We start from the raw sequence: 72,089 nt of genomic DNA, 5'->3' as shown, positions 1-72,089 counted from the left end.
CAAAGGACAGAAGCTGGAAAGGGTTAGCATTACTTTAATGAATAGAGCTTTGGATGCAAGTATCAGTAATGCTGATGAGAAGCACTTTAGTGTACAATCCGAAAATGAGATTTGGTGGCTGGCTGCATTTGAGGTGACGTGCTATCCATTTTTAAATAAAGAATATTATGTTGCTATCCTCTTGTTATGATGTTGTAGACAATCTAATAGTTGTTGTTAACAGGTTCCAACAGAGACCCATGAAATTCTGAAGTGGTACTTCAACCAGACTGAGCTTCCTTCCACTATCCAGCAGCAGTCGAATGGCGAAAAGCTTTATGTAGAAGGATATGGTGAATATGAGGTTGAATGGCACCTGGCTGCAGATCTTAAAACCTTGAAATGCATGTTTGGTATTTCCCAAGGAGCAATGGCCAAGTATCCTTGCCTGTATTGTATGACCGAACGAGGTGTCTCCAAAGGAGGAAAAGAGAGAGAATGGAAATGCCCAAATGCAATCAGTAATAGGCGTGAACCCCCAAATCGTGATGCTCCAGGAGTGGATCCTACTTGGGATCCAATTCTTCCTATCCCTTTGATCAGAGTTCATATTTGTGTTTTGCATGCGCTGGTTAGAATAATTGAGAAACTAGTCTACATGTACATCGAATTTTCATGGAATATAAAACCAGCAGTAGAGAGTGAAAGAACTATTAAAAAAATAGAGCAAGTGCTTTCAGATGCAGGTTTACATTGTGGTCAAGTGAAGATTGAGAAGGACTTGAGAAGATCAGGGAAGACCGAAAATGTTCCTAGCAAACCATGTTTTGGAGGTGCAAAAGCCAGAAAGTTCTTATCTAATCATACCCAGAGAGGTCATCTGGGTACAGATTTTGAGGTGTGGAGGAAGCTTCATGCAGCTGTACCTGACCGAGGCTCTTCAGGACAAGCAAGGGTGGCAAAGGCCAAAGCGTGGTTGGCGCTTGATCGCCTAGCACCTTTGTTGCAAAAAGCAAGGTTTGAAGATGGGGATGTTGAGAAATTTGAGGCAGTTGTGACAGAGTTCTACACTAGCTATGAAAAGGCATGGGGTGCGACAAACTTGACACAATACATGGTTATTACTTGAAAACCTACAGCTTTGAGTATTTTTTGTTGTTCAAAAAATATTGTACGATACTAAATGTCTTGTTGTTGTTGAGCATTTGTAGCACATTTTGCATGCACATGGAACCTTCTTTGCGGAAGAGTTTGGAAGCCTTGGGATTTGGTCTACCCAAGGCATGGAAAGATCTCATTGGCAAGCACGTTGTGCCTATCAAAGGGCCACTCAACATGGAGGAGGAATAAAGAAAAGTAATCCCATGAAGCAACTATGTCAGTGGTGGTATAGGCGGATTCAAGTGAGGGCTCGTGTGAAGATCAAACATGCTGAATCAGCTGTGTCATGTGCAATAAGAAAGGTTCAGGCTGAACGGAGACGTTCAATATATGCCTCCTCACAGGGAAAGCAGAATCATGCTGAATGGCTAAGACAACGACAAAGACAGGGCAGAGTGTGGAAGAAAATTGATCATTGAAATATATATTGTAAAACAATGATGTAACTGAGAAAGATTTTAAAAGAACAAGAGCTTTTATCTATGTCCCATATAAATGTTTCCAATATATATACATTTCATAGTTTGCAATGGTAAACAAGAAGAGTATTGAGAAATATGACGAAACTTCTGAGAAACTGGAACAATCTAAATTTGTTAATCTTGAACAGAGACTTCCCCCAGCCGAGCCTTTTTTGTTGACGTTTCTGCATCATCTTCTTCATCCTCTATTAATGGCACAAGAGGGACCATTGGTCTTGCTGTTCTAAGAAGATGCTTCTTCCCGCAATCACTCAACAGATTGGGATCTGTGATTCCACATGCCAACCCGTAAGCAGCATATGTTAAATAATATTTACATCTTAACGAATATACTCCAGGTCCCTCTCCAAAAATTCGAACAGCTGCTTGCCGCTCCAGAAGTATTGCCTTGTTTGCATTCAGCCTTACGTGGTAGCCACCTAAATACCTGGATAAAGTCTTTATCGCCATCAGAGGAAAACTGGCGTTGTCCTTCGAGTAGCTAGCGTGGAATATCACAATTTGAGGGAATTTTAGGCGGTGTATATATGTTCCTAGTGTCGAATCGTGGCCCAATCCCGCCATACGCTTGCCTGAAGCACGTTTGAGGAATGTGTCTTCATATATTTCCAACTGAAAAAATAAAGGAGCATTAGCCAGAAACAACATCACCAAACATTTCAGGACAAAGTTGATAAAGCCAAATCCAGAACAAAAAAAAACTAACCTCTTGGTTCTCATCTGCTTCAAGCAAGGCGTCTTGCCATAAATTAGTGCTCGAACTAGGAACGTTTTCCGCTGACTTGTTTGGCACATCCCTACACCCTCCCATGTTGGTGATATTCAATCTGTCCCTTGCTTCTTGTAGCTCTTCCTCTGTGGCATCTTTTCCTTCATATCTAAGGGCATCAGCATAGATCATATTTAGTGTTGCTGCAGCAGAAAGGAACTCAGTGTCTTTTACATGGCTATCCACTAGTAGGTACTTGTCTATCCCATCATCATCTACAAAATTGTCATCGACCTCCAGATTCTGGGCTATGAAAGCTATGCACTGATCTTCCCTTAAGTTAAATACACGTTGTATGTCTGTCAGCAATATATACTCTGAATCTCCTACTTGGTAGGAGGGGAGTAATGGCGTTGGAATGGGGGAGGAGTCATCTGATTCAATGACAAGCTGACCTACATCACTGTTTTGTTCTCTAACTGCCTCAATATCAACCACCGAACTAAGCTTCCTCTCTTCTTCAACATTGAACTCCTCAATGACATGAGGAGTGTCCTCCTCTTCAGCAGCATCCTCAGCGGTGGGACTTGCCTGACGAGAAATCGTGTCTTCACTTTCAATTTTTGCAAGCGGCTCTGTACCTTCTTCATCTGTTAATTGCACGTTCATGTGCAAGAAGCATAAGAAGGCGTAGGAGTATTCCATCAAGCGGCACTTTCTTTTGTGAAAAGGGCAAAGCAAGGCTCTCTTCTTGTCACATGGCACCTTGTGCCAATCCCTGTTTAACCTCTGCTTCTTATCCGGCGAAACCTTGAGATTAAAATGAATGTGACTTTTCCCATCAATCATCATTGGTTCTTCATTTGTGAGCTCGTCAAACTCTTGCTTTGCCTCTTCGAAGTATCCATGATGGCTAGACAATGTTTCCTCCAGAGAAAAATCGCTATTGAACATCAACGAAATTGCAGGGTGCAAATCATGATGTCGACATTTGTACAGGAAGTCATATAATAGAGTTGCAGGAGTTTCTTTGATCTCTTCGTCCACATCAAATTCGACTTGAACTTGCGACATGGCTGAATTCAAGTCTATAGAAAAGACATGGAAAATATTAGTGCAGGCAATGAATCAAGAGACAGTCGATCTTAAACAACAAATCTCTGTGGTGTAAATGGATTCAACATAACGCGAGAGGAGATGCCAGAGGAATGCAGGTATTCCTCCTCGCATTGTAGTGAATCTATTTTCCCTAACGCAAATAAAATTACAGCTAAGTCAAGGACCTCTTCTCGCATTATGGTGAATCGATTCACCATAATGCGAGGAGGAGTATTGTGCTTCCTATGGGACCTTCGCTCGCGTTGTGGTGAATTGATTCACCGCAATATGACGACTTTATCATCCTTTGGCAACGCCTCTAACGTTATGGTGAATTAAAAATAAAGATAGTTCTCCAGTACCCATACTGAGAGAGGAGGTGTCAAACGAATTAAAATACTCTTCTTCGCAGTCAATTCGCGAGGAGTCAGGTTTTCAATTCACCTTAACGCGATGAAAAGACAAAGCAAGTAGTTCTCCTCGACTGAAACCAAAACAACGAAATAACAAAAGAAGAAAATGTAAATGGATTCAACATAACGCGAGAGGAGATGCCAGAGGAATCCAGGTATTCCTCCTCGCGTTGTAGTGAATCTATTTTCCCTAACGCAAATAAAATTGCAGCTAAGTCAAGGACCTCTTCTCGCGTTATGGTGAATCGATTCACCATAATGCGAGGAGGAGTATTGTGCTTCCTATGGGACCTTCGCTCGCTTTGTGGTGAATTGATTCACCGCAATATGACGACTTTATCATCCTTTGGCAACGCCTCTAACGTTATGTTGAATTAAAAATAAAGATAGTTCTCCAGTACCCATACTGAGAGAGGAGGTGTCGAACGAATTAAAATACTCTACTTCGCAGTCAATTCACCATAACGCGAGGAGTCATAGGTTTTCAATTCACCTTAACGCGATGAAAAGACAAAGCAAGAAGTTCTCCATGACTGAAACCAAAACAACGAAATAACAAAAGAAGAAAAAAGCACAAAGGAGATAAAAATACCAGGAAAACGAATTGTATACAATCGTCGCAGGAGATGGAGATGAAGGAGGTTGGAGGTTTGTCTTTGACGTTGGATACAGGAGGATGATTGATGAAGGAGGGTTGGAGGAGATAGTCAGTCGTTGATGGAGATAAAGGCCGTTGGTGGGATAAATGAGAGGCAATAAATGAGATGAGTATCCTAGAAAATCCGTCTTTAATGCTACGCAACACGTCAGCGCCGCGTTTTCACCCGCCATTCCATGACTGCCACGTGGCATCCCGCCGTGTACCTAGCAAAAGAGGCAATAAATGAGATGAGTATCCTACAAAATCCGCTTTTAATGCTACGCGACACGTCAGCGCCACGTTTTCACCCGCCATTCCATGAATGCCACGTGGCATCCCGCCGTGTACCTAGCACGTGTACAAGGTATAAAGTTTAATCAAAGCCCTTTTTAATGCTATACGACACGTTAGCGCCGCCTAGTCGCCCTGGCAGCCCGCCAGCACGTGTGTTCGCTCTAAAGACTAATCAAAGCCGTTAATCACGCCACCTTTTCGTCCTCTTATCGATTTTGCCTTGTCTGTCCTCCTGCTTGCCTCCAGCTGACTTCCGACTACCGCCACAGTACTAAACCGACTTTCCAACACCTGCACGACAGTCTCCATCCATTCACAAGCAAGAAATGTAAGTTTTTGTATAATACTTGATTGTTTTGTAAGTTTCTTGTATATTGCTTGTTTGTTTTGTTTTTTCTTCGACTGTTTGCCCTGTGCCATTGTTTATTCTTCGACTGTTTGCCTTCTGCCGTGGTGACTCGATTCACCTTAAAGCACACGACGGGCCATTAGAATCTCAATAAGCTCCATGTCTTATGGTGGATCGAATCACCAAGGGAGAAGGCAAACGTAAGAGATTCGCGAAAATCGATTCACTATAACGCGAGGAGGATTGTTTTGCTTTGACTGGCCCTTAGACTCGCGTTATGGTGAATTCACCATAACGCATGACCAAAGGGCAAAGGATTCACGATAATCCACCTCTTATTAGTGTCAATTAAATCACCTCCTACACGACAGTCTCCATCCATTCCCACTCATAGAATGTGATGAAAGTGTATTACTTGATTGTTTTGTGTTTCTTGTATAATACTTGATTGTTTCGTTTTTCCTTCGACTGTTTGCCCCTGCCGTTGTTTTCTCTTCGACTGTTTGCCCTCCGTCATGGTGATTCGATTCAGCGTAAAGCAGACGACGAGTCATTAGAATCTCAATACTGCTCTATGTGTTATGGTGAATCGACTCACCAAACTGCTAGACGGAAAGGTAAGAGATTCGGGAGAACCCTCCTCCCGTTGTAGTAGATCGATTCACTATAACGCGAGGAGGATTGTTTTGATTTGACTGGCTCTTAGTCTCGCGTTATAGTGAATCAAATCACTTTAACGCAAGATCGAAGCTCAAAGAATGCACGATAATCCGCCTCTTATTGTTGTCAATGAATTCACCATAATGCGAGAAAAATTATTGTGTTTCTGTGGACCTTCATCTCTCGTTATGGTGAATGGATTCACCATAACGCGAGGAAGTGCATATTGCTTTCTTGGCCCCCCTCTCTCGCTTTATGGTGAATTGTTAATCGTGTACTACTGAATAGCAAAGTTTTCTGCTTTTTCTTGCGTTTTCAGATGGCTCGTGTAAGGCATACAGCTAGACCCATTGATAATGCAGCTCCCTCATCTACTGGGAAGAAGATGGGTGTTCTGAAAGCCTCAAGATCAAGAAAATCAAGCAGTCCTTCCCGATTGTCCAAAACACAGCCTAGACTCAGGCGTTTCGCAGAGCATTCGGCAGCCCTGCGAGAAATCAAAAAGTTTATGAAGCACCCGACAGCTGCTATTCCCAGATTGCCTTTCCAGAGGCTTGCCAGGAGAATTTGTGAGCAGAATGGAATTTTGTTTAGGTGGAAGGCATCGGCCTTGTTTTGCTTGCAAGAGGCCACAGAAGATTGGATGATCGAATTTTTTTTGGATAGTTACGTTCTTGCTGCCCACGCACACAGGGTGACAGTAATGGACAAAGATTTTTTCAGCCTAATAGCCCTTCGTTTCAGATACGATAAGTCACTTAGACCAGTTACGTTTACTGATGAACGAATGTTACAAATTTTGGATGTCCGGCCTGTACAAAAAGTGAGAATTGAAGAGGTGACCGAGGGAGGTCCAGATCATGAGCATCAGACTCGGGCAAATTTAATGACAAGCGCTCAAAGGGAACATCAAGCTGCAATGCTTGCATTGCAAACAAAAAGGGAAAATGTTCGAGCACTCCACGCCATGAATCGGGAGGCGCTGCAATTTTTGTTGCCGGAGTTCTATGTACCCTTTAATATTAGAGGGCATAGATGTTATTTCCCGATTCATGCTGAAGAAATCAACATTTTGTTTGATCCCAAAACTGAAGTCAACGACAAAGTGCTCAGATGTGTTTTAAGGTATATGCTTTTCTCTGTCCTCCTACAATTTTTCATTCTTGGCTCTTAAAGTTGATGCCTCACTCTTGATATGTTTCCTTGTGAAGTTTTGTTATTTCGCTATTGCCCGAGGATGTACAGCAACGAGTGTTCCAGATTGATTCACTGGTCTCAACACTGTTGGTAGTAGAGGCAGTTCCGTACCTCGATGTGCTGAACTGGTTTCGGGAGGTCCAGCTGGACGATGCCCGAGTATTTTTTTTGGCATATCATGAAAAGTGAGTTTGTCTCTCTCTCTCTCTCTCTCTCTCTCTCTCTCTCTCTCTCTCTCTCTCTCTCTCTCTCGCATGATGTTTATAGGAATCACCGTACACGAGTTATGTAGTGCTTCCTTTGGATTGAAACTAATAGAATTCTATTGTGCAGTTCCCATTGGAGTCTTCTACTAGTCGACGTGCAAGAAAATGTCATTTACCTTGCAAATTCGACATCTGGTGTCCATGGAAATGTTTTGCTGTAAGTAAAAATCATTAAGATACATATTATTGTTTGAGTTAGAAGTCCGGATTGATCAGGATAATGATTGGTCTCTGTTTACAGTGGAGTCAGGAAACTAATGGCAGCTTACGAGAGCCTCAGCATGGACATCGACACCCTGGATCGATCGACCATCCGTAGGGTTAGTGTCCCCAAACAAGAAGATGGCTACAGCTGTGGGTGGAGGGTTGCACTTAATGCAATGTTGCTGCTACGAAGCATTTTTCAGCTCCCTTCAGAGGATGTAAGCATTTTCAGCTCCCATACGCATTTGTGCGCTTGTTTATCTTCTTATATATTGTCATGTTGATCTTATTTATGCCTTGATGAATTGTGATGGCAGTTTCCATCAATGTCTCGCTACGTGGACCTAGACGTCCAAACGTTTAGGGAGGAAACGATTGCGAAATTGATCGAGGTCGCTGAAGTTATGCCTCCAGACGGGCCAGTGGACTTCATCCCGCCCAATCCACGAGGGGGGATAGGCCCGTCTGAGCCTCTTTCATGGGCTCCATACTTAGGAGAAGAGCCCTGGCTCCATCCTGAAGCCGATACCTATGGGTTCCAGCCATAAATAGTTTTTTCCTTCTTCCAACAAATGTACGTTCGTAAATATGCAGCTATACATGTATTGGAGGGAGAACATCAAATGTAAATACACTTATCATTTGAAAATCAGAGGATCAAATTTGCTACTGTGTTCCTTCACTGCTTGCTTTCTTACTTTAAGCCTTTTTTTGTGTACATAAAAATTCAATTGGGGAATTCTTGCCTTCATTACATTGTTTTAAACAATAAAGCATTACAAAAGCAATGTTCTGAATAGATAAGTTTATTGCATATGGAAAATACATTGTCACCGTATACATGGTCACATCATATATCTTCTAGTGCCTCCAATTCATGTGGGGCTGCAACATCTTTACAAATGATCTGATGCTCTCTTCTTTTACTTAGCTTCCGACCATCGAGCTTGAAGCAAAATTGATCTGGAGGATTCTGAATAGCTACTTCTAATTCCTTCCTAACATATTCGAGAGTCCAATTCTCTTCCACTTCCAATGTCAAAGATGGGTGACCCTGTCGAATCATAACTATATCTATCAAGCAAGAGTGGCTGCCATCTCTTGTATCTTGGTCCATGCTTTCCCAGTTGTTGTTGATCCATCGCCACCTTCTATAAGTAAATGACATGCACAGATGTTGCCTGGCAATATAGTATCTGATTCCAAAATATCATTAGGATAATTTTCCAAAAATAATCAAATAAGCGTTGTAACTGTTTCACAAAAATACATTTTAATGTTTTAACACTCACCGAAATGCAATGTCGGAGGTGTTCAATCGACATTCGATCAAATCATCTCCCTTTGATGATTTCACTCTCCAACCTTTGTCAAACAAATGATCAAGCCAGACTTCATCTACATCTTTGCACACAAAAGTTGTTCTAGTTTTTCTCAATTGTTTACAATCAGAAAATAAATGAACAAAGCATGCAATTGGAACAAACAAACTTAAGTGCACATTTCTTGCACCAATGCTAGGCTTCATAGCACATTTAATATCATTAAACATTTTGGTCCTGTATGACTCTATCACTTCTGTGTCAAGCAATGGCCACTCCGGACTATCAAGTGCGGGCAACGGAATACGTTCCAACTTTCCATGTCGACTCGATTGAGTGGGCAAGGTATAAAATGAGTCATAGAAATATGTTCTACTTCTTGCGAGATCACTTGGTGCACGACCTTCATATTGAAGTTCCCCCACCTCACCATGTACGACATTCAAGAACCCCGTCAAGCATTGTGCAGGCTCCCACTCCTGAAGGTTGGATGGGTACAAATCTGTGCAAGGCAGAAAAATGTATATCAATCACCTTATTTGCAACGTTGAAATACAAAACACAAGCACTTACAATGTGGTCTGTGTCTTGGAAGTCCTTCCAATGGTCCCACGTTAATCTCTTTTTGCATGAATACATGCTGGATCAACACTTCTTTGACAGTTTTCCCTCCTGGTGCCATCTTAAAGTCAAGGATCCTTCCTTTCCAATGTTTGGCCAAGTCTTCAGATGCCTTTCCCTTCACTCGGTAGTGGCCTTGTTTTCCTGGCTGCATAGTGACCCAAGAGTACTTCCTGTATACTTGGGGAATCCATTCTTCGTTCTCGTCTTTTATGTTATACAACACAACAGATGAGATACTGCTCCTTGCTCGTTTCAGTCCACTTTCGGGTGCCATGATAGAATAACAGACGTATGAGAAAGAAGAAGTAGCAGAAAGTGGATGACTGGGCTAACCGCTTTTGTGGATCAATTAGGGAGGATGAAATGAGGGACGGTGTGTTCTTTTTGGGCGCCAAAGATGTTTCAAGATTCAAAAGTGGAACCAAGTTGAGGGAATAACCGGGAGAATGTGTATCTATCTATTCCAAGCATTCAAGCTTCATTAGTTCTAGGGGTGGTGGAAAGAATTTTTTAGTGCTCCACGTCTAACACAGGAATGTGGAAAACATTCTTTTATTGTGTTAGTTTCTGACAAAAAAACAGTTTTAAATATTTTAAGACAAGGTGATGGTTTTTTTTAATATTTCATGAAGATAAGAGTTTCTCCACGTTTTGGGTGGGTTTGTACAGAGGTCCCACCACCGGTGAATCTCGTTCGTAGATTACATGTCGCTCAATCTATGTGTCTATTATTATATTATTGTTGAAACAGCCCTCTTTTGAGTCCAGAATTTTCCTAATGATTGGACCACTTTTTGTTTGTCAATTATCTATGTCTTGAAATGGTCTGGTACTAAAAGTAGGTCTGGTTTATCCTCATCCTCTCTTTTTGTTTTAGCCATCACCTTCTTAGCCTCACGCTTAGCTTCTGCCAAAGCCTTGTTTTGTTTTTGGCACCCAGCTTTTGTAAGCTTAGGCATTTTTGGTTCTTGAAGGGTGACTTCCTCCCTATGTTTCCCTTCAAGGGATATCTTGCTCAATTCCTCACCCTGATTCTTAGAAAACTTATCGTGTACCTTAGTAACTTTGAGGTATCTCAGCCACTTGGCATCTGTGGGTTTTCTTCATAGCAGGGCATTTCGTTGAGCGATATACCATTTCTGCCTTCTGCCATCTTCTAAGGCATTGGGCACTGGTACAACCTTATGATCCAGTCCCTTCTATGCTTGAAACTTCCTCCTCTGATTCCTCTTCAATGGATTACCAATTGACCATACAGATAGAGGAAGTGGGAACAGTCCCAAATTCAACATATATTAGGTTTCTCGAGGTTACATCACATCTATGGTGGCTAGCACATGCATCCAGTTTTCATGAAAATCCGGAGGAGGAAGTGATGCATACATTTCCGCTTCCTCTTCCTCTTTTGAAACTTCCACCATGGGCTAGCATATTTGTACAGATGTGGTTCGCTCGATTGTGACTAAATCATTACCAAATAGTTTTCCTTCCATGGGGTGTGCTTTCCATGTTCGCAGATCTATCTTTAGAATTTGTAAGTTCGAACATACACATGATCTAATGCCCAATTGTGCACCAATTTGGATTCCCTCATGAAAGGTCTCTCCAAGATTATGTCATACATATGAGTCCGGTTGTCATAGAAAATCCATTACCACAAATGTATGATGGTAGCAAATGTAAAGAGTTTAAGTCACACATTCTCTCCGCCATCCCCGAGGCACCCCTACCATCTCATCTCCCTCTACCGCCGATGCCTCACATGAACCCTAAACCACTTGTGCACACTATAGGTGCACCCGCACACAGGAAAACCACCTCTTTTGTGTTTTCTTTGCCATGAACCCCATAGAGTGGCGGACTGCCCCACAAGAAACGTCTGCCAATGCAACCACAATGTCATGGTTATGGAATTGATCATTACTATAAGGATTTCCCTTTGCAATCCGTTTCTCATTCCACAATCAAAGGCATGCCATCCCTCAATGTGTTGAGTATTCAAAATGGGAAGATATCCACTATCTCATTGAATGTCGTCACACGGTTGTTGCAGGCCAAGCTAAAGAAGGCCACATCCTAAAAGAAACAATGCTCTAAGCACGTTGGCGCCACTCCCCCCTACAGCCCAGCAAAAACTCACCAAACGGGAAAAACGGCTGGCCAAATATCCCAATGCCATCCTTGAGAAGCAATGTCTTCAGGAGGCCCAAGCACTAGTAGAGAAATACCTGTCTCAACTTAAACCGCCACCCATTTTTGTAACCTTTGACCCCATATCGGAGTGTGCATCGTCCCCCATTGAACCTGAACTTCCGCACCGGGTCAAGTAGGAGCCCCCGCAACCACTCTAGGAGGCTGAGGAAGATCTGTTCGTCTCACCAACATGACGTTGACAAATGAAGACTTTGCCCCTCATGAGCCTCCTCATCCTCCTATGCCTATTCCACAAATGGCCAAGCCCAAATCCCAGGTCCACATTGAACAACTCGATGTGAACACTGACACAGAGTCCGACGAGACAGACACTCACAAGGTCCGCACACCAAAATTGTTGAGCAATTTTATCCTCCTACTGCAACTACCTCTCGACCTCCACACCTGTCAAATAAGGCCCAAATTGAACTTCCATATACTATTACTGGTCCACCCTATGATCAAGGCCCTTCCCCTCAAGAACCCCATACTCATGAATGTGACCTAGCCAGCCTCTCTGCTTCCTTTCCTCCCATATCCAAATGCCCATTGAAACCTTGTTAAAAGGTAGTCCAAAATTATGGAATGACCTTTTGGATTGGATGGAACAAAAACTACAGGCTTATGTAGATGAGGAAGCTCCAGATTCCTCGAATGAATCTAAGCTCCATCATCCAGACTTACTCCATCACCACCACCCCACGACCCAAAGGTGCACCAACAATTCATGTCAATGCACTAGGACAATACTCTGAAGGTGATGACACAAACGCAGCATTTCCCTTTGTTTTTGCAATGCTTGTCACACAGGCCTTCAATGCCGCACGAGTGGACGTGCGAGTGCCATCCCCAGCCACTTATGTCATGAATGACAAAGTCAAGCATGATTGGCTGAAAGTCCTGGTTGCTAATGCTTGACACCCTCCCCGGTCGCACACTCGGCACACAATTCGTGCTCCCAAATGGCCAAACCCTTCATGAACCCTACAAAGCCATTGCCTCGCTTAGCATCCTAAGTGTAAGCGTAGATCCACAACCTACAACAACTACCCTACGGGTTTGGATAGATTTTTCCTTTGGCAGAAATATGCAAAGAAAGCATGCCTTGATATCTCCCACATCTAGCCACAATCTTTTGCCATGGGAAACATGGGTCTCTCTAGGCAAACCATCTCTAAAAACTTCCCATTCCAAACATGGGTCTCTCTAGGCAAACCATCTCTAAAAACTGCCCATTCCAAACATGGGTATCTCTAGGCAAACCATCTCTAAAAACTGCCCATTCCAAAGTTCAATTGTCGGGTGGACAACGCATACATAGCCTTGCATCCTTTACACAAACTGTACATACTGTATCTAACCCATTGGCTTGTAAGTTCTATGTGGTTCCCACAGGTGAGACAAAGGAAGCCATCATCCTAAGAGGAAGCTGGGTACAGAACTCTACAAGTACAATTAACTCAAGTGACAACATAGCTACCCTCAAGCTTCCCCAGGGCAAGGTAGCAATAATCCTCTGGGACGGGGAGTGCATCGACTCAGATCCTCTACCTTCACAAACTGCTTCCACAAAGGGTTTTCTCACACCCTCCCCAACCACTGGTAAGTCTTCCACTACCCCTGAACTACCCAAAGAATTAAACCCACCAAGAATATGGATTGGACTCCCGACTGAGAATGGTCTACAACAGTGGCACACATATATCCTATGGTCCACACCAATCTCATATTCTTGGAGGCATGGGAAGCTCTTGGAAAACCCACACTAACAAAAGAAGACACTTACATTCAAATCTCACATGAAATGTGTCTATTGGGTATTTCATTCCTAAAATTTCTATTAATAACCAGTTGGAGTGCAGATTTATGTCATAGATGTAGGTACACTCCAAGGCTAGATAATAATTGAAAAAGAGTGGATTGATGCCACTCACTGCCAAATCAATTGGCGCGAAGAAATGGCCACCATGGAAATTCACGGCGGCAAAAAGGCCACTGTCCTCTTATGTCCCCAAGAGGAAATCATCCACACACTCTCACCCTCGATTTCCCTTTCCCCTCATGCCCCATCCTCATCACTGGCAGTCTCCCCTATTCCCCCACCCCTTGCCTCACGAAAGCCGGTCGATCAGCACCACTGTCAACACCACACCCACCAATGACAAACAACCCTCGTCTCGTCAACATTGCCCCTCAACTCTACATCCTCGACCACCCACATTGCAAGCACCCCGACCTCATATCTTTATCATGACAATCAATGGTAGGTGCCAAATAATCTTCTTGCCGCTCAGGGATTCTACGATGGCTACACATAATTATGGATCCCCAAACAGCCATCTCTAAAACCCAAGCGCAAAAGGCAACTAAGCCAACACACACCAACCTTAAGACAAACCTTCAATGTTGGCTAGTCCTCGAGTAGCTGGCTGTTACAAGCACAAATCTACTATGAAGGCAACACTCACCTCTGGCTACTAAAGCATGCTACTTGTGCTCATCCACCACCACAACTCCCCAAGAAGCCACGACAAAAGGTGCCACACCCACAAGTTCGGCAACCCTAAACACAGCAAAGCCAACAATGCTGGGTGCCTACCAATGTGCTCAAAGCACAAGGCTTCCATGAAGGCAACACACACCTATGGCTCCCCAAGCCACAATCAAAAGCCTCATCTCCACGCCGACAACCACCTCATAGCTCAAAGCCTTGTCTCGACAAAAATGCCAGAAGCCTTGCCAACCACGAACCTTCATCACTCTCGGCAACGTTGGGTGCCCAAATGTCTCTTAGAAGCCCAAGGCTTCCATGATGGCAATTCCATCATTTGTCTCCCAAGGTATACCCCTCAGTAGTTCGCCCAAACCACATCCACCACGCTAGTAATTTGTTGAAATATACAAGTGAATAGGGTGTGTGTGGAAACAAGCCCTTAGCAAGAGGCTGTAAAAGAGAATCTATAAATGTGAGAGAACCTATGAAAAGGTGAGAAGTATCTACTGGGAGAGAATAAAGGGTAGCATGAGGAGATTTAGGAGGTGTGGAGATATTCTGGGAAGAGGTGGAGAGAATCAAGCAAAAGAGGTGGAGTGAATCAAGGAGAAATCAGTGGGATTGGATGCTTGGATGTAAACTCTATAAATTGAGGCATTGGCCTAATGAGAATTTGCTAGTTTTTTATTACCCATGTCTTTATTAAGCTATCAATTAATTACTCACTAATCACGTCTTAATTATCATCTAATATCTTTGTTAATGATGTTGATTCTAGCATTTGAGATCCCATTATCTTGCTAATCACCCGGCTAATTAGGATTAGTAGATAATTAAGATTTTTACCTCTTTTCAACTAGCTCTCTGCACCCCCAGCCAGTGGAGGAGCTTGATCTCCCTCCAAGCTTAACAATAGCCTCCAAGCTCTTAGCCACACATAGCCATAACCATTGTGCTTCAGCCCATTCAAATAAAACGTCAAACCGCCAAGCATAGCTCTCCTGATTTTGGCTAGTTTTCCAGTGCCGTTTTTCTAAGGAAAAATGAGATTTTTTCTTCACCAGATGCAATGGCTCTAATTCCTCTTAGCCCCAGGAGTTTTCAAAGGTGCTCTACAAGCTAGTGAAGACAGTTTTTTATTTGATCAAGTCAACAATGAGATCCAAGCTCTTCATCAAATCTCCAGGTGACTTTGGTAAAACAGAGATTAAGCATTCAATGTTTGGTTAAATCTTATGTTTCTTAGCTTAATCATCTACTAGACTAATTTGCTATTGATGGCCTTGAAAGGATTTGAGCTCATTTGAACTCTAAGGCCTCAGATCTGGACTCCCCGCACTCAGTTTTTTACACACAAAACATAGGATTAATTTACTACTCAGTACTAATCACTATATTTTGGTGCAATTAAGGGTTCAAATTAACTATTAGACATCTGATACAGATCCCTATAACTTCAGATTGCAATTCAGAGATGGTTTGATACTCCAACCATTCTGTACACAGAATTGTTACCTTTGATTTAATGTAATTTTTGGTAAAATTATGCTGATAAATTTGTGGTATAATCATCATCTTGCATTTACCCCTTGGTTTTAATGCCTGCAAATCACACTCAAATTCAAGATTATTCACAGCCGGAGTTGCATTTGGGAATGTGCATAAGAATGAATGCTATATGCATTTTGTATTGGGCACACATGGGTGATTACATCATTGTAAAAATGGGATCAAACATTGCCCTTGTCCAGAATAAGGCAAGAGGTAAGACCTCCCGCATAGATTTAGGTTTGCATTGCATAATGACACAAGATAAACATCAAAAGCCCAAAAGAACTCTCAACAATACATTAAAACATGTTGCTCACATGGAGCAAGAACTGACGAACAAGCTCGTGGCCCCAGCCACCACGAAGAAGAAGAACATCTCTTTCCAAGAGGAGGATCAACACATCGAGAAGAAGAGCTAGAGGAAGCATTGAAGAAAAACATGGACGCGTGAAGAGAAGCTACCACAACAAGAAGACTGAAAGAAGAGGAAGACATGGACGCGTGAAGAGAAGCTGCCAACACGACAAGAAGACTGAAGACAAGAGAAGATGTGAGGCTCTAAGAAGTGAGGAGCCATGTGAAAATCTCAGAGAGAGAGAGAGAGAGAGAGAGAGAGAAACCCCACAACCCAATGTAAACTGCCCCAATAGAGTAAAACCACCGATGATGTAGGCCATGTGGTAGATGTATGTGTGAGCACTTTAGTCAAGGTCATGGGCACTTGTAGTAGCCTTGGGCACATAGAGAGAGTGTGTGTCAAGGACTATGAGTTTAGGGACTTGAGGCACTGGTCGCGGACTATCAAGGACTATCAAGTAAGAGGGAAACTTGGTATAGGGTCCATGTGTGCTAGGAGTATTCACTTGAGGGGAGGTGTTGAAATATACAAGTGAATAGGGTGTGTGCAGGAACAAGCCCTTAGCAAGAGGCTGCAAAAGAGAATCTGTAAATGAGAACCTGTGAAAAGGTGAGAAGTATCTACTAGGAGAGAATAAAGGGTACCATGAGGAGATTTAGGAGGTGTGGAGATATTCTAGGAAGGAGTGGAGAGAATCAAGCAAAAGAGGTGGAGTGAATCAAGGAGAAATCAGTGGGATTGGATGCTTGGATGTAAACTCTATAAATTGAGGCATCGGCCTAATGAGAATTTGCTAGTTTTTTATTACCCATGCCTACATTAAGCTATCAGTTAATTTCTCACTAATCACATCTTAATTATCGTTTAATCTCTTTGTTAATGATGTTGATTCTAGCATTTGATCCACCATAACTCATCACGTTGCTGCAAATTTAACATGGTATCAAAGCCTAGCCTATAATCCATCACGTTGTGAGCCCATTATCTTGTTAATCACCTGGCTAATTAGGATTAGTAGATAATTAAGATTTTTACCTCTTTTCAACTAGCTCTCTGCACCCCCAGCCAGTGGAGGGGCTTGATCTCCCTCCGAGCTTAACAATAGCCTCCAAGCTCTTAGCCACACATAGCCATAACCATTGTGCTTCAGCCCATTCAAATAAAGCGTCAAACCGCCAAGCACAGCTCTCCTGATTTTGGCTAATTTTCCAACGCCATTTTTCTAAGGAAAAAATGAGATTTTTTCTTCACCAGATGCAATGGCTCTAATTCCTCTTAGCCCTAGGAGTTTTCAAAGGTGCTCTACAAGCTGGTGAAGACAGTTTTTGATTTGATCAAGTCTACAGTGAGATCCAAGCTCTTCATCATCAAATCTCCAGGTGACTTTGGTAAAACAGAGATTAAGCATTCAATGTTTGGTCAAATCTTGTGTTTCTTGGCTTAATCCTCTACTAGACTAATTGCTATTGATGGCCTTGAAAGGATTTGAGCTCATTTGAACTCTAAGGCCTCAGATCTAGACTCCCCGCATACTCAGTTTTTTGCACACAAAACAGAGGATTAATTTGCTAATCAGTGGATTAATCAATACTAATCACTATATTTTGGTGCAATTGAGAGTTCAAATTAACCATTAGTATTTGATACAGATCCCTATAACTTCAGATTGCAATTTGGAGATGGTTTGATACTCCAACCATTCCATACACATATGTGTTACCCTTGATTTAATGTAATTTCTGATAAAATTATGCTGATAAATTTGTGGTAATCATCATCTTGCATTTACCCCTTGGTTTTAATGCCTGCAAATCACACTCAAATTCAAGATTATTCACAGCCAGAGTTGCATTTGGGAATGTGCATAAGAATGAATGCTATATGCATTTTGTATTGGGCACACATGGGTGATTACATCATTGTAAAAATGGGATCAAACACTGCCCTTGTGTTCAGAATAACGCAAGAGGTAAGACCTCCCGCATAGATTTGGGTTTGCATTGCATAATGACACAAGATAAACATCAAAAGCCCAAAAGAACTCTCAACAATACATTAAAACATGTTGCTCACATGGAGCAAGAACTGACAGACAAGCTCGTGGCCCCAGCCATGAAAGAAGAAGAACATCTCTTTCCAAGAGGAGGATCAACACACCGAGAAGAAGAGCTAGAGGAAGCATTGAAGGAAGACATGGACGCGTGAAGAGAAGCTGCCACAACAAGAAGACTGAAAGAAGAGGAAAACATGGACGCGTGAAGAGAAGCTGCCAACATGACAAGAAGACTGAAGACAAGAGAAGATGTGAGGCTCCAAGAAGTGAGGAGCCATGTGAAAATTTCACAGAGAGAGAGAGAGAGAGAGAGAGAGAGAGAGAGAGAGAGACAGAGAGAGAGAAACCCCACAACCCAATGTAACCTGCCCCAACAGAGTAGAACCACCTCTGAGCCACCGATGATGTAGGCCATGTGGTAGATGTATATGTGAGTACTTTAGTCAAGGTCACGGGCACTTGTAGTAGCCTTGGACACATAGAGAGAGAGTGTGTGTCAAGGACTATGAGTTTAGGGACTTGAGGCACTGGTTGCGGACTATCAAGTAAGAGGGAAACTTGGTATAGGGTCCAGGTGTGCTAGGAGTATTCAGTTGAGGAGAGGTGTTGAAATATACAAGTGAATAGGGTGTGTGCGGGAACAAGCCCTTAGCAAGAGGCTGTAAAAGAGAATCTGTAAATGTGAGAGAACCTGTGAAAAGGTGAGAAGTATCTACTAGGAGAGAATAAAGGGTACCATGAGGAGATTTAGGAGGTGTGGAGATATTCTAGGAAGAGGTGGAGAGAATCAAGCAAAAGAGGTGGAGTGAATCAAGGAGAAACAGTTGGATTGGATGCTTGGATGTAAACTCTATAAATTGAGGCATTGGCCTAATGAGAATTCGCTGGTTTTTGATTACCCATGCCTACATTAAGTTATCAGTTAATTAATCACTAATCACATCTTAATTATCATCTAATCTCTTTGTTAATGATGTTGATTCTAGCATTTGATCCACCATAGCTCATCACATTGCTGCAAATTTAACATACTTGTCTAATCAATAGAGATGGTTTGGCAACCAACAGGCAGACAAGTCCCCTCCTCCTTCACAAAATCCTCCAAACTTGCCCACACCCAACCCATGGGCACTCCAAAGCTCAATTCACCCAACCCTTTCAACCCATTGAGCGTCATCCATGAAGCTCCACCCCACCCCCCTCAACTTCGCCAAACCAAGGGGTAGTGCTACACATGGCTAAGCTTATCCAACCACTCAAAGATAAACTCAAAGGTGAGCTCACAACTCTAGCCACATGGGCCACTCAGTACAAAACCCTCTTTGGGGGTGCTGACCAATAAACACATGCCAAAAAGAAAGAAAGAAATCTCTAGGTGATTAGGACCATGGGCACACCTTTTATCCTCACCCATGCAAAACACCTGCAAATCTCACTGAGCTCTGTCCTATGCACACACACCGCATAAAGCTTCATCAACCATCCAGGTATATATCTCTGGATGGGGAGCCATGGTGGGCGCAAGCCCGGTCCATGGTATGACCCATCGCCTGCATCTCCTTAATCACCCCTACTACACCCAAATAACTCTGCTTCATATCTAATCAATTCTACCCAAAACTTCTTCTTCAGCTCAATACCTATGGATCCTCGACATCGACTACCACTCCTATCAACACAGGATCCTAGAGCTCCAATGACAAAAGAAGACAAAGCATAAAAAGAAAAGAGAGGACATGACAACCTGATGTCTCAACATCCACGGGAGCCAAGATACCCATCACGGTGTCTTGACAAAGATGCTAGAGCTTCATGAACATCGCCATCGACATACAGCATCTCGGAGCGCACAAGCAGTCTCCATGCGTGTTGCCTCCTTGTCCCTCCAGAATTCCCCCTCGCCACTTGCTTACTAACCCCATTGTTTAACTAACTCCTCTTTAATCATACCACCTACCACTAGGATATTGGTCATTAAGTATTCCATGCTAGTCTACTCATTCAAGTACTCTGACTCCTCTAATGAGGATGTCCAAACGCAAAGGTGAACAAAAACGACAACATACCCAAAAATAAAAATATAAAAAATAAAGAGTACTATTGGGCACATACAAAAAAACAAACTCTAAGAGCCCGTACAACTAGCTCGATACTTAATCACCAGTACCCCACTAACTTCTTTCCATCATACAAACTCCCCCACCCCCTCTCATTTTCGGAGAGATAGGAGAACCAACCAAGTGCAAACTTCCCTGCGTACCTCACCAATCTCTTACCGATCAACGAGGACGTGATCGACTTCAAGAAGGGGATTATGTTAACCACATATCGGTTAACACATTACTATGACAACTATGTCCACACACTTATGTAATGGACGCCCATGCTATATTATAGATCCCGTCAATTAATGAGGGAAACGCCCTAAAGACGCTCCCAAGTATTGAGCTTCGAAGGACAAAAAAGAGGATCTTGGTTACTTGGCCAAACCATAGAGAAAAACCTTATAACTGGGTGACCCGACGGGTGACTTACTCCCAAGCGGCCTAGTGGTGGGAAAAGGCTTGAAACTATAAAAGCCAATTTCTCTTGTTTGTAACTCATTCTTCCATTTGTGCAATAAAAGTGGAGTGTTCTCTCTCTCCCTCTCTCTTGCAACTCTAATCTAGCATGTGTCGTGTGCTTAGGGTTACAGTTTGGGAATCACTTGTTCCCTCTTGCTCTCTCTCTCTCTCTCTCTCTCTCTCTCTCTCTCTCTCTCTCTCTCTCTCTCTCTCTCTCGTGAGTGATTAGGCTAACCAACGGCGATCCTCTTCCACGGAGATCCCACACGATATTCGCGAGCGAGCTTGCATCACGTGTTAGATTAGAACAACCGCCTTAGTGTGACAATGAGTACGGAAGGACGGTAGTAAGATGAGCGGCTACGGTGGAGCTCTTGCTGCGCCATGCTCAAGCTCGGTGGATAGACAACTTCCCATGACACGGTTACGGTAGACTTTCCTTAACATGTATGTAGAGGTTCACACCTCTACATGTATGTAGAGTTCCTTAACATGTATGTAGAGGTTCACACCTCTAGACTCGTATCTATAGGCTCAAGTCTTTTTTGTATAAACTCCACTCACATACTTTCCTTGTATGCCATGATTCTACTTGAAGCATGAAAATCTAGGAATTGGACCTATGACAAGGTATAATTGGATGGTTGCAAGATCAGGGTGCCCAGTTTTGTCCACTCAGGCACCCTGTAAATAGTTCAAAAATAGAAATTTGATTACCTTTAGTGGCCAATCTCTCATAGCTAATGAAGGAATTTCCTTTCAAGTTCTTTTTGTTGGAACATCATATACAAAGTTGGGAATATAGTTGCATAATCTGATTAATCATTAGATAGTTGAAAGTCCTCATTTGTTTAGGTACAATGTCAATGTATACACCCTGTCCCGAATTTGGACTAATTCCATAAAATGCTAATATCTTCTACATATAAACTCATATGATATTCCCACTTTGGGCCTTATATCTTCACATAATATATATAGAACTTAACTTGATTTTTTGAGAAAATTTTAAGTCATTTGTCTATTTTCTTTAAATATTTCAAGGTTTTTAAAGTGATATAATATATGCCACTTTTTGTATCCATAATAACTACCACTTAAAATGCTCAATCTTGAAGATCAAACGAGTGAGAGATAGTGAGACATTATTAGAATGTGGTGGTTAGTCAAAATTGTAAATCCAATGGTTGGATTTCTAATAATCTTTTTTCGAAATTCTTCTAGGGTATCAGAAGGCCTGCAAATATTAATAATCTAAGTAAAATTATATTTTTGATGTAAATCATCTAAAACCTATAGAGACTAGTGTACTTGTAATGGTGCATCTATGGAAAAAAATTTAGATCACTCTAAGTATGGAAAGATCATTTTTTAATCATTTCATCATATTTTTTATTAATTAAAGTAATTTATATTAATTTAAGTTATATTGGGCTGATTTGAGTGCATGTCTATTTTCTATTACTTGCTTGATGTCATTTGAAGTACCTTGTCCCCCTAAATTTGCTCTCCAAGCATTGTCCTAGTCTAGCATAAACTGGACAAAACTGGACAACCTGATCTTACAACCACCCAATTATTGAATAACAAGTGTACTTAATTTTATAATATTTACGAACACAAATTTTTCTTAGAATTTATAGATGCTGGTACACATTGTGTGACATGAAAATCTTCAAAAACATGGCTAGACGTGTCTATATAGATTTTTATATCATAATAATTGGTCCGTACTATATTAGGTATTCATACCCCAAAATCACGTCTCCAAGCTCACACTTGCACATTCACATGTCCAAGCTCACCCTTCACATGTCTAGATTCATGGCACATGTCTCTAGTCTCACGTCTAACATGTCAAGATTCAAGGCACACGTCTAGTCTCACGGCTTATGTGTCGAAGCTCGCCTCTGCAAGCTCACATCTTTTTGCACTAGACTGTACGCTCACGTCCCTACCCAAGAGCTGGATTGGCCTAGTTTTTGGTGGTTTTTATGATTTTTTAGACTTGATGAGATGAGATTAAGGTTCTTAATAATAGTTAATGATTGTTCTCTAATTAATCTTTTTAAATGTTTTTTGATGGTTTAACATGCTTCTAATCTACTAATTCCAACAATGCATGAATAAATTATGAAAAAAATATGCATGAATAAAAAATGATAATCCCACTCTAATTCAATCTAATGGAGATCAATGCTCATGTTTTCAAAGTGGATTTCACTCCTAATCACAATTAGTAAGCTAATCCTTGGCTCAAAGCAATGAAACCTAAACCTCTTAGGCTCCAATTTCATGCAAATCACCAAAAAACTAGAGTTTTGTCCTACAAATAGATGAATATAGAATGTCCAAATTAAACTCCAAATCAAAATCAAACACATCCAAGACTCCAGAACTGTATGTTTTTCAGAGTGTGACCTCCTAATCAACACCAAGCAACATTAGATGATCCCAATAGCTTGGAATGGATGAAAAATAAGAGCAAAGCCCTAGGCTACTCCCCGAGAGCGGTGCCAAATGTGTTCAAGTCGAGCTTATCTTAGTCTTGCCGAAGCATGTGTCATTGGGTTTTGTCTTAGAGCTACAATCTACAACTTCCCAGTGTGGTTGCCCTCATCCATGGTGTTCTCATTTCATTATCACACCAGAAAGCTCCTTTGCCAAAGGGATGAAGGGAGAGCTCTCAATACCAAAATAGAGATAAAAAGAGATGGTCCTTCGCGATCGTTCTCTCTCACAAAAAGTAGGACAGGAGTAGTGTCTTGCTTATTGTCAAAAATTATTGATATATAAATGACTAGTTTTCACACTAGGCCGGCCAAACTTAGAAATGATCCGGTCTTTGTTACTATTCTTAAGTAACTATGTACACTAAGTCCGTAGACTTTCTCTATTCAACCTTAAGTGCATGGTATGGTTGCTTTATATATTTCCAACGCTATCTTACAAAAGTTAAGTGCTCGTTTACACGTAAGATAGCAAACCGCCTTATGGTAGGTCGAGCGGGGGAAACCACATTAACCAACAAAGTGGTTAATAATCACCAACTTAAAAACATCCCCCCTCTCTCTAAGCCGTACTGTATGGACATGTACGAACATACCGTACAACTTGTCAAAAACCTAATCTGTTATGTAAACCTAAAATGCTGTCAAATTTCAAAATCCAATTTTTAAGCATTTCTGATACCTGTAAACCTGTAAAACAATTCGAATATAACTTTTTGTTACTAGTGGTTGCCATCTTCTTCCTAGCATTGTTGGTCGCTTATTTATATGCTTGTTTAGTGCAAATGGTGCTTATTTAATACCTATGGATATCGTTCGTGGAATGTAGGTGCTGCGAACACTTCTCGATTCTGGTATTTCCTCCATTTTGCATAACTTATCCTTGAGAGTGACCTCTAATGCCAATTTACATAGAAATAGATTTTTGATCACCAAGGTTGAGAGAGCCAAGCACTAGTCTAGGACAGCCAATGTTGTACCTGGTTTCAAAACACCAATGACATGTTCTTTCATCCACAAGAAGTTAAGGATTCATTTACAACAAAGGTTCTTCTTTCATAATCTACACTGAAAATTTGTTTGCTAGCATAGCATGCTTTCATGTAATTTGTTCACGGAAAACCGGGCTTAAATGCGTGTGGAACTTTGTATAAAACAAAATACTCCAATAATATTCATCGGTAGTGAGGGGGTCTCGGCCCTCGTCGGCCCCAATGGTGGTGTACATAGTGCCATTTACAACGAAGATTCTACTACGACAATCTACACGGCCAATTTCTTTGGTAGCATAGCATGCTTTCATACAGTTCGTTCATGGAAACCGGAGCATATTTGCCTGTGGAACACTGTATAAAACAAAATAATCTAATGAAATTTATCAATAATGGGGGGTCTGCCCTTTTCGGCCTTAGTGGTGGTGTACATTGTGACATTTAATTTTCGTGCTCCTCCATTTCAATCAAATGTTTATTGCAAGTCAACATTTATCCTAGAATTGAAAACATTATCCTAGAAGACCTTTTCAGGGGTTGTCACGGGTTTTCCATCATTCTTAGCTTCAAGAAAAAAGTTCAAGACCATAAATCCTATTAAAAGAAGTGAAATCTTTCCTTGACATGTCGGAAAATCTACAAACTTTTTTGCACATCAACAAACAGAATATATGAACTACATGAAATACTTGCATCAAAGCCCAAAAATAGCCACTTTTATACTGCCTTATTCCATAAAAACACCCAAACATATCATGTTCTCAGAAGTTCTAGCACACTTGTCATCTGCTTTTGTTCATTGTTCATCCTCAATGTACTAACAAATTATATATATTAACATCTTATCTAACGACCTTCAAGGGAAAAATACATTTGTTGTATGGCATTGAGACAAAAAAACCATGTCTGGATATCGCATGGTATTCCTCTATCATAGGACTGTTGCTCACATTAGAATACATTTTAGACAAATCACCTGACATAGCTATACTATCCTTAAGGACAAAATGGTAGGTGTTAATGTTGACACATCCCTATACCTACATCGATACAATACAGGAATTGAGAGTTTATTTTTTTCCAAGTACTGGCATTTAATTTAGAAAGTTTTCCCAAGGACACTACAGATCATATTTTTGCCAGTGGAAAAGACAACTAAAGCTCAAAAAGCGGACTTGCTCTCCCTCTTTGTAGCACTTTCTGCACTTGCACAGAAACAAGTGAGACCTTGCAAGCATCAAGCCCATAGCCACATCTGAAGCAGAGTGCAAGCCATCTACTACCACATGCCCACATACACGTGCAAACACACAATCAGGGAGTAGCTAGCAGGAGAGAGGAGTGATGGTGGTGATTCGGCAGTTGATTTGATCTCTACTTTGGTAGTTAACTTGGAAGTCAGTACAAAAGTTCCAAACTGATGCAAACTTGGAACAAAAGGGAACCTTAGCCTTCATCCAAAGCAAAACTTGCACATTAACTTGCAAGCTCACGTAGCAATTGGTGTTCATAGAAGAAAGACTGTCACAGAACGTTCATCTACAAGAGCCAGTCCTTATAAAAGATGATCGAATCAAATCACAAAAATTATGAGCTGCAAACTTACATCCCTCCACAGCAGTAACCTTCAATAAAGGCTAAGAATTAAGAGACACTGTAAATCAAGCAGGCGAGTTACCTGTAACTCTAGTAGCCTGTCCATTCCCATACCCATTATATGTCAAGCTTCCACCCCTCATGCCACGACCACCACCCCCTCTTCCATAGTAGTTTCTGGGGTAATATCCTCCCTGCTCATTATATTGCCCACCACACCCATTCCCATACCCACCACGCCCACCACCACCGCGACCACTGCGACCACCGCGTCCATTTGAAAAGCCTCTTCCTCTACCACCCGTTCCATAAATATAGCCCCGCCCACCACCCTTGGGACCCTGATAGCCTCTTGGGCCTACACTTACGTTAGGAACATGTGACTGCTGCTGTTGATTTTGTGGTTCCTGCAGTTCCTCCTGCTGTAAAGGATCTGCTGATGCAGTAGTCTCCTGCTCCTGTTGAAGTCCGTCATGAAAGGACTGCCTATCACCAGATGTTGCACAAGCATCAACCTGCTCTCAAACCAACAGCAATAAAACTTTAAGGCTTGTGGAAAACGCTCCAAAAGAGGCATAACACAACTGCAGATGCTCCTTTACATCTCCGATTTTAAGACATTGCAGAGTCAATCATGAAAGAACTTAAGTCACACCTGAAGTATCTCATCTCCAATACTTGTCTCAGACAAATTGACAGTGGAATGAGCTCTTGATGCCTCTACAGTCAGTGTCTCACTTTGAAAGAGCAGTTGTTGAGCTATTGCTTGCTCCTGTCATTTTACACACAACACAACCCAAAGGTAAATCCAGCTCATCCTTCTCTAAGAACTCCTTCGACTGAATGCACCACTTCCAAATTTCGGAGTAAAAATCGTGACGGATCTCCTAAGTGCTCCGTATGCCTACAGTCTCCACTAACTGTACCAGGCTTGGCCCTTACATCTCAATAATTAACTTGATTAAAACAACAATGATACAGGCGGAATGCGTGCACCATTTGATACAAATGACTGCTTTTACATTTGCTAAAACATTTAAGCCTGATTCATTGCACATATGCAGCCCTAACTGTAGATCAGCTTGTATGTGGTGCTTGTTACTTCAATTGAAAGACGAAACTGGATTCATCACAAATATGCAGCCCTATCTCTAAATTCAGCCTGTATGTGGTGCTTGCCTCCTTTTAGTCCATCAATAATGCCGGATAATCTACAATGAAATTCTTGACAAGCCACACTGCTTCATGTGTCCCTCCGTCTTGAAACTTCAAGAAGGAACTAACTATCTTTCTATTCAGCCAGAGAGCCGTGCTTGAAACAATGTAAGAGGATCTGTTCCAGAACCATAATTTCAACTTCGTCCACTATGTCGGGTTCATGTTCATCGTGGACATCAGAGAGAGGAGGTCCAATGCTTCAACCAATTGACATGGAATTAAGGCTTCAGCTGCCACATCCAGTGTTAGCTTTGGATTAGCCATGTCCACGTGGCAAGCACATGACATGCATTGTAACAGTTCTCCAAAGTAAAAACAAGCAAATACTCTTGCTTGCAGCACGCCACGGGGGGCCCGCGGGGGGGGGGGGGGGGGGGGGGGGGGCGCTTTCACCGGGTAAATTGGGACCCAATCTGGTGTGGTCTCTGCTTTCTCTCTCCAGCTCTACCTCCTATGTATAAAAGATTAAAGTGGATTGCTTCATGCTCACTTCATAAAGGTATAAAGGTCTTGTTGTGCATTACTCAATCTCACCAGTTGCATGTTACACAAGACCCTGAAATCTACACCCGCATCAAGGAAATCTTGGAGACCACCGGGGCCGCTCCCACGGCCTTGGATGGAGCCTTACAGGCCAGCTTTTTCCTCCGGTATACAACCAAAGACAACACTCGTGGCTTTACGCAAGTAGGAAAGGAACCTTCGCAATAGCCTTGCCTCCCTTCAATGCCCACAAGAGCAAACCCCTGATAGCGAGTGGGTAGGCTAAGAAAAGAAGGTGGTGGACTGTTCTAAGCTATGTTAGAATGCTGTAAATGCTTATGAATGATAGAATACCTTTACTAGATGACTGGTGTATGCCTGGATGATGCACTGAATGCTGGATATTGATGTAGACTGATGAATCAAGGCTGGATATTGATGTAGACTGATGAATCAAGGCTGAAACTGCTGGGAATCTGCAAACGCAGGTCTGTAGGGCTGACTACTGTTGTAGGACTAATGCTGGACTGAAACGCAAACTATATGACTGCTGTGGAACTGTAAACGCAGATTGTATGTGTGACTTGGTTGAACACGATGCTAATCAATACACTTAAATACACTAAGTTTTGAAGGACACTTGCTCAAATACAAGAAGTAAAGTGCTGAATTGACAAGACACACAATGACACGGAACGGCCGACCCCTCCCTTGAGTAAATTGTATTACTATTGGAGAAATTCAATACATAGCTTCACGGGCATCCATTGCCAAATCCTCCATGCCAATGCATATGAAATTCAGCATTTAGAAAACAATGGTATGTCGATGTAGATCACCAAGGAGCTACCTTGATGCCCGGCCCGACTTCAGTGCCCATATTCTCTACCATTGGCTCTATGTTCTACCAAGCAAGGTAGCAACATCTTCAAGAGCACATAGGACAAGAGAAATACTACACAGGGCGGCTAAACAAGGAGTCCTGCCCTTCTACTGAATAAGTAATGACAACACATCGTCCAATTAGCTTACCAGTCTTCTGTTGGGGTAAAGGCATAATGCCCACCCTTATAGTGTGTACAAGCCCATAAGTTATAGTACATAGTACACTTAGTACTTTTAATGTACTAAGTGCACTATGTGTACTAGTGCAATATACATGTGTGATAGGGGAGTCACACACTCATATCTTATGAGTTGACTTATCCCCACAACTCTCTCTCTCTCTCTCTCTTGCTTCTCTGTGTATGTCTCTCACATGACCTAACCCTAATTCCTGTTTCTCTCTCCCACACAACTGGTATCAGAGCTAAACTTCCAACTGGTGGTGTCGAATTTGCTGTAGAGGTTGGTGGTGTCGAATTTGCTGTAGAGGAGAAGAAGGTTCAAGCGCTGATTTTTTCTCTCTGTGTGTGAGTGTTGAACGCTGGGCTGTCTGCGTGAAGCGAAGGATACACACAAGTTCGGCTGTGGTAGCTAAGCGTTCAAGCGCTACTAGGCGAAGGCAAATCCGTCTCATCCACAAGGCGAGCGAAGAAGCATAGGCTGGTCCACAAGGCGAGTGTCAACAGGCTGCGTGTAATCGTGGAGTTCTAGCGCTGCTGGCAAAGACGGCGAAGGCAGCATAGCGGGCGTCAAGCGAGGAGGCTGGCGCTAGGCGAGCGAAAACAGGCGAAGGCGGCGGCAACTGGATCGTGAGCAAGCATCTAGCAACTCGCGTTACTTTTACCTGTGCGAGCACGGGGAGGAGAGGTGCTTCCGCCTTGTCAACACACACCGCGTGATCGTGAAGAAGCGGAGCAAGCTGCGTGGCCGCCTCACCTACCTTCTCTCGCTCACGTTGGTCCTCGCCCTCTCCTACTCCATCTCCTTCTGTTGGACTGCAGTGGGTGATCTTAACCTATGGACTCGTTAGCCTCGTGCTTCAATGGAATGCTGTAGAAGAAGCAACAAGCAGGAGCAACAGCATCAACATCAACAAGAAGTGCCCCCCCCCCCCTTTTTCTCCTGCAACAACTAAAATTCAGCCTGCAGATAAGAGAAATTCAGAAAATTACAAGGTATTTTGCTTCAATTTTTTTTTGGGATTTGCAATTGAGCAAGTACAATCAACAATTGAGCAGGTACAGGTGCCCAATTGCTCAATTTTTGAGCAAAATTGGCAAAATTGGGTGACATTGGTCACAATCAGGATCAATTTGCAGGAAATTGGTCACAATCAGGATCAATTTGCAGGAAATTGGATGTTGAAATTTGGGGCTTTTGATGTAATTGTGCAATTAAGCACTCATACATGCTGTATGATGTGAGAAATCGCACATTTGGGCAAAATTGCAGCAAATTGCAGTGCAAATCAAGGGGCTTTTGTGCCGATTTGGTTGATTTGCATGCAGGCAATCGCATTTGATGCTGTGGATAATGTGTTGATGCCTTACAAGCACTCAATGTGCCTGTAAATCAAGGGGCTTTCATGTATTTGATGTATATGTGGCCAGGGGGAAGCATCGCGAAGACTTTGGATGCCTTCATGTGCGTCAATGTACCATGTATGATCAGAAATTGATCTTAAATCAAGGGGCTTTTCAAGTTTGTATGCTTGTTGAGCTTGGCAAAGCAACAGGCAAGACATTTATGCCTTGAATCCTCAAAAATCAGCTTGCAGTCAAGGGGCTTTTGCCCAATTTCTGTTCGGAACTGTTGTATGCAGTGTTCGGGACTGTAAAAGTCTGATTTTCACTCATTTGGACAGCCAGGAGAGCATTTATTGCTATTGTACCTGCTGGTACAGATTTGTCACAGCTTTGTGCATGTTTTGGCATGGCTGTACACTGTTTTGAGTGACCAAAAGGTTCAATTTCAGCTGCTGTACTTGCCGGTACAGGTTTGGTACATCATTGGTGAGCACTTGGTACTGCTGTCCAGTACTTTAGAAGGGCAACAGAGCACATTTAAGGTGCTGTCCAAAATCTGCAGCAACCAGATTTTGGTGATTTCATCACATAAAGTGGGAGAAAAGTTGCATTCGTGCTTCCGCAGTGGGAGATAAAGCTTGGGAGAACAACTGTGAGCACTTTGTGTGCTTTTGGTGCAGTGTTTGCACATTTTGCAAGGAGTCAGGCATTGACAGGCTGCATTTTGCTATGGCAACCACAGGTGAGAGCTCTTCATTGCTTCACATCAAGAAGCTTGAAGGCTCGCATAATTATGATATTTGGCAAACCCAGTGCTACAATGTGTTGCTCCAGAAAAAGCAACACAAGCCTATCAAAGAAAGGGGTGTAATGCCCGCTTCTCTTACTGCTGAAGAGTGGGAAGATATGGATGAGCTGGCAAGATCTACTATCATGTTGTCTGTGTCAGACTCATTACTTTTCAGCATTCGTGAAGAGAAGACAGCTTGGGGAATGTGGCAGAGATTGCAGGACTTGTATGCCCAACAAAGTGCCTCAAGCAAAGTGTATTGGTTTGAAGAAACTCATAGGTCTTCAGATGAAGGAAGGGGCGTCTATGACAGCCCATCTAAATGAGTTTAATGGTATTGTCAGCCAGGTCATTAATCAAAAGTTGGCAATGGACGATGAGTTCAAAGCCACCTTTCTGTTATGCACTTTGCCAGAGAGTTGGGACACATTCAGGACAGCCACGAGCAATTCGCATGCTATGCTGTCATATGCAGATGTTGAGGGTGCTCTTCTTCAAGAAGAGATGAACAGGAAAAACAACTCTGTTGGAAAGTCCAATGCAATGAATGCACGTGGGAGATCCCAGCAAAGGGGGAAAAGCCAAGAAAGGGGAAGGAGCAAGTCTCGCTCCAAAAAGGATTTGGAATGCCATTATTGTGGCAAAAAGGGACACATTAAAAAGCAATGCTACAAATGGAAAAATGATCAAAAGGAAAAGGGAAAAGGCAAAGACAAAGAGAAAGATGAAGCCAAAGATGTAAAGCCAAAGGGCAAAAGTGGAGTCAAGATTGAAGAAATCAATGTGTCACATGCAGGTGGCAGTGAGGATGAGGTCCTCTTTACGTCTTCACTTGATGCCCATTCACTTCTTACAGGTGGTCATGGTATGCACTCATGGATCATTGATTCAGGTGCCTCCTTTCATGTCACAGGTTGCAGAGACTTGTTTGTCAGATATACTGCTGGCAATGAAGGAGTGGTTTATTTGGGTGATAACCATGCATGCAAGATTCTTTGTAGAGGTGATGTGAGGCTTGTGTTTTCAGATGGCTCACAGCTTATGCTCCATGATGTCAGGCATGTGCCTGAGATCAAAAAGAATCTGCTTTCTACTGGACAGCTTGATGATGCTGATTATGTTACCACATTTGGTAGTGGAAAGTGGAAAATTAGTAAGGGCTCACTGGTTGTTGCCAGAGGCTCTAAGGTGGACACTCTTTACTTTATGCATGCAGGTGTTTGTCACCATGCTAATGTAAATGCAACCGAGCTGCCGGAAATCTCTATGTGGCATAGCCGGTTGGGACACATGAGTGTCAAAGGAAGAGCAATTGTCTCGTTTGGGTTACTTGCCTTCTCTAAAGTTTTCAAGTTTTCAGTTTTGTGAGCATTGTATATATGGTAGGCAACTACAGTGCCCCCACAAGAAAGCTCTTGGACAAAAAGATGCTCAGTTAGAGCTTGTGCATACAGATGTATGTGAGATGCCTCAGCTTTCTTTGGGAGGGGCAAAATATTGTGTGTCTTTTATTGATGATGCCACACGCAAGGTGTGGGTCTATCCTCTTCGTTTGAAGAGTGATACATTCTCAGTGTTTCAGAAGTTTGTTGCTCATGTTGAGAATCAAACTGGCAAAACACTGAAGGCTTTGCGTTCCGACAATGGTGGAGAGTATATGTCCAAACAGTTTCAGGACTTTTGTGATGCTAAAGGCATCAAGAGGGAGCTCTCTACTCCTTATGATCCTCCACAAAACGGGACAGCAGAGAGGATGAACAGGACCATTCAGGTGATGTTGTCACATGCTGCATTACCTCATGGTTTTTGGGCTGAAGCTGTTATGACAGCCGTTCACCTTATAAACAGGTCACCTAACACGATACGAAAGGATCCATCCTTCTTTTGAACCAAGAGGACGGGTGAACAATATGGGGAAGAGCTTGGCTGAACCAAACCCTTCTCAAGAAGCTCATTTACTTGCTTCATGATCTCCTCTTTTTGGAATGCACTTACACGATAGGCTGGCCTATTAGGTGGTGAGCTACCCGGCACAAGATCAATGCGATGATCTTCCAATCGTACAGGTGGTAACTCATTTGGTAACTCATCAGCAAAACAATCATTGTGCTCTTGCAAAAATTTCAGCTTATCATTACAAAGAGTGTTTACATGTACATCATTTTCCTCAACACGATCTTGTACAAAAATCAAGTACGCAAAAATACTCTTTTTCATTACTTTCTTAATTTGTACATGAGATACAAGGGGAATGGTATCACCCTCTTCACCAGCATCAATTACATGTTCTCGGCCTTTATGCATGAAGGTGATCCTGTTAGTCTTGTAAGCCTTGCATGGATCAATACGTGTATGCCAAGGCTTTCCAAGCAATACATCACAACCATTCAAAGGCGCCACAAGAAAATCCTCATGATCCACATAGCCTTGAATGTGTATGCGCAACTTGCCAAAAATAGGCATGACCTGCACTTCTCTACCAACAAAGGCAGTCCCTGTTTCAATTTGAGGACCCATGTCCTCCACTTCAATACCAAAGCAGCTGCCATCTGAGTGGATATGAAATTCTCCGTTGCACAATCATCAAACATAAACAAAGCGGACTGATTCTTGAGTTGTCCCCAAGCTTTACATACAACCCTATCTTTGCTATCATGTGAAGTGTTGCCCTGTACATCCGGAACCATATGCACATTAGGCTTCGGTACATTAGCATTTTCAGCTTTGTTCTTCTTATTTGGGCATGCTCTTGCCATGTGCTCAATGCTGCCACAAGTAGAGCATTTGTCTTCACGCATATATTGCTCCTTCTTCTCAATGCATTGGGAGGCAAGAATTGAGCATAGAACCTCTCCTTGAACTCTTCCCATGATCTAACAGGATTCGGTGAGAGCTTCTCCGTGAGCCACCAATGGGCAGCAGTGCCTTTCATGAACATGCTTACATGCCGGATCATGGATTTCTGAGTGAAATCCTCATCACTAAAAGCAATATCAAACTGGGCAATAAAAGCAAGTGCCTTGATGCATCATATTCCCCATGATATGTGTCAAACTTCACAGATTTGTCTCCGGCTTTGAAGTCACGAGACTTGCCTTTTCTGCATATGCATCCTCGGTACGAGCCAAGTATGCACGTGCTGCATCCCTCGGTTGCATGTGCAACTCTTGAGCAATCATTGCCATTGCATGATCCATATAAGATTCAGCTTTCTTGGCCTTCAAACGATCATGTACCAATTGATCCTCGCGGCGATAGAGATTCAATTCTTCTTGTTGTGCATGGAGAAGAGCCTGCATACGAGTAAGTTCAGCCCTAAAGACTATGGACTCTTCTTCTTGTATCTTTTCTTTGCCACGGGACGGCTGTCCCACATATTCATGTTCCCTATTGTGCACCACATGAGTTTGCTCATCTTGTAAAGCATTGGAGGCATGCATTTCATTGTCCCTATCTCTTATATTAGCATCTCCAACATTCATTGTATGGCTGTCCATAATGTTCTAAGTGTAGAGATAGCTAGTGTTCACGGTGATCGTCTCTCACGATAGAAGTGAAAGAGAACCCTATGCTCTGATATACCAATGTAATTTGGTTGAACACAATGCTAATCAATACACTTAAATACACTAAGATTTGAAGGACACTTGCTCAAATACAAGAAGTAAATTGCTGAATTGACAAGAGACACACAATGAGCCGGAACGGCCGACCCCTCCCTTGAGTAAATTGTATTACTATTGGAGAAATTCAATACATAGCTTCACGGGCATCCATTGCCAAATCCTCCGTGCCAATGCATATGAAATTCAGCATTTAGAAAACAATGGTATGTCGATGTAGATCACCAAGGAGCTGCCTTGATGCCCAGCCCGACTTTAGTGCCCATATTCTCTACCATTGGCTCTATGTTCTACCAAGCAAGGTAGCAACATCTTCAAGAGCACATAGGACAAGAGTGTTGGGGTAAAGGCATTATGCCCACCCTTATAGTGTGTACAAGCCCATAAGTTATAGTACATAGTACACTTAGTACTTTTAATGTACTAAGTGCACTATGTGTACTAGTGCAATATACATGTGTGATAGAGGAGTCACACACTCATTCCCATGAGTTGACTTATCCCCACAACTCTCTCTCTCTCTCTCTCCCTTGCTTCTCTGTGTATGTCTCCCACACATGAACTCTAACCCTAATTATCTCTCAGCCCATAAGTTATAGTACATAGTACACTTAGTACTTTTAATGTACTAAGCGCACTATGTGTACTAGTGCAATATACATGTGTGATAGGGAAGTCACACACTCATTCCCATGAATTGACTTATCCCCACAACTCTCTCTCTCTCTCTCTCTCTCTCTCTCTCTCTCTCTCTCCCTTGCTTCTCTGTGTATGTCTCCCACACATGAACTCTAACCCTAACTAACTCTCCTATTCAACTGGTATCAGAGCCTTCAACTGGAGCACACAGTCGAGCTGGCAGTGAAGCGCAGCAACGCTTGAGATTGGAGCTTCTTGTAAGGACAGAGAGCGCTAAGCAGCGCACAGCACTGAAGAGAGGGCAGGGCGCCAGGCAAGAAGGCGTGGGCTGCTCAGCTGCTGCCCAGTCGCAGCCACGCTGCCCAGCAGGTGCAGCCACGCTGCCTAACCAGACAGCAGCAGCAGCCACGCTGCCCAGCAGGCGCAGCGCAGCAGCCCAACCTCAGCGCAGCATCAACCTCAGCGCAACAGCAACAGAAATCAGAAATCTGCAGCAGCCTCCACACCTGCATCCGTACCTGCACGGTGACAAAGAAGCATCATCTCTCCCCTTTCCTGCAAAACAGAGAAATTCAAAAATTAAGAGGTATTTGCCTTCAATTTTAGGAATTTCTTATCAATTCAATCAATTGAGCAAGTACAGGTACCGAATTGCTCAATTTCTGAGCAAAATTGGCAAAATTGGGTGACATTGGTCACAATCAAGATCAATTTGCAGGAAATTGGATGTCGAAATTTGGGGCTTTTGATGTAATTGTGCAATTAAACATTCATACATGCTGTATGATGTGAGAAATCGCACATTCGGGCAAAATTGCAGCAAATTGCAGTGCAAATCAAGGGGCTTTTGTGCCGATTGGATTGATTTGCATGCAGGCACTCGCAGTTGATGCTTTGGGCAACGTGTTGATGCCTGTCAAGCACTCAATGTGCCTATAAATCAAGGGGCTTTCATGTATTGAATGTATATGTGGCCAGGGGGAAGCACCGTGAAGACTTTGGATGCCTTCATGTGCGTCAATGTACCATGTATGATCAGCAATTGATCTTAAATCAAGCGGCTTTTCAAGATTTTATGCTTGTTAAGCTTGGCAAAGCAGCAGGCAAAGCTTTTATGCCTTGAATCCTCAAAAATCAGCTTGCAGTCAAGGGGCTTTTTGTCATGTGCACAGTTGGTATCTACCGTGTGCTATACGCATGCAAGACTAGTTTCGAGGCTTGGGGAAGCTTGGAACTAGGCAGGCTGATTGACGAGCTGAGTTAGGGAAATACTAACGGGCGGGCACCCAAGTATGGACGGGCGGGCACCCAAGTGTGGACGCCCGATGACCGGCCAAGAGCCTATAAAAGGGTGGCCAAGGTTAGTTATTGCGCATAGAGAGTCTCGCGAGTTTGTGAGAGCTCTATGGTCTTGGAGCCTGGATCTAGTGCAGACGTGCACCTGCTTTATGCAGCCAAGGCCGGCAGCAATCTCGAGGCCCGCGAGGGCAGCTTCGCGGCGGTATGGGACGTCGCGAGGAGGAGATTGGTCGGTACGTCAACCTAGTTAGCTCAGCTCGTGGCTCGGAGGGGACAGCCAAGATTGTGGGCTTGCCCACGGCTGTCATGGTTGGGAGGTGAGTCAGGCCTGCACCCCCATGCTTGTTTGTTGTTCGTTCGTTTGCAGGATTCGAGTTTCGAACCAAGATCGATCACGAGGGAAGATCCGTGGGGATTTGACAGTGGTATCAGAGCATACCTCGTGAACGAGCAAGTCGATAGGTAGAGAAGAAGAGGTCGAAGAACGGTATGTGTTAAAAACTTGCTGTTTTTTCTGTGCATACTGCAGTTTTCAGTTTGGTATGTGCTTTTTCTTCATCAAAGAAACCCATGTTGTTGATGGGAGATGGTTGTGTAGTAGGGTTGCATGCTTTTGCAAAGAAGAGGTGAATTGTTGTGCAGTCGTTTAACCTGCAGGGAGAGAAACAGAAAAACGAAAAAGCAAGTTTGCTTTTCGTTGATTGAACGAGAGAGAGAGAGAGAGGAGAACATCGACTGCTGTGGTATGCGCAGGGTACCGCTGGCTGAGACTTGTGCGCTGGCAGGTTTTGTACGCAGGCAGGCTGTTAGGCTTTGTACGCAGGCAGCCAGCCATGTAACCAGGCGGCCAGCAGGCTTACGCAGCGCCTAGGCCAGGCGGGCTGGTGCCCAGGCCAGGCCTACGTAGGCGCTTAGGCCAGGCGGCGCTGGCTGGAAAGCAAACTCCTGCAGCGTAGGTTGATGTCAGCGGCAGCAGCACGTATGATACGCACGCGCCCCAGCCAGGCCAGCGCAGGTTTCGTGCAGGCGCCCGGTTTCCAGCAGCCGACGGGCAAGCGTGCAGGCGACGTCAACTCACCGGCGGTCTAATCCAGGCGCCGGCAGATTTGTCTTGGAGAAAAAAAAAAACATAAGGAAAGCATGTTTTTTTTTTCTTAGCTTTCGTTTTTTTTTAGAATTTAAAACTTTCAAAGTTTTAAAAAGACACCTCCAAGGTTCAAAAGGTTTCCAAGGTTTTATTTTTTTTAAGACTTTAGAATATATATATCCATATATATATATATTTATTCAAGAAAAAAAAAACAAAAAACACAAAAGCTAAAGCAAAGGCTAAGCATAGCTTTTCGAGATTTTTTTTGGCTTTTGGGAAACCTTTATAAACCCCTCTAGTGGGCTTCTTGCCACACATCTCTCGAGTTCTCGAGTTCTCAAGTTCTCAAGTTTTCAAGCTCTCAAGCTCTCAAGTTCGCTCGCACTTTTGTTGTGCAAAGACCAAAATTTTCTCTCCACGTACCCTCTTCACGATGTCGACCCAAGAATCAGAGTTGGAGCCCCTAGTGGAACGCGAAGGCTTGCCGGCTACGGAAGGCACTGATGCCGATCTTTTTGACGAGTTTGTGTCAAAATCAGATTTCCAAGAGTTCAAAGTAGCTCTCGAAGCTTCTTCGGCGGAATGTCAGGCACAAATCGCAGCCCAGATGCAGGCTTTGCAGAACTCCATCGCTCTCTTGACCACTACCCTCTCTACTTTTTCGGGAATGGATACCTTGGCTTCTGCTTTAGGCCCCAATATTACTCCGGAACCGTTCAGGGGCGAGCAAAAGCAGAGAACCAAGGAGATCGTGGACACTTGGCTACATAAGTGACAAGTTCACTTTCAGTTTCATCCATATGATGATGGAAAGAAGATACAGTTAGCAGCAGGTTTCCTGTCCGGCAAAGCTTTGCTTTGGTGGAAGGAACTGAACCCAAAGCCAACGACTTGGGCACAATTTGAAGACATTTTCAAGAAAGAATTCCTCAAGAAAGAGGATGACTACGATGTTGTTGCCCGGTTTTCAGCTTTGACCATGACCTCGCAGCACCTCACTTATGAGGTCTATCTCCAGAAATTTCGTGACTTGCAGATGAAGGCTACAAAGATGGATCCCACTACTCTTTTGGGGTTTTTCGTAGCTGGTTTACTAGACTCGTACCGATTACAGGTTAAAAATAACAAATGTAAAACATTGGACGAGGCCATTCATTCAGCTCGTATCTATGATGATACGATGGTCTCTTCCAAGTCAAAACCCGTTACCGAGCAGGGGAACAAGCATAAAAGAAAGTTCTCCGCACCTATGGCTAACACGACTGAAGGCAAGTCTTCGGACCAACCTTCGAAGAATACAAGTTCGACACCAGCGAAGAAGAAACGACTCCTTAGGGCTTTGAAGCTCAAGAAGGAAGGACGTTGTTTTATCTGCGAAGAAAAAGGACACATGCGTAATGAGTGCCCAAAGCAAAAGGGTACCAAGTCAAACGCAGGACCCAAGCCAAAGGCAGCTAACCAGTTGTCTTTGACAGGTACGTCAATTACTGTACTTTCTCGCCCTAGTACTTGTTCTGATTGTCTGTTCAATTCTAAAGTGTTTGGCATGCATGATCTTCTCCGAGTTTATGGAGAAGTGAATGGCCATAAAATTCACATTCTGTTAGACCCTGGCAGTTCGCATAACTTTGTTAACTACAAACTTGTGCAGAAATTGAGTCTTGACACGACACTCAGCGACCATACCTATGAGGTACGTCTACCTGCGGGCAGACAAGTTTGGGATCGCAAGGTCGAGATGCTTCCAATCCAGATTCAGGACTACAAAGATACTCTGGAATGCTATGTTATGCATCTGGAAAATGTAGACTTGTTATTAGGGATTGAGTGGTTTAAGACTCTTGATGTCCAGATAGATTGGTCTAGTCATATTTTTTCTTTTCAGCATAGGGACACCAAGTATAGTATTTTAGGTGATTGTATCCATCCCTCTCAGGGACCTCTTGTAAATACAATTGATTTTGGAAATATAATGAATTCTTCTTTGTACACCGCTTTCCATTGTGTATTGATTCCACTTTCTTCTTTTCTCATCCCTTCATTGGATGTGAATGAATTAAGTGTGTTTGAAAGCAAAGAATTACAGAAGATACTTGATTCGTTTCAAGATGTATTTCCTAAGGAATTGCCATCGGGTTTACCACCTGAACGGGCAGTAGATCATCGTATTGACTTGATCCCTGGTGCTCATCCTGTGAGTATTCCACCTTATAGGATGAGCCAAGCTGAGGAAGATGAGTTGGCTAAACAACTCGAAGATTATTTGAGGATGGGCCAGATCCGTCCAAGTAAATCACCTTGGGGTGCACCTGTGTTGCTTAGGAGAAAGAAGGACAATACTTGGAGAATGTGTATAGATTACAAAAGATTGAACAAGCTGACAATTAAGAACCGTTATCCTCTCCCTAGATCAGATGACCTAATTGACCGGTTAGCAGGAGCGAAATACTTCACGAAGATAGATTTGCGTACTGGCTATCACCAGATACGTATTCATGAAAGGCATGTCGAAAGAACCGCCTTTCGGACTAGGTATGGCCATTACGAGTTTCTCGTATTACCTTTTGGGTTAACCAATGCTCCAGCCACTTTCCAGCAAATGATGAACGATCTTTTTCGTGAACATTTGGGAAAATTTGTGGTGGTGTTCCTGGATGATATTTTGATATATAGTCGTACTCTTGAGGATCATGTCAGACACCTCACGATTGTCTTATCTATTTTAAGACAGAATCGACTATATGCTAAATTCAGTAAATGTGAGTTCTTTATGACCGACATCATTTACTTGGGACACAAGATCACTAGAGATGGATTGAGCATTGACTATGACCGAGTTCAGAAGGTTTTGGACTGGCCTATACCGCGAACAGTGAAACAACTTCGTTCTTTTCTCGGTTTTGTTGTTTTTCTTAGGAAATCTGTACGGGAGTACTCTCAGCTCACACTACCGATGACCGACTTATTAAAAGGTCGTGGACGTAAGTCCAATCAGCCTATCACTTGGAATAACGATTTGGATATGGCCTTCAGACTTTTGAAAGATAAAGTCAAGGAAGCACCTATCTTAGCATTGCCTGATCCTAGTCGGCCTTATGTTCTTGAAACTGATGCCAGTGACTATGCTATCGGGGCTGCTTTATTTCAAGATGGTAGACCGGTTGCTTTTGAAAGTAAAAAGCTAGACGACACTCAATCTCGTTGGCCAACCCTTGAGAAGGAGCTTTATGCTGTGATTCATGCTCTCAAGGTTTGGAGACATTATTTATATGGCTCCAAGTTTGTGGTATTGACTGATCATCAGTCAATCAAGTATGTGTGTGATGCGGATGATTTGAGAGGCAGGAAAGCTCGTTGGGCAGAGTTAATGCAAGATTTTGATTTTGAGATCCGTTATCGGAAAGGGTCCATGAATAATATTGCAGATACGCTTAGTCGGATTAGAGAGGTGAATACTTTGTCGTTCACCGAGATTTCTACTGACTTATTTCAGTCATTGAGAGGGCTTTGCAGGACTGATAGTTATTTTGGTGCATTTTGGCAGAGGATCCAGGACGGGAGCTCATTGATTGACCAAGACTCGGTGACTGAGCAGTCTACCATTCAGGCTGCAGGAGGTCAGTGGATGATTCGGAATGGTTTACTATTCCGTAATGACAAAATTTGTGTACCACAGATCCCGGACATTAGGTCCAAGATTCTGAGGGAGTGTCACGACGCCCCTTCTGCTGGACACCCTGGGGTACACAGGACACTATCATTAGTGAAACACACTTTTTATTGGCCGAAGATGAAAGGGTATGTAGAAGATTATGTTCTCAAGTGTCAGATTTGTCAGGCAAATAAAGCTGAACGCTTTAGACATGCTGGGTTGTTGCATCCTTTGCAAATCCCAGGTAATAAATGGGAAAGTATTTCCATGGATTTTATTACCGGATTGCCAAGAACACATCAAGGCCACGATTCTATTTTGGTTGTGGTAGATCGCTTGACAAAAATGGCTAGAGTTTTACCAACCCGGAAGAATATTACAGCTACGCAATTAGCTCGGCAGTTTATCGAGCAATTGTTTAGACTGTACGGGTTACCGCAGGACATAGTCAGTGATAGGGACTCTAAGTTTACGAGTGACTTTTGGAAACTTGTTTTCGAGAAGTTGGAAACAACTTTGAATTTGAGTTCCTCCGATCATCCTCAATCTGATGGCCAGACTGAAAGAGTGAATCAGATTTTGGAGGATATGCTTCGAGCATATGTATCCAAAAGACAAAGTTCATGGGAGGATTATCTTCCTATGTTAGAATTTGCATATAACAGTACTAAGCATACGAGTACAGGGTTTAGTCCTTTCATGCTTATGTACGGTTTTCAACCAAGATCATACAGTAGGATTCTCAGGACTTCAGCATGATGCAACACGTAATTTTTTGCAAGATATGCAGGAAATGTTACAAGTTGCAAAGGAATCTATTAGAAGTGCTCAAGACCGAGACAGGTTTTATTCTAATAGACATCGTTCACCTAGAGAGTTCTCTGAAGGAACGATGGTGTATTTGCGAGTTCCGAAAGATTCCGAGACTTTACGGACAGGTAGATCTCCGAAATTATCCCCTAGATACTGTGGACCATTTCGTGTTACACGACGGATTGGTTCAGTTGCATATGAATTGGATTTACCTTCTCATGTGAAAGTTCATCCTGTATTTCATGTCAGTAGACTTAAGGAAGTACTGGGTGGAGCAGATCAGTTAGTTACTCCTCAAGAAATTATAGATGTCCAGGACATGACATTTATTCCGCACGAACCTAAAAAGATTCTTGGATTTCGTGAACGAAGATTGCGTCATACGCTTATCACGGAATACAAGATCAAGTGGAAGGATCGTGTTGAGGAGGACGCTACATGGGAGACATTGACTTCTCTTCAGAGAGATTACCCTGGCTTTTTAGTGAGCTCAGGAGTGAGCTCTTAGAGGAAGGGGAGTATGTCATGTGCACAGTTGGTATCTACCGTGTGCTATACGCATGCAAGACTAGTTTCGAGGCTTGGGGAAGCTTGGAACTAGGCAGGCTGATTGACGAGCTGAGTTAGGGAAATACTAACGGGCGGGCACCCAAGTATGGACGGGCGGGCGGCCAAGTGTGGACGCCCGATGACCGGCCAAGAGCCTATAAAAGGGTGGCCAAGGTTAGTTATTGCGCATAGAGAGTCTCGCGAGTTTGTGAGAGCTCTATGGTCTTGGAGCCTGGATCTAGTGCAGACGTGCACCTGCTTTATGCAGCCAAGGCCGGCAGCAATCTCGAGGCCCGCGAGGGCAGCTTCGCGGCGGTATGGGACGTCGCGAAGAGGAGATTGGTCGGTACGTCAACCTAGTTAGCTCAGCTCGTGGCTCGGAGGGGACAGCCAAGATTGTGGGCTTGCCCACGGCTGTCATGGTTGGGAGGTGAGTCAGGCATGCACCCCCATGCTTGTTTGTTGTTCGTTCGTTTGCAGGATTCCAGTTTCGAACCAAGATCGATCACGAGGGAAGATCCGTGGGGATTTGACACTTTTGCCCAATTTCTGTTCGGGACTGTTGTATGCAGTGTTGTTCAGGACTGTAAAAGTCTGATTTTCACTCATTTGGACAGCCAGGAGAGCATTTATTGCTACTGTACCTGCTAGTACAGATTTGGCACAGTTTTGTGCAAGTTTTGGCATGGCTGTACACTGATTTGAGTAAGGAAAAGGTTCAATTTTAGCTGCTGTACTTGCCGGTACAGGTTTGGTACATCATAGGTGAGCACTTAGTACTGCTGTACAGTACTTTGGAAGGGCAACAGAGCACATTTAAGGTGCTGTCCTAAATCTGCAGCAACCAGATTTTGGTGATTTCATCACATACAGTGGGAGAAAAGTTGCATTCGTGCTTCCGCAGTAGGAGATAAAGCTTGGGAGAACAACTGTGAGCACTTTGTGTGCTTTTGGTGCGGTGTTTGCACATTTTGCAGGGAGTCAGGCATTGACAGGTTGCATATTGCTATGGCAACCACAGGTGAGAGCTCTTCATTGCTTCACATCAAGAAGCTTGAAGGCTCACATAACTATGATATTTGGAAAACCCAGTGCTATAATGTGTTGCTCCAGAAGAAGCAGCACAAGCCTATCAAAGAAAGGGGTGTAAAGCCCGCTTCTCTTACTGCTGAAGAGTGGGAAGATATGGATGAGCTGGCAAGATCTGTCAGAGTTGGTGCAGCGGAATACACACACACGTAGAAAGAAGTTGACGCAGAGAGAGAGAGAGAGAGATGGCGCAGAGAGTTGACGAACAGACAACTTTAGCAATGAATAGTTGAATAATACAATGGGTGGGCATGGGTATATATACCCTCACAAGTGAAATGGCCGACTACCACCCCACTTTGAGATACTATATTTAACACCCTCTCTGTAGCTCATAGTGGGCATAGATGAAGAAACCAAGTCGATGCGGATGCAACCATGGACACCTCAGTACTGGCCGGATACTGAATACACCTCGGAAAATGCACCAAACAACCTGTCTCCTCAAGGAATGCCATCTTGAGCTTCAGCTGCCACATAGAATAATGAATTGCAGACAACTCCCCATCCATGATCCCCCATTTGTTGAACTGAGAACACACACGTCCAAAAGATCTCCTGAACATTGAACTATCGACACATGACGCCCAAAATTCTCTGACAATGAACTAGGAACTCATCCCATCCATAGTCTACTACCAATGAACTACGAACACATCACGTTCATAGATTTGTCAAGCTGTTCCATGCCAGATGCATGTGCCTTGAACTCCGACACACGGGTCCAAATCACCAAGACGGGAGCACAGACTGCCCCTCTCTGCCACTCACATGCCTCTCTCTGGCTGAAGCACGTGGTAGCATCCATCCACCAAGCTAGAATGCTGGAGTATGTGCCAGTGAAGTCCTCGCCACACCGGCAGACGCCGTAGCATCCCTCTTAGAATCACTGTCACTGTCATCCTCGTCAGCTTTGCCTTTGCCTTTGTCATTCGTCGAGCCTTGAGCTTTAGCTTTGGATTTGCAATCCCGAGCCAAATGCCCTCGCTTTCCGCACTTATAACAACGGCTCCTGGACTTCTTATTAGATTCCGATGCAGCATGTGCCGATTCTACATCCTTCGGAACCCGAATCTTGCCTTGGGAAATGAGCACTGCTTCCTCCTCAATGAGAAAAGAGCTGAGATCATCAAATTCCAGCTTTTCCTTCGTGACTTGTAAGCGTAATGCCCTCGAGACCATCTCGTACTCCTCAGGCAACTTCGTAAGAACCAAGGCAGCTAACTGGGTACTAGTTAATGCACTATTCATAGCCGATAACTGATCATGGATAACCTTTGCCTTCATTAGAAGTGACTGCATAGAGGTCCCGGTTTCAAACTTGATGGAAAACAACTGGCCGAGAAGGGTTACTGCTCGCATTGTTGAGTCTCGATCAAACATTCCTGCAAGCTTTGACCACATTTCCTTGGCAGTCTTTAAAGTCTAAATGGCAGGGGAAATTTCCTTGGTGAGAGATTCTGCAATCGCCGACATCGCCTTCGCATTGTGAGCATCCCAATCCACAAGAGATTTGAGAAACTCCTCCTCCTGAAGACGTGTGAACCGATTGCTATCCCTTCGGGGACGTTCCTCCGAGCCATCAACAATGTCCCATAAGCCTTTTCTGCTAAACCATAGCCTCATGATCAAATTCCAATGCGCATAGTTGTCGCCATTCAGTTTGTCGTCCTTGCTTGAACACGGGAGACCCATCTCATAAACTCCGTCCAAGATCTCAGTCGAACCAAACCTCCTCTCCGTAGCCGACACACTTCTCGTTCCTCCTCTTGTAACAGTCAAAATTTTAACGCTGCACTTGATCGCTCCTACAAATTCCCTTTGTGCCTTGTTAAATAGAAGTGTGCCAGGCTGCAAGGCCGCATTGGACCAGCAGAGGCATGACAATGATCAACTGCACTTGTAGTGGGGGATTAGTGAGACACGTAGTGCTCCTCGCCCCTCGCCACATATGCTCGCACGGCCCCTTTGCTCCTCACACTCATCCGGACCAGCGAGTGCCCACCATAAGCACCCACGTGTCACCCGAAGCCAGCTTCAAGCCTCCACCACCAGACGCCGTCGACCACGCCGCCGGCCAATGTGTTCACAGTGCTGCCCCAGCCCCTCCTCGCCTTGTGTGCAGCAAAGCCGAAGCACAGCACACACGAGCGGCTGTCTCGCCTCGTTGCTCCACTTGGTGCAGTCGGGGTCCGCGCCAAGGCTGGTGGCGTTAGTCCAGCTGGTGGGCGTCAAAAAGGTAAAGCCGCAGGCGCTCGGGGGTCGGCAACAACCGGACTGGATGGAGGACAGATCGGCACCATAGAAATCTTTCAACTACGGCCACGCGACGCCAGTCGTGCTTCACGTTCTGCCGCACCCCCGGCCTTGCAAGAGTCTCAATCGTAGCAGACAAGCCAACGCAGCTCTTGTTCTCAACTGCTCCTACCTGCGCTTGAGGATCATTGAGCCAGAAGCTCTGATACCATGTCAGAGTTGGTGCAGCGGAATACACACACACGTAGAAAGAAGTTGACGCAGAGAGAGAGAGAGAGATGGCGCAGAGAGTTGACGAACAGACAACTTTAGCAATGAATAGTTGAATAATACAATGGGTGGGCATGGGTATATATACCCTCACAAGTGAAATGGCCGACTACCACCCCACTTTGAGATACTATATTTAACAAGATCTACTATCATGTTGTCTGTGTCAGACTCTTTACTTTTCAGCATTCGTGAAGAGAAGACAGCTTGGGGAATGTGGCAAAGATTGCAGGACTTGTATGCCCAGCAAAGTGCCTCAAGCAAAGTGTATTGGTTGAAGAAACTCATAGGTCTTCAGATGGAGGAAGGGACGTCTATGGCAGCCCATCTAAATGAGTTTAATGGTATTGTCAGCCAAGTTATAAATCAAAAGTTGGCAATGGACGATGAATTCAAAGCCACTTTTCTCTTATGCACTTTGCCAGAGAGTTGGGACACATTCAGGACAGCCACTAGCAATTCGAATGCTATGCTATCATATGCAGATGTTGAGGGTGCTCTTCTTCAAGAAGAGATGAACAGGAAAAACAACTCTGTTGGAAAGTCCAATGCAATGAATGCACGTGGGAGATCCCAACAAAGGGGTAAAAGCCAAGAACGGGGAAGGAGCAAGTCTCGCTCCAAAAAGGACTTGGAATGCCATTATTGTGGCAAGAAGGGACACATCAAAAAGCAATGCTACAAATGGAAAAATGATCAAAAGGAAAAGGGAAAAGGCAAAGACAAAGGCAAAGATGAAGCCAAAGATGTAAAGCCAAAGGGCAAAAGTGGAGTCAAGATTGAAGAAGTCAATGTGTCACATGCAGGTGACAGTGAGGATGAGGTCCTATTTACGTCTTCACTTGATGCCCATTCACTTCTTACAGGTGGTCATGGTATGCACTCATGGATCATTGATTCAGGTGCCTCCTTTCATGTCACAGGTTGCAGAGACTTGTTTGTCAGGTATACTGCTGGCAATGAAGGAGTGGTTTATTTGGGTGATAACCATGCATGCAAGATTCTTGGCAAAGGTGATGTGAGGCTTGTGTTTTCAGATGGCTCACAACTTATGCTCCATGATGTCAGGCATGTGCCTGAGATCAAGAAGAATCTGCTTTCTACTGGACAACTTGATGATGCTGATTATGTTACCACATTTGGTCGTGGAAAGTGGAAAATTAGTAAGGGCTCACTGGTTGTTGCCAGAGGCTCTAAGGTGGACACTCTTTATTTCATGCATGCAGGTGTTTGTCACCATGCTAATGTAAATGCAACCGAGCTGCCGGAAATTTCTATGTGGCATAGCCGATTGGGACACATGAGTGTCAAGGGAATGGAGCAATTGTCTCGTTTGGGTTACTTGCCTTCTCTAAAGTTTTCAAGTTTTCAAGTTTTCAGTTTTGTGAGCATTGTATATATAGCAAGCAACTCCAGTGCCCCCACAAGAAAGCTCTTGGACAGAAAGATGCTCAGTTAGAGCTTGTGCATACAGATGTATGTGAGATGCCTCAGCTTTCTTTGGGAGGGGCAAAATATTTTGTGTCTTTTATTGATGATGCCACACGTAAGGTGTGGGTCTATCCTCTTCGTTTGAAGAGTGATACATTCTCAGTGTTTCAAAAGTTTGTTGCTCATGTTGAGAATCAAACTGGCAAAACACTGAAGGCTTTGCGTTCCGACAATGGTGGAAAGTATATGTCCAAACAGTTTCAGGACTTTTGTGATGCTAAAGGCATCAAGAGGGAGCTCTCTACTCCTTATGATCCTCCACAAAACGGGACAGCAGAGAGGATGAACAGGACCATTCAGGAGAAGGTCCGTTCTATGTTGTCACATGCTGCATTACCTCATGGTTTTTGGGCTGAAGCTGTTATGACAGCCGTTCACCTTATAAACAGGTCACCTAACACGAGGCTTGGTGGGAAAGTGCCAGAGGAAGTATGGACAGGGAAGCCTCCGTCATACAAGCACTTGAGAGTGTTTGGTTGCGTTGCGTACGTGCACATAAGCAGGGAAATGCGCACCAAACTTGATCCTAAGTCTCACAAATGCATATTCCTAGGATATGGTGACAGAGGTGAAATGAGATATAGACTTTGGGATCCCGTGAATAGAAAGATTATACGCAGCAATGATGTCATTTTTTATGAAACATGCATCTATAAGGAGCCTGCAAGGCAACAGGAGCCTAGCAGAGTCATCTATGATGATGATGGACATCATGGACAACAACAAAGGGCTGTAAATCGGCCATTACAGCAGGAAAACCAACCCTTAAATGGTGCTGAAAATGGTCCAAATGGACAGCTAGAGATGGCAGAAGATATCCCTATGGATATACCACAGTTAGAGGAGATACCGAGCATGATTTTTCAGCCTTATGGCATGGAACAAGAGCCACCAATAGGTGATATGCAGGCTGGACAGCAACCTGCAAATGATGGTCATTGGGTACGGAGGTCCACAAGACCCTCCAAAGCCCCTGACAGGTTTGTTCCAGGGGTTGACTACTTGATGCTTACTGACTGTGGGGAGCCCTCATGTTATAAGGAGGCTTTACAGAGGGCAGACAAGGCTCTTTGGGAGCGTGCCATGAAGTCAGAGATGGATTCTCTGCACAAAAATGGTACATGGAAGTTGGTGCATTTGCCTGCAGGCAAAAAGGTTTTGCCATGCAAGTGGGTTTACAGGCTCAAAGTTGCACCTGATGCAAAGCCAAGATACAAAGCCAAGTTAGTGGCTAAAGGCTTCAAGCAGGAATATGGTGTTGACTTTGATGAGATCTTCTCTCCAGTGGTCAAAATGACCACACTTAGAGCTGTGTTAGCTTTGGTTGCACATGATGATCTGGACTTGATTCAGATGGATGTGAAGACTGCTTTTCTTCATGGTGATCTCCATGAGGAGATATATATGCAACAGCCAGAGGGTTATGCAGTAAGTGGAAAGGAGAAGCTTGTATGCAAGCTGAAAAAGAGTCTTTATGGGCTCAAACAGGCACCAAGGGAATGGTATCATAAATTTGATACATTCATGAAATCCCAGAAATTCAGGAGATGTGACATAGATCACTGCTTATACACCAAGAAAGCTTTGGATGGCAGTCTATTGATCCTCATCTTGTATGTTGATGATATGTTGATTGCCGGGAAATCTCTTAAGGAGATGGATACCTTGAAGCAGAGGCTGCATCAAAGCTTTGATATGAAGGATTTGGGTGATGCAAATCACATTTTGGGTATGCGGATACTTCGGGACAGAAATCAGCATGTGTTGTATTTGTCTCAGAAGGAATACATTGGCAAAGTTTTGCAGAGGTTCAATATGGACGGGGGGAAGAAGACTAGTACTCCTTTGCCTCCATATGTGAAACTCAGTGCTATGGACAGCCCACAGTCAGATAGTGGCAGGGCTGATATGGCCAAGATTCCGTATGCTTCAGCTTGTGGCAGTCTCATGTATGCCATGGTTGCTACTAGGCCGGACATTGCATTTGCAGTGGGAGTGGTTTCTAGATACATGGCCAACCCTGGCAAGAAGCATTGGGAAGCAGTGAAAGGTGTCATGAGATACCTGAAGGGCACACAGGATATGTGCATTTGCTTTGGCAAACAGGATGCATTAGTGCATGGTTACACGGATTCGGATTATGCCGGTCATCCAGATAACCGGAAGTCTACTACCGGTTATGTGTTTACATTCACAGGAGGTGTTGTGTCATGGATATCCAGGATGCAGAAGTGCACAGCCTTATCTACTACAGAGGCCGAGTATATTGCAGCCACAGAGGCTTGCAAGGAGGCATTATGGCTATCTCGGTTAGTGGTTGATTTGGGCTATACAGGGGATATTCCATTGTTGCATTGTGACAGTCAGAGTGCCATCCAGTTGGCAAAGAACCCTGTCTTTCATGCAAAGACGAAGCATGTGGATGTGAAGTATCACTTCATCAGAGAGGTGATAGAGAACAAGCAAATTCAGCTTGTTAAGATTCATACGGATGACAACCCGGCTGATTTGTTGACAAAGAGTTTGCCTCCAGAGCGGTTTGCTCATTGCAAACACTTGATGGGCATTGGATGAGGCCAGTTTCAGCCTTGATATGGCCTTGTATATTATCATGTACATGCTGATTTTTTCTTTTCCTTCATTTAAGGGCACTTTGCCTTTAAGTGGGAGGTTGTTGGGGTAAAGGCATTATGCCCACTCTTATAGTGTGTACAAGCCCATAAGTTATAGTACATAGTACACTTAGTACTTTTAATGTACTAAGTGCACTATGTGTACTAGTGCAATATACATGTGTGATAGGGGAGTCACACACTCATTCCCATGAGTTGACTTATCCCCACAACTCTCTCTCTCTCTCTCTCTCTTCCTTGCTTCTCTGTGTATGTCTCCCACACATGAACTCTAACCCTAACTAACTCTCCCATTCAAAGAGAAATACTACACAGGGCGGCTAAACAAGGAGTCCTGTCCTTCTACTGAATAAGTAATGACAACACATTGTCCAATTAGCTTACCAGTCTTCATAGAAGTTGTTGCAAGCGGAAGCCTTCGCGTTGGAAGCTTTAGAAGTGTTGATATCTTCGATTTGCCGCAATCCTTCGCGACAAAAGTCTATTCAAGAGGATGAAGGGAACCCTGGGAAAGCTTCCCCTATGGTTCAACTTGAGAAAGGAAGGCTGAAATTAGGGTTTTCAGCAAAAAGACCAGAAACTACAGCAAAAATGAGAGCTGTTTTGCTGAATTTCAGTCTCATTGGGAGTGAGTAGGAGAGTGATTAGCACTTGGAAACACTCTTGGAAGCTTGGAAAACACCCTAGCAAGTTGGGTATGGCTATGGAGAGCTTGGAAATGGAGAGAAATGGTGGAAAAACAGAGTTTTCAGCCTCCAAAAATCCTCATGAAGAGAAAACACGAATTTTCTCTTAATAAGTAAGTGAATTGGGGTCCAATCAGGTGAGGGGACATGGGGAGATGCCCATTTATGAGTAAAAAGGGAGGATCAGGTCCTGGACATTAAGTCTTGTCCGCCTCGAGACTTCAGTCAGTGTGAACTTGGAAGCGGTCATAATTTATAAGTGACTTTTGGGCGCCCAAACTTTAATGAAGTGCTATAAATATTGGCTAAGTCCTAAGGGCTATTTGAGCCTAGATTGGGTAATACTTACCACCTGTTCACATGCCACACAACCATGTCAGCAGACAGTTTCACACGCACGGTTCACGGGCGGGCGTCCCCTAGCCCGAAACTACACATAGGTCATGCAGGCATGAAAACAACATGCAATTTCATTTGCAGGCAAGCACATAAAGATGCTATGCAATGCAGCATTGGCATGAGCAATTTCCGTTCATGAAACCATATAAGATCAGGCGTTTCCAGGCAAGTATATGCGATACCAGACCCAGTGGAAAGCCAATCCTCCAGGTGTTTCCGCGCATGTACACAAAGGCACAAGTCCCAGCGGAAAGCCGAGTCCTCCAGATATTCCGGGCATGATAACGTCAAGTCCCAGCGGAATATCATATCCAACTATACAGCATGACACGTGTCAAGGCACATTCCATAAGCCATGGACACCAATCCAATATGTACATAGTGTGAAAGCAAGAGTGAACCATTCGGGTGGCCAAATGGTGACAGTATGACTGAAATGAACTGCAAGCGGCTATGATGTATGCAAAAACGCAGACGTATATGCTGTTTTGGGACCTGTGGAAGTGCTGAATGGCTGCGCCTATGATCTGCAAGGACTGCTGAGCTGCTGAATGTCTACTGGACTGCTGCGTTGATGAACAAGTACTGTTGTACGGCTGATTGAAGTAAAAAGCAAGTTCTCAAGGCTGGAGAAGCAAACACAGAGGCTCCAATGGTGTTGGATTAGTCTAGGGCTGAAGGCAGGGATGCTTCTAAGGCTGAGGATGAAGGGTGCCTAGCTCACTGAAGACTGAATGATGAACGAAGCACTAAGCCCTATGCAAGCCTATTTATACTAGATAGAAGCTGGTCAAGTTGGCTGGTCATTTATTTAATAAAGTTTATAGACAATAAATGCTAAATAAATACCATAAAATATGAAAAAAATACCTGATAAATCCTAGTAAATTCCCTAAGGCTTCTAGGATATTCTAAATGATGCACAGGCATATGAATGCATGTTATGCAAAATGCAGAGTGCTTTCTGATGCAAATCCTAAGGCTTCTACTGACTCTCCATGCATGAATGATTCTCTCCAAGTGGGTTAAGGGACTTGACGGACTAACTGACCCGCTAAGGCTGAGGAATGACCTACGTAGCTCGTGCCTGACTTATCTTGGATTGAGGATGTACAGTGGGGTCACGGCGTACAACAAATATCATCCTACTGGCTTCTAATAATGTACAAATGTTGCACTGCTGATGATGAGCCAGTTTGTCACCATGCACTCAGTGCAGAGTGCATGTGACAAGGGCACTCGACGCAGGTGGAATGCCTGGCTGAGACACAAATCCTTGAGTAGGCACATAAGCTCGTACTGGTATAGTGCCTGTGATGGGTTGGTAAACTACCTATACCCTAGAATGCTGGGTAGCGACACAGTGCCGGTGGGCATAGTGCCGAGAGATCCCTGCCTGTGTTGGGTAAAACCCATACGTAGGTCCCCGTGGAGGTGCGGCCAATAATGGCTATAAGCCAACACCAACAAGAAGAAACATAGGTTGGGTGGGAGGGTTTTGTGCTTGTGGTTGTGCAGTATTCCAAAACACATTAGGAGCAGAAATAGAAGGGGAACCAGAAGAGAAAACAGTGTTACCTCCTTATACACCAATAGTCTAGGAGCGTACTCTGCTCCTAGACCCTCCTCAATTCAGGTTCACATTACTCCAGGGATCGAGGGTAGTAGTTGGCACCATATGTTGAACCTGACATGGTCTCCGGCTAAGTTGATGACGATGGATCTCCAGATGACCATGGCGGTACCTATCCTCGCTAAGAGAATGACCCAAACCGAAGTTCACATTGTCAGCTAGACTACGCAGCAAGGCTCTCCAAATAAGGCTAGATACCGGGGTCCACACACTAGCTATAAGCATGGACCCCCCCTCTGGAAGCAAAGTCTGATAAGCTCGAAGAGGAAGGTCGAGATGCCAAAGGTGTAGAGGCTGAGTAGGTGGGTAGCCTTCCATTCAACTTCTCCCGCGAGCATCGTCACACCATTGCACACCATCGCATTGCACTATGGGCACCCAAGCTAATCGTATCCTCATGTAAGACCTCGAACGGGGCTCTCCAGTGAGTAAGTAGTCCCATCTTCCGTGTGGTCTCGATCTCAGTAAGGAGAATACAATGTGAGGGCAAAAGGACGAAAGGACCAAATGTGCGAGAACGAAGTTGAAGCAAGAGGCTCGGCCGATGACGAAGGTTCGCGTCGAAGATAGCAGTGGCACTCTCTTGCTGCTGGATGATGAAGAAGATATGTGTTGATCACCGAGCTGCTGCTGTTGTGTGCTACTCAAGTGGTATAGCCGATGATGAGCAGAATGATGATAACGTTAGTCAGCTGGGCTGCTGGTGTGTAAAGGGGGTAGAGCCGACGGCTGGATGTCTTTTTCTTTTTCTTTTTTGTGATGATTACGTGTGTATGGCCGGGCTGCTGCAGTGATGTGTTGCGCAGGTGGTAGAGGCCCGATTGCTTGATGATATTTTGTTGGTGTAGTTGATGGGAAGGAGGGGCAACTATATATGGTGCTGCCCCCCCCCCACCCCCCCAAAGTGGTTGGGAGTGTTCACCAAGCATGACATACCTTTGGCTGGCCATGGCGCTGATGAGAGCTCCGTCTTACCTCCTCTAGCGAACCGCATGGTAGACTTGAGAGAGCAGAGCCTCCTTTGGAGGATTTCACTAGATGCAACTTGCAAGCTTGCAGAGGGCGAGGGTGATTGGTTTCCATGCGCATGAGTGGCACATTGACCCTCCACCACAGGGAGATTCTGGCCTTTGTGGATTTGGGAGGGTCGCCCTCTCATGCAACTCCAATGGGACTCGTAATCTCCATAAAGGCTAAGTTTATACCAATTCAACATGGGAAATGTAGACACAAATCAGTAAACTTTTCATTAAGGAGGGGTTGTGTGGAAAATGTGTTCATATCAAACTTTTCATTTCAACATGGGAAATGTAGACACAAATCAGTAAACTTTTCATTAAGGAGGGGTTGTGTGGAAAATGTGTTCATATCAAACTTTGCCTAAGTTTAATTAGATTTTGTCCTAATGTCAAGTTAAATGGTTGATGTATGAGAAAGATATGAACATAATGTTAGACATCATCTCCCTGTCTGGCTTCCTGTTTGGTGTCTTATTTTAGCCTCTAGGCTGACCATGTTAGCTATAGAGGCTGGTCACCCCTCACATATGCTTTCCCATATTATTCCCCATTTTATGGAGTCTTGGGCTTTTTTCCCTAGTCGTAGAGGATCTTTTCCCAGTCGGCGCTACCTTCATGTGGGCATATATATAGCTGGCTTGCCTCCCTCATTCTTCACTGCTTGCTTAGCATTGTTTGCTGCAGTCCCTCACATACGAGGTCTTCTCCCCTCTTGCTCGGGACATGTATTCCTTTGGATGATGATATTGAGAGCAGGTTCTCACCTGTGTTTCCTCTCCATCTCTCTCTCACTCTCTCCTGTGTTTCCACTTTCCCTTCTTCCACTGCACATTCTATCATGATATCAGAGCCTCGATTATCTACAGTGTTGGATGCTCCCTCCTTTCCCTTTCTTAGGTGGTCAGATCTGCGTTTTTCCGCAGGTGGACAAATCTGCGTTTTTTTTCTTAGAATTGCTGCTGGTCACCTCCCTCTTCCAGGCGTCTTCTCCATTGCGACTGTTGGTCATCCTTTACAGGTTTTGATCCCTGAGATTCACGTGTTTTCTGCAAGGCAGCAGCACCTAGAGTGCTGCGTTTTTCTACAGGTGGTTTTCTACAGCAGTTTTCAAATTCATCTTCCCATGTAGTGCGAGCGGCCTGTTCTGTGCAGGACAGCAGCCACAGGTTTTCTGATGCTGTTGATTCAGCCCGTTCTACAGCCCCTTTTACCTCTGCGTTTTCAAATTTGCAGCCATGGTTGCTGGTTTTTCTGAACTGCTCTTGCTGGTAACTCTACCTTCACCTGGGCTTCATCCGTTGGACCCGAAGGTACCTTCTCTTCAGCGTTTTTCCTCATAGGAGGTGTGGACACTCGTTGGCCTGAATTTTTCAGGTTTGTAGCCTCTTGTTTGGTTGCGTTTTCTTCTCCAATGGACACAAATCACTTGCAGAGGGGGTTTCTTGTTTGGATTGTGGCTTTGCAGGCAGTTTGGTACTTGAGGAGGATACTGAATTTCTAATTTCAGTCAACGTTTTGCTGATTTTGGAGCATCTATACCTGTGTTTTGTTTCTAGCCTTCATAGTTACCCGGTTTCTTCATGTTCCTTGCCTTCTGTTGGCGTTGGAGTGCTGTTTTTTGCTGGACAGCAGTGTTTTGGCTGTGTTTTGCTTCCCAAAGGAGCTTTCTAGACTCAGAGGGGGCCCTTCTCCAACTACTTCACTTGAGGATTAGTTTCGGGAGCTGTTTTGTATCTGTGGAGACTTTCTTCTGTGACAAGAGTTTACAAATTTTGGAGGAGAGTAGTGATCTTTTCAGAGATCCTAAGCAGAGTTTATTTTGTCCGAGCCTGTGCTCTTTGGAGTGTTTGCAGAGAAAGGAGGGTGTTTTGCCTGTGAGATGTGATCCTTTCACATGGATCACTTGTTTGTTGCTTATTCTTGGGATCTTGTTACCATTGCACATTCTATCACATAATGTATGATGATAGATGTATGGACATTAATGTCTCTTGAGTTCCCAAGATGGGTAGCCCAAGTGTTGAAACTCTTTACATTCTGTACTAAGGCTATTTAAAGCCTCTCATGCAATGAGTAACAAGATTAATCTTCTCTAGCAATTGTTTGAGTGAGAGAGAGAGGGAGAAAAGGTAACAAAGTTTCTCACAAATTGGTATCCAGCTGCTCTTAAGGCAATGCCTTTCTGAAAAGATCACCTACACTATTTGAAGTAGAAACAATACTTCAGGAAGACTTCATCTGTAAGGATTTCCTATTGGACAAAAAGGTACTAAACCACAATGTGCTTCCTCAAGGTCTGGAAGATAGTTATGATACAACTATAGCTAAAAGCAAAGGCTTAGACTGTTACCCATATGAATACAATAACAATATGCCATGGCCCACCATCATGTATACTCTGACGGTGCTTTTGACCATGGGAAGTTTAAACACTTTCTAAAAGCCAATCAGCATCTAGCTCATCCATTCATTCTTTACAATTAACTAAGTATTCTAAAACTAGCCATTCAACACATCACATTTACAAGTACCTGCGTGGGGAAATAAACTGGGGCACCTTCCGACTCTAGCGCACCATCTCCAGTAGAAGCTTCATGAATTAGTAATGATGCATATTGCCCTGTTGCTGTGGCTGCGGCGGCTGCTGTCTGTTGACTGACAGTTTGCAATTCTGGAATCATGGTAAAATACTCTGACGACAAAATCCTGTTTAATCGTTCCCTCAAATGGGAGTCTATATTTGGTAGTTAAGGAAACTTTATTAATGAGTAAGTTCAAACAAGCAAAAATATAAAGGAATCAAAACAATGTAGTTGCTTCACTGCATGCACTGAACACACATAGCTAATGTAAAGAAGGCTTTGATAATCTTAACTTTAAGGACTGCTTGTAGACTTTGCTTGCTTTGACTTCAAAAGCTGCTCTCGCTAGCTGACCATCACTATCACTAATCGCAGCATCAAGTTTAACTAGAACTAATCTGCCTGCCTCCTCCTACTAGCACCATAAACGTAATGCTCCTGGTATCCTCCAACATGCATTTTTGTACAAAAGCAATTTAGCAACTTGCTGGTGTAATCTCCATGCCACAACCTCTAGGAAATTATATTTGCTGATATCCATTCAGATCCTAAGGGAAACTTTAGACTGATGTTAGGCATACTAGATATTCCGACATGCAGGAGCCCTGACAAGCTGCTGTAAATTTGAGATACAAAACAAACAGTGTCTTTAGGTAGGATACTGCATATCTTTACAAAACAGACACATGCCTAGATGAATCCAGGAGCATGCCCAAATTCACCTTTTAAGAATGTGCAATTTACAAAACAGACATATTTATACAAACCACAGGCAGAAGAACATTTCCTATGCCTCAAAAAGGATACACGTCAGGCCCAGGCCCTCTGTGATGAGGGCATCCGAATTCTGCAGCCAAAGGTTGGCATGCTCGATACAATGTTGAAGTGCATCTCTGTGTGACAATGTTGCATTGGGTGGTCGGGAGGTAAGCAACAGACCGAAGAGGGAAAGGTCATCCAGGTCAGTCTCTAACAGGGGGCTGGGTGAGTCTTCTGTCACACAGTCATAGGAAAGGCAGGAACTTCGTTCATGGACCTTGGTCCAGAAGAGAGAAGAAGTGTCACCTTGTGATCTAACATCAAAGAGCTGTGCAAAATATAAAAACGTCAAAAGGTCTGCTATGTCTTTGTCTGTGGTTCCATTGCTTATCTGCTGATGATGATGGCCATGGCTAGCATCATGAGGAAGCGCAGACTCCAGGCTCAGGTTAGGGATTTCACGGTTAGGTTCAGGGCTATGGCTAGGGTTATGGTTAAGTTTAGGGCTTTCACTGCTGCAGGCAGCTGCATCCTGCGACTCTGAGTCCTTGCGAACCTCAACTACATTTTGCTGTTTGCTTACCTCGTGACCTTCTGCCTCCTTCTCTTCGGCCACCGTGCTTTCTTCTTCGCTGTCGTCTCTGCGCAGAGTGGCGGCCATGAGCTCCTTCTCCCGTTCTGCTAGCTCCTCCTTCACGGCCACCACCAGGGGCAGCCGCAGCTTCTCGTACTCGTCGATGAGCGCAGCCACGGCGATTTTCGTCTTCAGCACCTCCTCTTGCTCCTTATTGATTGTCTTCCCCTGCGCCTTACTCTCCTCGATCTGCAGAATCTTGTTGTACTTCTTCTTCAGGGCGCGCAGTCGCTTGCTCATCATGTTCAGCACGGGACCTTCCTTGCAGGCCAGCGATGCCGCAAACCCTTCGGTCTCTGCAACGGAGCCATCATTCCCCGCCATACTCAAACTGAACCAGAAAAGTCCAACTGGAGTCCGATGGAGCTATAGCAGAGGAGAGCTGGGTCAAGTAACGCAGGAAACAGGAGTTACGGTGACGCTCTAAAGGGTCATGGCGAGGAAGGCTAGTTATTATTGGTCAAAAAAATAAGTTTAACTTGGTCGTGGGAAGTGCCAAGCTTAGGAAATAGGAAGGAGCTATTGTAAATACAGGCCTTAATGCTTATATTATGTTTAAGAAATGTAATTAGAAGAATTATTGTAATGCTTATATTATGTTTAAGAAATGTCATTAGAAAAGAATTATTGCTCCTATCAGAGACTTTTTGTGGAGGAATGGTAATAATAGAAAAAAGACTCCTACTTGGTTGGCCTGAGATAAGATTGCCTTACCAAAAAACTTGGGAAGTCTGGGGATATTGCACTTGCCTACTTATGCTAAGGCCAAAGTGATAGTTAGCCTCCCCAAATTGGGACAATGGAAGAGGAAAAACATGCTTTTTGGGACTGTCCTGCAATAAGGGGGTTTTGAGGGGAAAATAGGTAAATGGGTAGAAGGCAACTTAAGGATGAGAGGATATTGGGGGGACTGACTTCTAAGGAGATTAGTCAAGGAGGCAGATGAGATAGATCTAATATTTTGTGTTATAAGATACTACTGCTTGTGAAAGATTTGGGTCTCTAGGAATTTGTTAATATTCAATAAAGAGGCCACTCAAGGGGAGTCAATTGTGTGCACTTTTGCTGGTCTGTATACTATGTTAATAAGATGAATAATAATATGTATGCTGAGGTAGTCCAGGCATTATAGGCAGGGATTAGGTGATTTAAACACTTGGGGAGTCAATTGTGTGCACTTTTGTTGGTCTGTATACTATGTTAATAAGATGAATAATAATATGTATGCTGAGGTAGTTCGGGCATTATAGGCAGGGATTAGGTGATTTAAACACTTGATGATGAGATGTTATTACATACTAGGATACCCTAACGTTGCTTGATTGTTGGGCATGTATGCACTTGGGAAGATATCTAAACCAAATGCCCCAAATTTGGGCCCAAATCTAAAAGGTGGTATCTGAAGGAAAAGCAACCAGTGGAGATATCTATGGCCCCGATTGAAAACCCTATGGGGAGAAGACCAGTGGTAAAGATCTAGACAAAAGGTGTGTATTTTGAAGAGCATACCCCCAAGGGTTTCACCTATGAAGTGTTGCTAGCTGTGCTTGTATGCAATTGGGCTTTCATTTTTCTTGGGAAAGGTCCTCTTTTTGTGTGGGAAGATGAGATGTGGGATATGGTATATGATTTTCTTAATAGAAATTGGGACTAGAGGGAATATGCAAGTGGCAAAAAGCCTTTTATAAAAGTCTTTGATGAAGTTGTAGATATTAATATATTAATATATATTATTGTTTTCCAAAAAAAAGATTACCTTCAAATTTCAATAAAAGCTTGTAATTCACCTATTCATCGATAATCTTTTAGTTACTAAGAGTTGAAACCAAAGTCATCTATTGAAACTACTAGAATCCAATGACTATTTAAAGTTACACCAGAGGGATAATTTAGCAACCGCAATAATATGATGGCCCTTCCTTCACAAGTGTAAGATTCCTCCCTAGCCTCTCAAGATGTCCAGCATCTTCCCTTGTAATCAATTCCCCCTTCAGAAATATAAAAGATCTTGTTTCTATCTGTTTTGGCCTAGAGAGAGAAAATATTCTAAAGAGAGAATATTCAGATTTTGAATATTTTTGGATGGAAAAATATCTCTTCTTATTAAAATAAGTTTCCCCGAAACAGCAGTTCAAAAGAATTTTCAGAAGATGCATTAGAAATTAAGTATAATTTATTCAAGAGGCCTTATCCTAGGGGTCCAGATTTATTCAAGAGGCCTTATCCTAGGGGTCCAGAATAAATTAAGTATAATTTATTCAAGAGGCCTTATCCTAGGGGTCCAGATTTTCGAAAAATTTTATTCAAGAGGCCTTATCCTAGGGGTCCAGATTTTCGAAAAATTTTAAATTAAGGTTTTGAAGGGCCAATCAAATTCATCCAAATGTATGAAGAAGATAAATGGAAGAAATAAAGAAAATCACCCCCAAAAATGAGTAAATACTCACATAAGATGAAGAGTGGACTAAGGACCAAAGGAAAAGCTTAAAAAATGGATTTTTGACACCTCACAATGGGGATTCCCCCCTCATGAATGAGGCGCCTACTTCACATGTGCAATTCAGTTTTAAATCTTCAAAAATTGAGATATTTCATCTCTCCTCTCTCCTAATTCAAGTCTAGTTCCAAAAAGTTAGCTCAACTGACCTAAAAATGGTCAAAAATTGACCAAATTGATTTGAAAAATTCTAGAATTAGTTTGTTTGGATAGGAGCTCAATTTTTCCTATAGATAAAAGCCCCCCCCTTTGTTGAAAAATAATAGTGTTTATGCACTGTTACTCTACTCCTCCTCCCAAGCCAAGAACTGTGAATTTATTAATAATTCACTAGTTTTTGACGTTTCCCTCTTCCAAAGATTAGTGGCCACTCTTGTTACAAACAAGAGTAGAACCCTCAAACCATCAAGCCAAAGGAAAGCTCCCAGAAATTATGTAAGTAGAGATCTTATAATTTTCTTTATTCATTTTTATGCTTTTCTAATTTTTATGATTGTTTGAAGTGATAAATGGATGCTGTGCCTTGATCTTTTCCCCTCTCTCTTCTTAGAATCAACCCTTCTTTATCCTAGTTAAGTGATAATTGTTGGAATTAAAATTTTTATAATGTTTTCTCTTTTATAAGTGAATTTTGATTAGTTTAGATTGCTTTAAATCAATTAGAGTTAATTTTTAAGACAAATTAAGTAGAAAAATTTAAAAATGGTCAGCCATACAAAGGAGGTTATGACAAAATTTTTGGAAATAAGTATTATCTTTTATTATGCTAAAAGAGTAATCCCTATCATTTCTATACTCTAAAAGTGTCATTTTCATGCATAGAAGATACATATTGATTATTATTATTTTTTATATACATAAAAGAATAATTTTTATTATTATGAAAGTGTTACTTTCATCAAAATGGATTTTTATGCATAAAAGAATAATTTTTTTATTATGAAAGTGTTACTTTCATCAAAATGGATTTTTATGCATAAAAGAATAATTTTTTTTAATATGAAAGTGTTACTTTCATCAAAAAAGATTTCTATGCATAAAAGAATAAATTTTTTATTATAAAAGTGTTACTTTCATCAAAATGGGTTTTTATGCATAAAAGAATAATTTGTTTTAATTATGAAAGTGTTACTTTCATCAAAATAGATTTTTATGCATAAAAGAATAAATTTTTTTATTATGAAAGTGTAACTTTCATCAAAATAGATTTTTATGCTACATAAAAGAATAATTTTTTTTATTATGAAAGTGTTACTTTCATCAAAATGGATTTTTATGCATAAAAGAATAATTTTTTTATTATGAAAGTGTTACTTTCATCAAAATGGATTTTTATGCATAAAAGAATAATTTTTATTATTATGAAAGTGTTACTTTCATCAAAATGGATTTTTATGCATAAAAGAATATTTTTAAAAAAAATATGAAAAGGTTACTTTCATCAAAATGGATTTTTATGCATAAAAGAAAAAAAAAATAATTATAAAAGTGTTACTTTCATCATTATTGATTTTTATGCATAAAAGAAAATTTTTATTATAAAAGTGTTACTTTTATCATTATTGATTTTTATGCATAAAAGAAAATTTTTATTATAAAAGTGTTACTTTTATCATTATTGATTTTTATGCATAAAAGGATGCATAAAAGAAAATTTTTATTATAAAAGTGTTACTTTTATCATTATTGATTTTTTATGCATAAAAGGATGCATAAAAGAAATTTTTTTTATTATAAAAGTGTTACTTTTATCATTATTGATTTTTATGCATAAAAGGATGCATGAAAGAAATTTTTTATATAAAAGTGTTACTTGTGTCATTATTGATTTTTATGCATAAAAGGATGCATAAAAGAAAAAAAATTAATTATGAAAGTGTTACTTTCACTAATATCGATTTTTTTTAATGATGCATAAAAGAATTTTTATATCAAGATAAGAGTTCTCTTAATCCTATGACTAATTCCCATGAATATTGGTAAATGATTAGTTTTAAATTTAGTAAAGTAGTAATTGAAATATTACCATTTGATAAAGATAGTTCAAGAAGAACCGTTCGAGATTCAAAACCTGAATCAGACTTTGACCAAGACATAATTCCTTTGTTAGTTTCAAGAAATGACGATGTGACCAGTTCCTGAATCTATACTCAAATCACCCACCGAATCCGAAACTAAGTTGAGACCTTTGATTTTGATCTAAGGATTAAGAATTCAGAATTCGAGGAATTTTGCTTGAGAATCCAGTCGTGTGATCTAGAAGTCTTAGATACGGAATTAAGATACACTCATTGTATTCAAAAGAAAATCAAAACTGAAAACTTGCATACGGAATTAAGATACGCCAGAATGCTGGAGGGAGCATTTGGTATATGTGTTTTCTAAGGGAAGTTCGGTTGCAACAGCTGGCGGCGGGGAGTGTTTAAAGGACAGCTCATGCGGCAAAGCCTGCCCAGGTCTTGACCAGCCTCGGTATGGTTAAAATGGTGCGCTTTCGTACGATGGACGAGGGCCGATGAAGCGGTCCCTAAGTGAAGTGCCAGGACACCTAAGGAGGATCCTGGAGGGTTCTGACCAAGAGATGCACAGGCTCGTGGTGCCGAGGACACCCATGCGTATGTCGAGGAAGATATTATATGATGGACCAATGTTTATTGTAATCTATTACTGGATCTCGTTGTTGACCCACTGGTCTCAACGGAGAGTCCAGAGTGATTGTTTTGTGAGAAACAAAGACTCAATGGAAATTTTGAGTTATGACATGTGTGTCAATGGATTGTTTTATAAGTTAAAGTTTAAAGAGGAGTGTGTGCGTATCTGGTTGGGCGGTGGCTAACCCATGGGCCGGATGGGATCTCCCGAGGAGATTTTGAATTCTGGAGCCGAGCTGCTCTATGTACATATTGCAACTTATATATAAATAAAGAAATGTTTTCTGGAGAAAAATTCATTGTTGTATAAGTGATTGTTTATGGACGATCTGATAAAGAAAAATCTATTATTGGACATATGTCATAGATCTCCAATAAGATCATTGTCTTGTTTAAGAAATTGTTTTCCGAACCTCTTAAGTCTTAGGATCTCGTGGATGATATCAAAATAAAAATTTAATAATATATAAATTTTTGGCAGAATCATGAGACGAGGAAACTGTGGCCGTCAGCCAGACCCTCTCTTTGAAGATGACGAGCTTGACCCTGATGTTCGCACAACAAGGCTCTTCATAGGACTCAGTCAGGACCCTTCAAAGGAGAAGGGGAGAACCTGGACGAGGCTATGGAGAAATGGGTGGAAGCCATGGAAGAATATTTTGACGTCACAGGCTACAATGAGCGAAGCAAAATGGCTCTTGCCAGGATGAAAATAGTGGAAACAGCCAGAGTAGCATGGAGGAACCACTGTGACACCAACCGTCTGGATAGAAATCTATTTGAGAAAGAGATTTTGTCCCCCTGGACCGACCTTAAAACCTATTTGAGAAAGAGATTTTGTCCCCCTGGATTTTTGGAAATCAAAATGAACGAATTCTTGAAGCTAAAGCAGGGGAGCAAAACCATCGAGGAATATCACCAGGCCTTTGCTCTTCTACTCAAATATTCACCACCTCTAGATGAAGAGCAACTCATGGCCAGGTTCATTTGGGGAATGAACGAACCCTTAGATACACTGGTCAAAAATACCAAGCCAGTGCCCATGGCTGAAGCTGTTAGAATGGCGAAGGACTTTGCCAAAGCCTTCATCGTAAAAGTCCCGCCAAAGCCAGCTCCCTCATCCTTCAAGAGATTTCAGACACCGGGAAGCTCTTCCAACTTTCCGCCTCCAAAGAGACACCAAGGTCCTAACCAGAATGTGGAAACGGGAAGCTTTCGAAATGAAGGAAGAACTTTCCCCCGAAGTACATTCTCTAGAACTCAGGCTCTCTCCAAAATGCAAAGAGAAGACCTTCGAAGCGAGAACAGATGCTTTGGATGTCAAGGTCTTGGGCACCAGCTCAAGGATTGCCCCGCTCCTTCTGTGGGCCAAGGAAGCCAGGGTCCTAGAGTCCAAGACAGACTCCTTCTTATCAGTCCAATCAAGGTCCCCCACGCCAGAATCAGGGAAATCCCAGGAGAACTCAAGCTCAGCCGTCTGCCTCTGTCCAGAGTAGCCTCACAACTCCTTCCTAGAACTGGGGCAACCAAAGAGAAAGAGTTCCGCCTCAGACTGCGGCAGCCAGAGCAGTCACAATAGCAGAAGTAGTGGAAGAAAAAAGAGGCCAGATTTATGCAGCAATTGAAAATCAAGGGCCAAATCAATTCTCCGTCAATACTCCAGCTGAGTATCAGGGTAAGCCTTTTAAGCTTTTGATTGATTCAGGCAGTACTCATTCTTTCATTTCCCCTGGATGCTTGCGTAAGCTAGTCTTAGATCAGAAATCAGGGAAACCTATGCAAGTTGAATTGGCAAGTGGGAAGATTCTTTTCACTCACCTTAAGACAGATCGTATTCAGTTCAATCTAGATGGGAATTTAACTGATTGTCAGTTCAGAGTTATACCTTTGGGAGTTTTTGATGGGATCCTTGGAATGGATTGGCTCCACAAAAATCAAGCTGACATTCACTGTCATAACGGAACCATTTCCTTTCGTGACCTCCACGGAAACAAGGTTCAAGGAACCGGAATTTCAGGATCCCCAAATCTGCAGTTAGTAAAGGCTTCTAAGTTACTAAAAGGACTTAGAAAGAAGCAGCACATTTATCTTGTCAAAATGAATCCGGTAGACTCAAAGTTAAAAGCCAAAAAACCTGAATGGTTAAGTGATTATGATGATTTATTCCCAGCAGAGCTAATAGAGATGCCTCAAATTCAAGAAGTAGATCATGTGATAGAATTGACCCCCGGAGCTCAGCCAGTAGCCCTGCGCACGTTCAAAATGCCAGTTTCTGAAGCCATTGAACTCAAGGAACAGCTTAGACAGCTATTAGAACAAGGGTTTGTAAGACCTAGTGTTTCACCTTGGAGTGCGCTAGTTCTCTTTCAGAAAAAGAAAGATGGAACGCTAAGACTCTGTGTGGACTACAGAGGTCTAAATCAGCTGCTCCTGATAGTTAAGAATAAGTATCCTATCCCCAAAATTGATGAGCTTCTGGAAAGGCTAAGTGGAGCCCATATCTTCACAAAGATAGATCTCAAATCAGGGTATTATCAGATCAGGATTAATGAGCAAGATATCTCAAAGACAGCCATCAATACTCGATATGGGCATTATGAATTCACTGTCATGCCATTTGGATTGACAAATGCCCCAGCTACATTCAATCGCTTAATGTAGGACATTCTCAGAGAATACTTGGATGATTTTGTTCTTGTTTCTTTGATGATATTCTGATTTACTCAAGAATGCAGCTGACCATGAAGCTCATGTCAGAAAAGTTCTTGAGATTCTAAGGAAGCACCAACTCTTTGCAAAAAAGAGCAAATGCACTTTCTCTGCCGACCATGTTGAATACTTGGGCTTTTTGGTATCAAAAGATGGAATTTCTCTAGATTCCGCAAAAGTCCAAGCAGTTCCTGAACCAAAGACAGTGAAAGAAGTCAGAGGATTCTTGGGATTGACTGGTTGGTATAGAATTTTTATACCAAAGTATGCTCTCATAGCTTCCCCCCCTGACTAATCTTCTCAAGAAGAATATTTTGTTTCAATGGTCTTCCAGGTGCGAGAGTGCTTTTGATAAGCTAAAGACCGCCTTGGTAACCAATCCCGTTCTGAAGCTGCCAGATTTCTCTCTACCCTTTGAAGTAGTAACTGATGCCAGTGGTTTGGCACTGGGAGGTGCACTCATGCAGGAAGGTCATGCAGTGGCCTATGAATCCCGAAAACTCAGAACGCATGAGAGGAATTATGTTGTCCACGACTTGGAACTACTTTCAGTAGTATATGCTCTGAAATTGTGGAGACATTATGTTAAAACCCTAAGATCTCTCTAGATAATTGTTATGCATAAACATGCATAAATCAGGCATAAACTCAACCACCCAACCACCCCCGAGCCCAAGGGATGCACACATGAATAATGAATGAAATACATCATACCTCTACCTTGATGTCCCATACCATCAAGAGGTATAACACAATCCAATAGCATGTAGCTATAGTGTGAAATGGTAGGTGAGAAGATATGGACCTCTACACAAGAGACCATAGCATAAGCCTCCAAGCCTCCAAGCTCCAAGCCCCCTTGAGTGTGCCCCATGCTCCTATTATATAGGAGGGCCCTCAAGTGACTCTTGACTTTCCATTCCTCATGTGTGACCCTTGGATGCCTGACCCTAACCTTAAACCTTAAGGTTAGTCCTAACCCATGCTCCACTAGAGCTTGTTCCCATGCTCCCATGCTCACAAGCCTAATGTGGGTTAGCCTCCTAGTATATGCACACATAATGTGTATATAACATAGCACACATAATGTACATATAACATACTTCCCCTCTCTCAAAACATTGCACTCTTGCAATGAAAAGAAGGAGAACTGCACTGAACAATCTCAACCGACTCCCAAGTCGAATTCTCAATTTCCCTATCTTTCCACCTTATTTTAACCTCAGGGATTAGTCAACTACAAAGTTTCCTTTCCCTGAATTCAAGTACCTTATCAGGTTCATGTGGAACATAGGATAATTCATCGACTTCAACGAGTTCTTGAGGAGTGACTTTGTCATCCTCACCTCCCAGTTTCCCTTTCAATCTATCGATATGAAAGACTGGATGAACTCTAACAATTGGAGGTAGTTTTAGTTCATATGCAACCGTGCCAATCCGATATATAACTCGAAATGGACCACAATATCTAGGAGATAAATTCGAGCATTTTCCCATTGACAAAGTCTGAGAATCTTTAAGAACATTAAAATAAATCAACGCTCCTGGTTCAAAAAACCGAGATGAGCGTCCCCTATCAGCATAAAATCGTGCCCTATCATGAGCACTCCTGATAGAATCCCGAGCTTCGATCAGAATTTCCTACATATCTCGCAAGAAATCCCTCGATACATCAAGCTCGATGTCCTTAAGACTGACATCAATAGGTGCCCTGAGTTGATACCCATACATAAGTATGCACGGACTAAAATAATAGCCGTAAATTTAGAACTGTTATAGGCAAATTCCATCATTGGAAGATATTTCCCAATATGATGATTTTCTAGAGACATGCACGAAGCATATCCTCTACAATCTGATTCATACACTCTGTTTGCCCATCAGACCGCGGATGATCAGAGTAATTCACATTCAAAGTAACTTTCTCATTGTAAACCATTCGGAATAAAGTAGGAAAACATGGCATTATAACAACAGAAACCAGGGATTCATCGGCGCCCCGACATACCCACATCTGCATATGGAATAATCGACGTCTCGATTTACCCATATCAACATAGAGAGTCATCAACGTCTCGATGAGTCACATATATCCATCCGTAAACCTATCAGGTTGATTGTGTAAATCACCTAAAGTACGGAACTAGAGAAAGAAATGCCAACAAAGGAAGAATCCAAATTTCCTTATCCGAACACAACAAGATAAACTTGTTTGAACTCTAAAGAAAGAGATTTCAACAAGTGAAAATGCCCACGAGATTTCCCTCATCAAAACATGTAGGCTATAGATAAAAAAAGTTTATCTAGATAATGCCCACACTATAACTTCTAGTGAATTTAGAAAATAAGATTGTCTATGAATGTTGAGGTCAACATGCTAAGTGATGTAAGCAAAGCAACAATCTTGAGTCCAAATTATCCCATAAGATAATATATGTGAGGGATCCCTAGCGTCCCATACCACCATGAAACCACCCATACATACCTTAACAATTTGAAACTCCCTAGTATGCCGTCTAGGAAAATATGAATAAAATCCTGTATAAAAGGAATAAGATGGCCTTATCCAGACTTTCACATACTAAACCTGTCTCTATATACTTGAGACTACATCAAGGAATAAATCCTTCTGAGTACATCATTAGAAAAGAAATTGAATTATTGGCGCCTTTCTAATGATAACTACCCAAAACACAATAAAGTTAGGGTAGAAAAAATAACTCACCTAGATACATAAGCAACTAGGTATCCGAGTTGGAATATGTACAAGAGTACAAAAAATATACTCCAAAATTACGTGCTAAAAAAACGAAGGCAAATGCTACCTTCAAAGCACATGTAATTATTCAAAAGATCAAAAGATCCTTATAAAAGCATGGATAAAAGCATAGAAGCTCCTTAAATCCATAAAAACTATAGTTGATCATAAAAAACAATGCATACCATCTAATGGACATAAATCATGCCAAAAGAAGCATTTAAATTGGTGGCCAACTCATCAATTTGGAGCATATGAACGTTATGTTGTTCAAATAAAACTCCAAAGTAAGAAAGTGAAACACGTGTGTGTAGCACTCAATAAGAAAAACCCCTAGACACAAGTGATCTAGGCAAAACCTGATGAGTCCTTGTAAAACTTGGAAAACATCCAATAGAAATCCACCAAAACAAACCGATCAACTGACCCATGATAGAGGCTTAAGAAATTAAGCACAAACCACACTTTAATAAGTGCAAAATAAATTATCATGGAAAAGTGTCAAAGGTGAAACACACTTTGAACGTAAATTATAGCCATCAAAAGAAATTAAGGAACATGTCCAAAAAGAATGGCTAAACAATGGTAAAAAATCATGAATACATCGTTTAGAATTAATCCAAACATAAATATCCATTAATACGAGGTATAATCGTATTAATAATATGCGAATAACACGCATCTATCTAATGTCAGTACGAGAAAACGTACTTCAACATTAAATAACCCTCGAAAATATTAAATTCTCGAGAAAAAGAATTATCATAAATTTTCTAAAATTTCCAAATTTATAGGGCCTCAAAATATAATAATTTTGAATTCCACCAAACCTATCTCATGGCATTCCAAACCTATATTTTTCCAGAAAATTTTTAGCAATTAAATTTGCCAAAATACCATTGATATTTAAAAAATACCAATTTTTAGGATTTCTAAAAATAATTTCTAGAAATTTCCTAATTTTCCCTGAGAATCCCATCGTTCACGAAATTTCCAATTCCGCCCGACAATTCTCAAATCCAATGAAAATTTTCAATTTTAATGGATTTTTCTAATTTTCTGGGTCAAAAAATATATTTTTAAAGGAATTTGAATGGTCACGGGCGCCTGAATGGACACACCACATGCCAAACACCAACCCCACATTTTTCCAAAATTTAAAATAACCTTTGTCTAATTTTCCACTAATTTTCAAGAATTTTTTGAAATTTTTAATCAACCCCGAACGCATTTAGAATACGAACGGTCAAAAAATTTCGGAATTCCAACGGTTTTCCCGGAATACGGAAATCCAAAAGTTTTGGGAAAATGAAAAGACAAAAAAAATTCGGAATGTGAAAGGTCAAAGGTTTCCGGAATACGGAAGGTCAAAAGTTTTTCCGGAATTCGGAAAGCCAAAAGGTTTCGGGAAAACGGAAAGCCAAAGGTTTTCCGGAAGTTGAAAAGCCAAAAAATTTTAAGAAGAAAATTTCAGAGAATTTTCAGAGAATTTTTTTCTCAAATTCCCTATTTTTCAGTATTTTCTAGGCTTAATTTCAAGCTTTTTTCTGAAATATATTCAAAAGCTTTTTTTTAAATAAAAAACTCATTTTTTTAAAAAAAATGAAAAAATAAGCTTTTTAGCTTATAACTTGGTTTTGATTTTTTAAGGGGGGGGGGCGTTTTTCCGCCGGCGGCTGCTGCGCAGCCCCCCCCCTCCCGTCGACTGCGCGTAAGACAGAGAGATGGATTTCTCTCTTCTCTCCACCCTCTCCACCCTCTCCTCTCCCTTTCCAACTTTCTACTCCCATCTCTCTCTCTGTTAATCTGTTAATCAGAGAGGTTATCTTAATCTTTGATTAAGATTTTTAATTAAACTCCTAATCATAATTAACATTAATTATGATTAATGTTTAATTTAAAAATTTCCTTTTTAAGAGAAATTTCATGGAAAAATGAAGGAAATATCAGATTTGAGAGACGGAGAGAGTCCCACGCACACGGGAGAGCATCTCATGCATCAACATGCTGTCCCCTACTGAATTTCAGTAGAAATTGACAGAAATTTGATTGCATTCCCGCGGAAAAAACCCGCAAAAAATGTATAAAAATACATTTTTAATCAAAAAAATGCTCAAAAAATTCCTAAAAAATTAGGAAAAATTTTCTAAAAATTTTATAAATTCAGGGAATCCCTCCTACAAAAATATCCACCATAAACTTTATGGTATTTTTGTAAAACAATTCCATTAATGCTCAATTTTAACCATAAAAATAGGGAAAAATAGCATTAACTCACGGTATTCCCCCGCAACGTCGATTCGTCCATTGAATTGAAGTACCACACGTTCCAATCACCATAACGATGATCCATGTGCATTTCATCAACACAAATCAACAAAAGATAACATTTTATTAGTAAATATTAAAATTTACTAAAAAAAATCAACAATTAAATAGAGATTGCTCTGATACCACTGTTAAAACCCTAAGATCTCTCTAGATAATTGTTATGCATAAACATGCATAAATCAGGCATAAACTCAACCACCCAACCACCCCCGAGCCCAAGGGATGCACACATGAATAATGAATGAAATACATCATACCTCTACCTTGATGTCCCATACCATCAAGAGGTATAACACAATCCAATAGCATGTAGCTATAGTGTGAAATGGTAGGTGAGAAGATATGGACCTCTACACAAGAGACCATAGCATAAGCCTCCAAGCTCCAAGCCCCCTTGAGTGTGCCCCATGCCCCTATTATATAGGAGGGCCCTCAAGTGACTCTTGACTTTCCATTCCTCATGTGTGACCCTTGGATGCCTGACCCTAACCTTAAACCTTAAGGTTAGTCCTAACCCATGCTCCACTAGAGCTTGTTCCCATGCTCCCATGCTCACAAGCCTAATGTGGGTTAGCCTCCTAGTATATGCACACATAATGTGTATATAACATAGCACACATAATGTACATATAACACATTACCTACTAGGTCAAAGATTCACTTTGATGATAGATCATCATAGCTTAAAGTGGATCTTCACTCAGAAGGATCTCAACATGCGCCAAAGAAGGTGGATGCAGACCCTGCAGGAATTTGATTTTGAAATCAAGTATCGCCCGGGCAAAGAAAATGTGGTAGCAGATGCCCTCAGCAGAAAAGCCTCCTTGCTTGCAATTACTGTAGTGTTAAATCCTTTGATTATTGAAGTAAGAGAGAAGATCATGCATGATAGATTCTTTGGCCCTATTGCTACCCTACTTCTGCAGGAAAGTAAAACTCCACAGGAGTTGAACTGAGTTCAAGGGTACAGCCTGGATGATGGAATTATGTATTATAATTGCAGGCTATGCATTCCCAATGATGAGGGAACTAAGAGTCAAATTCTGAATAAAGCCTTGACAGCCTTATTGTTGCAGAACATCCAGGTTTCATCAAAACCTACATGTCTGTGAAGAAAAGCTTCTTTTGGCTTGGTCTAAAAAGGGATGTGCTTAATCATGTACGTCGATGTCTGACCTGTCAGAAAGTCAAGGCCGAGAGAGTAAAAATGCCTGGGAAGTTATATCCTTTAGACATCCCCCAGATGAAGTGGGAATGTATCAGTATGGATTTTATTACTGGATTACCTTCAGTGCAATCAGGTTACAACTCCATCTTCGTGGTGGTAGTTGATAGATTAACCAAAGTTGCCCATCTGATTCCAGTAAAAGAAGAGACCTACACTGTAGTAGTGGATGTGGCCAGAGTGTTTCTCAA

The 72,089-nt window shown here is 42.4% G+C and overlaps 2 protein-coding genes across 2 annotated transcripts; one reads left to right on the top strand and one right to left on the bottom strand.

Moving 5' to 3' along the window:
- Positions 1 to 6,456: 6,456 nt before the first annotated feature.
- Positions 6,457 to 8,096, top strand: LOC147632955 (uncharacterized). The gene is made up of 5 exons (XM_086805763.1): positions 6,457 to 6,910; positions 6,997 to 7,167; positions 7,316 to 7,405; positions 7,490 to 7,670; positions 7,770 to 8,096. Exons 1-5 carry the CDS (start codon positions 6,489 to 6,491, stop codon positions 7,998 to 8,000), a joined length of 1,095 nt encoding a protein of 364 aa, XP_086661889.1. The 5' UTR covers positions 6,457 to 6,488; the 3' UTR covers positions 8,001 to 8,096.
- A 17,086-nt stretch (positions 8,097 to 25,182) lies between these two features.
- Positions 25,183 to 58,189, bottom strand: LOC147632954 (uncharacterized). Its single transcript, XM_086805960.1, has 4 exons — positions 57,142 to 58,189; positions 56,284 to 56,486; positions 26,365 to 26,481; positions 25,183 to 26,224 (listed from the first exon to the last, which is right to left on the bottom strand). Exons 1-4 carry the CDS (start codon positions 58,049 to 58,051, stop codon positions 25,775 to 25,777), a joined length of 1,680 nt encoding a protein of 559 aa, XP_086662086.1. The 5' UTR covers positions 58,052 to 58,189; the 3' UTR covers positions 25,183 to 25,774.
- Positions 58,190 to 72,089: the final 13,900 nt, after the last annotated feature.

The sequence above is a fragment of the Cibotium barometz genome, chromosome 12, assembly GCF_041138505.1.
Source record: "Cibotium barometz isolate CiBa-2024 chromosome 12, ASM4113850v1, whole genome shotgun sequence".
Classification (NCBI taxonomy): Eukaryota; Viridiplantae; Streptophyta; class Polypodiopsida; order Cyatheales; family Cibotiaceae; genus Cibotium; species Cibotium barometz.
Note: the sequence above shows the minus strand (reverse complement) of the source record. Positions and strands in the feature narration are given on the sequence as shown.

Coding starts and splice junctions, on each gene's coding strand:
- LOC147632955 (XM_086805763.1), top strand. CDS start 6,489: ATGGACAAAGATTTTTTCAGCCTAATAGCCCTTCGTTTCAGATACGAT. Junction 7,168..7,315: donor TTTTTGGCATATCATGAAAA/GTGAGTTTGTCT, acceptor TCTATTGTGCAG/TTCCCATTGGAGTCTTCTAC. Junction 7,406..7,489: donor GTCCATGGAAATGTTTTGCT/GTAAGTAAAAAT, acceptor CTCTGTTTACAG/TGGAGTCAGGAAACTAATGG.
- LOC147632954 (XM_086805960.1), bottom strand. CDS start 58,051: ATGGCGGGGAATGATGGCTCCGTTGCAGAGACCGAAGGGTTTGCGGCA. Junction 26,482..56,283: donor CAGTTTATTTCCCCACGCAG/GTACTTGTAAAT, acceptor GTAAAATGACAG/GAGCAAGCAATAGCTCAACA. Junction 26,225..26,364: donor TTGGAGATGAGATACTTCAG/GTGTGACTTAAG, acceptor GTTTGAGAGCAG/GTTGATGCTTGTGCAACATC.